Raw genomic sequence first — 72089 nt, forward strand, 5'->3', positions numbered from 1 at the left:
AAAGTCAGAAAGAAGAATCGTCTCCAGTTGATGACTTCTTCTCATCACAGTCAGGAAGGTGTTCCAGCTTGTTGGGAGTCCTTGAGCGAGACATCTAACCTTTTCAGTCCCAGTTGTTTTGACATTATAGGACTTTAGCTCTGACATAAGATGATAGAATCTTGACAGCAACGATTCAATGTCTTCGCCGGATTCTGGACCAAACAAATCAAATTCACGCTTTAGCTCCCGTGCGTGAATTTCTCTAAGCGACTCAGATCCTTCGCATCGTTCTACCAATGCGTTCCAAAAAGTTGACGCTGTTGTGAACTGGTTAAATTGATGGAAGAGATCGCTGGAGAGAGCTTGAGACAGTAAAGAGAAGGCTTTCTTCTCAGCATCAAAGGCTATCTTTTGTTCTTCTGACAGCCTAAAGTAGCTCAGGCTTTCACCATCATCGTTTGTAGGATGCACCCACGTTGTCTGAACCGCTTCCCATAGTCCAGGATTCACACCTGTGATATGGATCAGGAATCTTGTTTTCCAGGTAGTAAACTCATTGAGTGCCATCAACTTTGGAGGCTTGTTGAAGCTTCCAGATTCTGAATCACTCTCAAGGATCGATTGGATCCTTTTGTTTGCACTTGAACTGGCAGACATGTTTGCTTCTTTTTTTCAAACTTTGATCTTTTAATCGAATGTGACTTGATTCGATCGAATGTGTTCTTTATTCGATCGAATGTGTCCTGATTCAATCGAGTGTATGACTGATTCACAGTTCTGGTCTTCTGAAGCTTATCCGATCGAATACGATCTTGTTCGATCGAATGAGGTGACAAGTTCGATCGAGTGAGTTTCCGGTTCGATCGAAAGAGTTCTGGCAGTCGAATAAGTAGGAGATCGAATGGGTGGATCAAATATGAGACTTGTTCGATCGACTGGAAGCAGGTTCGATCGAATGGATGAATTGATTCGATCGAATGGACTTGGCGTAAATCACGGCGCGAAAAACTGATTCGGTCAAAATTCAAACTGGTTCGATCGAATAGGAGGCTTATTCGATCGAATGAGTTCCAAAAATACGACTTGTTCGATCGGGATTTTCGGAATTTCCAAACTTAGAAGATTTGACCAGATTTTCGGTTTTAAAAACACTAACACGAATCCTAATCGATTTAGAAGCAAAATAAGACTCTTTTAAGTGTTTTAACACTTAAACAAACAAGCAAACACACAAAAATGGATCAAACGTTTAAAAAACGAAGAACACTTTGAATGTTCTTGATAAAATCCGAAATTTTAAGAGCAAACATTGATGATTTAGACGTGTAAAACGAACACAGATGATTAGAATTGATTGAAAATCAATAAACCAACACTTTTAACACCAAATTTTGAGATCAAAAACCAAAATATTTGACTTTTTATGAGTTTTTGATAAGAACACTAAGAACACCAAGAACAAAAACACTTGTTTTCGAAAATTTTTCAAGCAAAATATATGTTTTTGACAAGAAAAACACGAATATCACCACGAATCTTTCGTGAATCAAGAGCCTTCGGCTCTGATACCACTTTGTAGGACCGGTTCGGGACTCGGTTTCCCAACGATTCACGGGGCAACGTGTTAGAGTGCGGAATCCTCTAACACGGCGATTCGGTGGTGATCAACGGACACGAAGGTACGATTCCTAAAGGGGTTTGACGCCTAGGATTGGAGGAAACGACCAAGAACACGAAGAACGCTCGAGAGTGTTTCGGGGGGGCTGCTGCTTCTCTGATTTTCGTGAATGTGAGTTGTGTTGAAAAGCCTGTATGAAATTTCCTAAGTAACGTTTATATATCGAAAACTGGTTCGATCGAATGAGATACCCATTCGATCGAATGAGATCTGGTTCGATCGAATAAGTGACTGATTCGATCGAATCAGCTTCGTTTGACATTTTCAGTACGTTAACTTGGTTTCACGATCGTTGGTTTCTTGTTGAACCAACCTGATAGAACTGGGGACATACATGTGACATTTCATGTCCTAACAAGTATCAAATATTAGAGCAACCCGACCTCAAAAACATAACCTTTACATCTAATTCGTACCTTGTAGGTTTAGTTTTGCTTCGGCTTAGATCCAAAACGTGGATCTGGTCGTTTTTATCTTGCCTTATGATGAATATCTACCACAAACTCTTCTTGTGTCGGATTCAAATCTGATCCGAAATGGAGAGGAGTGTTTGTGTGTTTTTTTTACTGTGTTATGGAGGCTAGAATATGGAAATGAGGGTTTTAGGATTTTAGGAAGGTTTAAGGGAGTTTATATACCATTAAGCCCGACCTAAGGCCCATCACCATTCCTTATTTCATCTTTATTGTCCAAGCACACCCTTTATTATTTTTATTTAACTTAACTAAATAATAACACTCTATTAAATAAACGAAATTCTTTTATTTATAATTATCAAAAGTAGGATGTTACATACAACAAACTATAAATATAGACAGAAATAAAAAAAACAAATAAAGCATTCAGTTTTTATGATATTCAATTTTGCAAACTAAAAGTGATGTTGATTCTAAAAATAAAATAACAGTACAAATAACCTGATTCATTAAGGTGTTGTTTGTTTTTGAAGACAAAAATTGTCTGCAATCTAATTTCATCTGATTTAATGTCTGCAACTGAAGATGTGGTCTGAAGGTCTGCAATCTGAAAATATAATATTGTTTGTTTTATAAACTGGAATCGTCTGCATAAGCTGAAAATTAGTTACCTATCATATATATTACTGTAGATAAAAGCCATTTAACGTTTGTAGACTAATAAAATAATTGGTAGTGGTGTACAAAATATGAAAATGGGTGGTGGTAGACGATTGTGGTAGGCGGTGAACGGTGGGTGGTGGACGGTGATGGTGGCCGACAATGGGCGGGGGTGGTGGTAGTGGTGGTGGGTGGTGGTGGATGGTTATGGCGAGTGGTGGTGGTGGCGGCGGGGGTGGTGGTGGGTGGTGGTGGCGGCGGACGGTGGGTGGTGGCGGGTGGTGGTGGTGAGGACGGTGAGTGGTGGTGGTGGTAGTTGACGGTGGTTGTGGCCGACGGGGGTGGTGGTGGGTGGTTAACGGTGGTGGTGGTGAGTGGTTGACGGTGGTGGTGGTGGTGGGTAGTGAACTATGGTGGTGGTGGATGGTTGTGGCGGGTGGTGGTGGTGGTGGCGGGGGTGGTGGTGGTGGTGGATGGTGATGGAGGCGGACGATGGGTGGTGGCGGGTGGTGGTGGTGAGGACGGTGGTAGTTGACGGTGGTTGTGGCCGACGGGGGTGGTGGTGGTGAAGGACGGTGGTGGTGGTGGTGAGTGGTTGAAGGTGGTGGTGGTGGACGGTGGGTGGTGGTGGTGGTGGCGGACGGTGGGTGGTGGTGGTGGCGGCAGAATGTGGTGGTGTGTGGTGGTCGTGGCGGATGGTGGATGGTGGTAGTGGTGGCGGACGGTGGGTGGTGGTGGTGGTGTTGGACATTGGGTGTTGGTACTTGGTATGATGTTAAGAAGTGTGAAGATATGTGAAGATTGTGAAAAAAACTTATTTTTTAAGACCATAAAAGCAGTTTTCAGATCTTTTTTGTTTTTAAAACAGTCTTCAAGAGCTTATGTCTGCGTGCCTGCAGACATAGGCTCCTTGCAGACATTATAAGCAAAAACAAACACAACCTAAGAAGATGTTCAAATTTGAGTAACCATCTTCTAAGAACATTGACTTGCATTGTCGTACCCTGAAAATAAACATACAAAAGTATTATAATATGTATAGTTCAAAAATGTATGAAAAATAAAACAACATAATTTAATAAATATGTATAAATCTAATGGTTAACATATACATGTTCATCCACAACAATCATTTAAATTGAGTAAAACTGATCTGGATTGTTATACATTCCATAAGCGAATTGCACGAACCTTGACCATCTAATCACAATGATCCAAATCCAAATCCTTCAAATAGGTGATGTTTTTGTAATACTATATGATGAGATTATTGACATAAAATTTAATATTTATGAGGTTGTATGAATCACTAATGTATTAAGATAAAAAAATTGTTTAAATGTACCCGTGCTCCATGAGTTGAGAAAAAATCTTAAATAATGTAAGTAAGGGAAATTGAATGTGAGCGTGCAAAATTGTGAGCATGTGGGGGAGTACTTATAGAAAATTAGAGATGAAAATAAACAAAAATCCATTTTAGGGTATATGAAAAAAAGCAGATAATTGATCCATTTTTGGTTAAATACATTTATAACTAAAATGTGAAATAATTTGAAATTGTTAACTTGTCCTTATAGTTGACCAATATGAATAGCGTTTATAGATTGAAATGAAAAGTTGCTAAACATATTTGGGTAAAGTTAATATTATTTTTCTATACTTTTTTGAAATTCAAAGAAAACCATAAATTTAAAGAGGAAACAAGCACATTGTATTAAGATTTTGGAATTTGAAACACTATTAACATTTCATGGAAATAGTGACATGTTGAAATTCTAAATATTTATTCGTATAAGTATTATAATATTACCAATTTGTTGTTTAAAATTTGAATATTTAAATGTTAATATTTTCATAATTTTGAATAATTTGTAAATTGTTTTTTTTTGTTGGAAACACAAAATAGTTATATCATTTTCTTAGAGTATTCATCAATTTCAAACATTTATAACATGATATATAGACCAACTTTTGAATAATCTAAGTTAAAATAATAACATGAAAAATACATTTTGATAGAAATTACTCATGACAGAAAATAATAATATATTTTAGGGTATATGAAACAAAAATTGATCTTTCCTGGTTAGATAAATGTATAATTAAATGTGAAATAATTTGAAATTGTTTAATTTGTCCTTATAGTTTGCTAATATGAATAGTGTTTTATAGATTGAAATGACAAGTTGCTAAACATATTTAGGTAAGGTCAATATTATTTTTTTACACCTTTTTGAAGTTCAAAGAAATTCATATATCAAAAGAAGAAACAAACATATGTATTAAGCTTTTTAAAACTAATCAAACTTTTTGGAAATAGTAAAAACTTGAAAATGTAAACATTTACTTTTGGTAAAAAATTAAGTTCTAATTTTTAAATATATAAATCTTTAAATGTGAAGGTCACCAATATATGAAGGTTTGAAATTTGAAAATATTATATTCAGTATAAAAAATTTGAAATACTATGCAATTAGAAATTGAAAACAACAAATATGCACTTTTAAATGGAAATGGAAATTTAATTATACATTGCCATCATACATCATATGAGAATTCAAAGTTGACACTAAATGTCATATGTCAAGAGATGCAAAGTGAATCAGTTAAACTAATGTAACTCATAATACAAATAAATAGAATACTATAAAAATAAATAAGACATGAAATAAAAACATTAATTAATGAAGAAGATAACTTACTCTTTAAACAATTTGACATGAAAAACATAATTTTCAAGCCATATGTAAGGGCCCCGTCCCGATGCCCTACTTAGACATTGAATTTACTCATAAACACAGTTCTAAATATCAGAGTTAATTAAAACTTTTCGATGTCAACCATTCATTACATAAATCATAAAATTCAAACAATAATAAACATGTCTTTGTGTTTAAACAACATAAAATAAGTCTTCAGATGTCAGCTTCTTATTCCTTTACCACGTGTCCCCCTTCAAGCTAGCTGTCTCATTCTACTCACATGCGTGCATACTTAAAGTCAGCTACGCTAAGTGAGTTCTAGTTAATTAGGTAACATACATTACGTTCATATACTACATACTTAACCGGCTTTACTTTATTTCATACACTCATAAGTATATACCTTCATTCTTAGTTCCTTACTTTCATTCTTTATCTTTATTTATATACATATTTATTCGTTTTAAAGAGCATTTCGCCCTACTTTCCTCGAGTATTATTAGGGTCTGGTTCCCTCTTGCCTAAGATATTATTAGGGTCTGGTTCCCCCTTGCCTAGAATATTATTAGGGTCTGGTTCCCTTGTCCGTCGACTATCCATACACCCATACCATAACCATACATGAATCCATATACCTTTACTTGTTTACTTTTAATTCTTTTACCTTCAATATCATTCAAATTTCATTCATAAAACACTCATATATTATACATACAACATGACAACTTTCAAATATCATACACTTACCACTTAGGGTAAGTGTATTAGATAATCACATCGAGTATGCACACAGCCCCGAAAACATAACAAGGAAATATGGCTAGAAACTCACCTAAGCTCGGTTCATTTCAGAGTTAATGGTAACTCCTCTCTTTAACTGGGCGCGGCTAACTGCGTAACAATTACACGTATCAATTAACTATCACTACCCATATCGTATTTCTAGTTTAATATAGCCCTCAACGAACAGGGGTCCGGGGGCAGCGCCCTGGCAGCGGGGTCTAAGGGCGGCAGCCCCTGTCAGGGTTCAATAGCTGTCCTTAACAAAATTTGCATTAAAAATTCTTAAATGATTATCTTATCCTCTATCACATTCGTTGTGACGAATGGCTTCTAGTTATGCACCATTCGCTATCTCATTCGCTATGAAAACTTCATTTTGGTTAAGTATCATCCGCTATACCATTCGCTATGATGAATGGTCCCATTCGTTATGACGAATGGCTTGATCTGAATCTTAATGGGATGAATGAGTGTATAACGAATGACTAAGGCCATTCATGCTTTCATTGAGATGAATGAAAGGCTCATTCATTACAGAAGCACACAGATGTATCTGTAGAATGGTTCCATTTGATGTCTCCTCATGGAGAATGAACGAATAACGAATGAATAAGGTCATTCGTGACAAGAACACGCGAATGTGTCTTATTCGTTAAGATTGTTTAACGAATGATCAGCGATTCATCTGACATGACGAATGAGCATCAGACTTATCCATTCGTTGACACAAATGTCAAAGTCAAAATTGATATGAACAATAACAGTCAACAGACACCAGATTTTCAATAAATAACAACACGAATCTAGTTTCATTGGGTTCGTATACCAAACAGCCAATCATCGTGTTCAAATAGTATTTTTGATCGATATATACATACATATTAACATATGATTAATTACCACTTAAGGTAAGTGTATTAACTAGTCACATCGAGTATGCACACAGCTCCGAGAACATAACTAGGAAAGGGGCTAGAAACTCACATGTAAACGATTCCTTTCTGAATTTACGGTAATGCCATTCTTGAGCTGTGCACGGCTAACTGTGTATCAATTAATAAGCATTACTTAACTACTCCTAATTATATTATATTTCTAAGTCATTTCCTTGTTTATACGTTTATTCCCTATTAATTAATTACTTATCTTTAGTTCATATATCATATAAGTCCATATCGTACAGATACACCGTTTATCTTTTATTTATTTTGGAAAATCCTATTAACGTATAAGTCCCGTCTGGCGTGTAAGCCTCCCCAGCGTATAAGTCGTCTAACGCATAAATCATACACATACGTTATACATATACATCACACTTATATATATATACGACATATACATACTTATGCGGCACATACATATGCGTATATATGTATAGCTACATATGCGTCCTTATATATACATATACGGCACATGCATATGCATCCATACATATACATATACATATACATATACGGCACATACATATGCTTCCATACATATACATATACGGCACATACATATGCGTCCATACATTACCTACATATGTGTCCTTATATATACATATACGGCACATACATATGCGTCCATACATATACATATACGACACATACATATGCATTTATACATATACATATACGTCACATACATATGCGTCCATACATATAGGCTAGGTATACTTATACAGGGTAAACTTATACACCGTAACGTTCTGTTAAGCTCTCTATTTTGCATTTTTTAAGGTTTTTCTTCGATTCCGGCAACGTCAACCGCTATTAACCACCATGGTTGGCCGGAGTTTGATCTTTTATGACTTAGGTAGCTTCGGGATGTCTTAGTCTGAGCTAAGGTGGCCCTTAAACTCGTTTTTGGTTGATTAAACACCCGGATAAAGCTAGACTAGATTCAAACGGCTCATTCGGCATCACGGGGTTGCGGTGTCAGGTTCTAGAACGTTGTGTCAGTTGAGATAAACGATTTCTACCAAGTTTTATGCAAAACTGACTTCGTTTTCCCGTCCATTTCACGAACCGAACACTACTTGTTTTACCCGAAACGAACCCACTAACCCGTCCTTTTCATAAACCCTATGATTAATTGATTTATATCAACCTGCAAATGGCTGTTCTTGTTCTCTTTTAAGCCGGTTGTTCATCTCATCGTTCGTCTTCATTTCGTCCCTGTTAGAGGTAATTAAATATTGCAATGTGTTCGTCTTGAGTTGGAAATTAAAAACCCTAACTTTAATTGGACGAAGATTAAACGAATTAACGGATTGTAGATCTAGGGTTCATAAGCAAATTGGGGGTTAACCTGGGTTAACGTATTTAAATTACTTTTGTTATTCTTAAGCAATCTCGCACACCAGCCCAGTTGCCTGGTGTGGGTGCGTTAACTCTGTGAACCGGCCTATGGCGTGGGTTCGAGTCCCGTTCATTGCACTTTTTCCCTTTTATTTTCTTTTTCTTTATTTTTTTATTTTGTTTATTGGATCCACAAATGTTTTAATATAATTATTATTAAAAATAAAACAAACATTATTTTGTTAAACCAACATCATAATGTTAACGTTTTGTGTTAATTAATCTCGTTACTAGGTTTCGTTTCATGTGTGTGTGTATATATATATATATGTAAGTATATACTAACTATATTTTTAATAATATTAAATTAACGTTACTTATTAAAACCCGACTCCATCATTGAGGGTTCTTGTCGTTAAACGCCTTTATACACTTACTTATATTTATTTTATATTATATATATATATATATACTAAATGTATTATATATATTTTCTATAAAAGATTTAAACAAAATATCTATTTATATTCTACTACATATTATATTTAATTAATAACACATTATTATTATGATCATCTATTTATTTATACATTAGTATTTTATTTACTCAAATAGTTATAAGTATATTTATATTTAAATTATGTATTTATAAATCTAATTATATGATTTTATCAAGTATACTTAATGGTGATCCTATACAATAATAAAAGTAATAATTCTTTAAAATTATAACAATAATAATGGTTTGCAATAATATTAATAATAGAAATTAATTGTTCGATTTATAAACATTCTACTCACAATACTTAACTCCAATCATATCGAAATCTTAATTCCTTAACTCATGTTATATCTTTTATAACTAATTTATATTATCCTATTTAACTAGAAATCATTGTCGGTGTATCCCGAAGGGTTCATCATTCTCAATCATCATTTTTGTTCATCTGATCAGGTGAGTACCACATTCCCCGAATTTTACTTGTTTTTTCACGTTTTGAGGACACATGTGTAAATTGTATTTCTCATATATACTTATACACAAAACTGCAACTATTGTCTTATGTGTTAACAATTTATACCTTACTTGTTTATGTGCTTATATGCTTTACGTGAACCGCATTCGGAGAGGTTCAACATAATCTCATAATAGTATGATCATACGACAATCGTGATAGCCTTTGTGCTTCTCGACATCTCAGTTATACTTGCTCAATTGGTTAACTTGTTATTCTCATATAACTTGTTGCAGTTACTTATTTTTTTATATATATTATATGTACATTTAAACTGGTGTGTTGCTCACTCAACCTTGTGTTGACAAAACTATTTTATTTTCAACGCATATGCAGGTTATCGTGTGACGTGATTATCAAGATTGTTTGAAGCAACTTAGGATGCATGTTAGAGAAAAGATACAAGTACTTAATTTGGATGTTTAATGTAATTGTTTATTTATTAATTTGATGTACTTGATTATTTAACTAAATTTAATAGATATTTCCATACTTAATATTACATAATAGTACCTTGAGAGCTGTGTGTAACATCCCGAAATTTCTAGAATAATAGTTAATACATTATTTGTGTCGGGTGAAATAAATGAGTTAGCGGAGCGATAATAATAATAATAAAATATGAAAGAGTAGGAGGACAATTAGATGGGATTAATTATAGACCAAAAAAAAAAGAAAAGACGGGCCTTAGGTCCATGGGCTTAAGGGAGTATAAATACCCCCTTAAACCCCAATCCTTTTCATTTACATCCATCTTATCCACCTTATTCTCTACACACTCAAAAACACACACACACACCTACACTATTATCGGCCGCGAGCAAGAGGAGAGGAACGAGATCAAACGGACGTTAGTTGGTGATAGATCATTGTTATACGAGCTATACACGAGATTGTAGTTCATCACGGCTAACCGTAACCTTAAAAACACGTAAAGGTATGTCTTTGATCTTAAAGTTTACGTTTTTATGAACGGTTAGCATCGAAACTTAAACGTAGAGTAGATCGGGTCTAAACGAAACGTAAAGTAGCGAACTTGATGAAAGAACGGACCTAATGAGCCCATAAACATGTACGGTTCGTTCAAAGAAAACCTTAGATCTAGTATTGAACGTTTTGAGCTTAAAGGTCCAAACTCATACGTTTTTGGGCCGCAATCGGACTGGGGAATGGCTGGGATTAAAGCCGAACCAGAAACGAGCGGATTAAGGGTTGTAAAACGCATGTTTCGGTTGATAAAACGAACCCGGGCAGCAGCAGCTCGCTACAGCAAGCTTGTTGTACAAGTTCGCTGCTCCATAACTTCGCTGCTGGTTAAGTTCGTTACTAATACAAGTTCGCCTGATTTTACTTCGCTGATGCTATGTTCGCTGATGTAAACTTCGCTGATGCTAAGTTCGCTGATGTTAACTTCGCTGATGCTAAGTTCGCTGATGTTAACTTCGGTTAAGTTAAGTTCGCTTGAGTTAAGTCCGCCTAACATGTATGGTCGCTTACATTTAAGGTAACGAATCGGATAGCGAATCAGACTTAATTTATGAAAAATGATTTAACGAATTAGAAGATAAATTAAAATCCTAATGGAAAATGTGTTAAAGCAGTTAATGTAAATAAAATTTTTCCAAGCTGACCTGGCAGCTCGACCCCAGCCAGGGGCTGCCCCTTGAACCCTGCTAGGGGCTGCCGCCCCTAGACCCCGCTGCCAGGGGCGCTGCCCCCGGACCACCGGTCGTTGTGGTTTATATAAAGATAGAAAAGCGATAGGAGTAGTGATAGTTAATTGACACATGTAAATGTTATACAGTTAGCCGAGCTCACTTAAGGAAAGGTTATCGGAGGAAGAAGCAGAGTTCAGGTGAGTTTCTAGCCCCATGTCCTTGTTATGTTTTCGGGGCTGTGTGCATACTCGAAGTGAAGTGTGAATACACTTACCTTAAGTGGTAAGTGTATGCTATAGATGTCATACGAGGTAGCTTTTATATAGTGCTTGTCGGTGCGTGAACGATCTTCGGATATTGCACGTATCGCCAAGGATAGCGATTGTCAATGGTTGTTAGTGTGCACGAATGCTATGATGTGACTTGTTTATTATGTAAATGATGTAATGATATGAAGTGTGTTGTAGACAAGTAGAGGTAGAGTGTGTTAGAAGTGGCAAGAGTCTAGTAAGAGTGTTAGTGGCATGACGGTAGTACGTGGTAGGGTAAGCCTATACGTGACTTCGTTATTAAAGTGGCAAAGTGGCATAACGTTATACGTTATTAAAGTGGCAAAGTGGCATAACGTCATTCGTTATTAAAGTGGTTAAGTGGTAGGGATAAATAAGAGGTTAAGTGGTAAGGTGAGCAGGTCAGATAGTGGACTACGTGTCTTCGAATACGTATATAATGCATGTAGTGGTTGTATGATAAGTTGCTTGATTAACTAGAACTCACTCAGCGTAGCTGACTTTTAGTATGCACGCAGGTGAGCTGATTATAGAGTTAGCATGAGGACGGCACATGGCATGGATTGAACGGCTGGCATCTGAAGATAGAAGTAAAAATGTTTTAAATATAATATTTTGTGTTATGGTATCAAAGAAAATATTTAATGTTTTGTAACTAATGGTTGATGTTTTATATTCAGCGAAAAGTTTTAATTAACTCTGATTTGTAAGAACTGTGTTTATGAGTAAATCTGACGCTAAAGTAGGGCTACCGGGAACGGAGCCTTACATTGTGACAATCAACTCATGCCCCGACATTTCCGCCGTAGGTTGGGGTGTGACAGCAGGATCCAAGGGGCAGAGCCCCTGGCTGGGGTCGAGCTTCCAGGTCAGCTTGGAAAAAAATTATTTTAATTAATAAGTCTTTACTAAAAACCTCATCAAAAAACTGAAGTTCGGTCTTTCTTTCTAGGTTATTTCCTGTTTTAAACGTTACCTTTAGTTACTAGTTAGTTCCTTATTCCTGACTTATATGCCACATAAGTTCATACTCATCGCTTAGGTACTTATACACCGTATACCCTTTCGTTTCCCGAATCTTTACTTAGGCCCCGTATATGTTTTCCAGCGCGTAAGTTCCTCCCGTATAAGTCATTCCCGTATAAGTATCTCCAGTGTATAAGTCCCTTCAACGTATAAGTCATTTCAACATATAAGTAGACAAGCGTACAAGTTGGCCAACGTATAACTTGTGCGCCCGCATAAGTCCTTTATGGACTTACGGGCCGTATAACTTATACGTCGTATAAGTCCATAAAGGACTTATGTGCCACGTAAGTTATGCGCCCTCCCTCTTATACGTCCCTACTTATGTGTTTTCATACATATACGCCCGTATAACATATATGGCGCGTATGTTCAGATCTGGTTTTCCTTAACGCGTTTTACGGGTTTTTCCTCGATTCCGGCACCGCCAACCGCCGTTAACCACCATGGTTGGCCGAATTTTGATTGTTTATAACCCAGGTAGCTTCGGGGTGTCCACATCCAAGCTAAAGTGACCCTTAAGCTAGTTTTTTGACTGATTAAACACCCGATTAAAGCTAGATCTAGATTCAAACGACTCATTCGGCATCTCGGGGCTGCGGTGTCAGGTTCTAAAATGTTGGTTCAGCTGAGATAAATGATTTCTTACCTTCGGTTGGTCTTGGATTGTTGAATAGAATAGTGTAGAGAGTGTTTGGCTTAAGTGTGTATTTTTTATGTTGTAGGCTAAGGTGTAGAATGATGGAGATGGAAAGGATATAGGGTTTAAGGGGTATTTATACTCCCTAAACCCATGAACCTTAGGCCCATTTTCATTCTAAGTCCATGATCTAATTCCCTCTACTTTAGCTTACCATCCTTTTATCTTTAATATCATATTATTATTATTTTTCTACTAACTCAAATTAATTATTCCAACGTAATTAATTTGTTAATATTATTGATGGAAATTTCAGGATGTTACAATAGAATCCACGAATGCTGACAATTGTTATTTAAATAATAAATATTACATATGAAGAGTACAACGGTACCTGATAATCTTCACCTTCATAGTTGATATACATAAACATATGACAATATGAAAAAATAACATAAATTAAAGGTTAAAACAAAAATAGAAGCTAAATGGATCAATTAAACAAACGTAACTCATAACATAAAGAAATAGAATATTATAAAAATAAATAAGACATTAAATGAAAACATTAAACAATGAAAAAGACGACTTACTATTTGAACAATTAGACATGAAAAGCATAATATTGAAGCCACATCAATATTCTAGCTAAATTGATGTGTACTTGCAAAATATTGAAAAATTTTTTGTAAAGTAAATAGAATTCAGATGTGTAGACAAATGTTAATTAAATAATATATATTAAATATGAAGAGTCCAATAAATAGTCCAACAGTACCTCATAATCTTCATCTTCATAGTTGATACACATGAACATGTTAAGAATCTAAATAAATAACATAAATACAGATAAATTAAAGGTTAAAAAACAAAAATAGAAGCTAAGAAAACAAACATTTTGCTACAATTTTAACGAAAATTAATTGCACTCGTCTTCAACAAAGCCGACCGAAGCATGCTTAGGTAAATTGACCATCAGTTAGCCCTAAATAATTGAAAATCTAGACACAATGTGCAATCAATTTCAAAATCATAACATACGAACAACATATTTAGATAAAATTAGGGATATGATTGAGATAAACATATTAAAGGTCACCTTGTACAATGAGGCTTGCCAGCGGCAGAGATATTTGTTGGCAACAATTCGAAATTAATGAAGAGAACTGGAACTGGAACTAGTACTAGAACTGGAGAAGATGATTTGTCACAAGAAAGGAAGAAATGTGTGATTTAGAAGATCTGTAATAACATAATTTAAGGTTCATGGAGAAGAGAGAAAGGAAGAATCGGATGAAGATTGGTAGAAATGAGGTTAGGGTTTAGAAGAATAGTGATGGTAACAATTAAAAATCGGGTTCAAGAAAACGGGAGACGTGGCTGGCTCTCTTTTGAACACAATATCAAACTAAACATGGGGCTGACATGTGTCATGGAGGAATGTGGGGTTGACACGTATCAAAACATGTTTTCATTTATTATATACTAGTTTTTATCCCCCGTATTACGGGGGTTGTTTTATATTGTTTGTTCTAATATTTATTTAATTTTTGAATTTATATTTTTTAAATTGTATGAAAGTCAATAATATACTTATGGTTTGATGATAAATTGTTTCACAAATAAATGAGATGTTATAACCCGGTTTAAAAGCTATATGGTTTTGATGAGACCTAAGACCCATTTATTTTTTTTACTATCAAATTTGTTTTTTAATTATAAATAATACTTATGAAAGTTAATAATATATATATATATGGTTTGATGAGACCCAAGACCTGTTTATTTTTTTACTATCAAATTGGTTTTTTTAATTTAAATAATATATATATTTTTTTAAAATAAATTGGATATTAATATTTATTATATCCTATTTTATAGGATTTTTACATCAATAATTTGGTGAGAATAATTTTTAATTTAATGAGATGTTATAACCCGTTTAAGGAATATCTGGGTTTGGTAAGACCCATACTCATGAATTCGGGTCAAATGCATGAGAAACATTCATTTAAAAATCAAGCAAATCTGGTGATTCCAAAAAAAGGGGGAGCGACCGCATCGCGATACGTATGATTTTTATGTCTTCGTTTATATATATTATAGATATAGAGATAGAAATATAATAACCTTTAAGCTATGCTAATATGTCGGGTTACTCAAGTATATAATTGGGTAAACAAGGTTATGTTAGGGTATATTAAAAATCTCATACCCGTCTTAAATCTACGAAAAAAAATTCCAAAGTAATTCCAAACCGGTCGCATACCCTAGTGGGATGGGTATTATCAGTTCTAAATGTTTTGAGTTTTCCCATTTGGTTTGGTTTCATTGTTATCACTAGGTTTAACACTCCACTCTGGTTTTGAAGTTGGAATCAACGTTTAAACTTACAATAGTCACAACAAATACTCTAAATTATGTGAGTGTGTTCTCTTTTTTTTAGAGAATATGATTGTAAACAGAGCAAAGAGAAAATGATAGTGTTCATGTATAAATTTGGAAAAACACTGTTCATCATCCATATCTTTTGTAATATTTATTTAAAGTGGTTGTGAGTGTAGTAAAGGAAAAAAGAAAATGATAAATGTATAAATAATATTATTTAATTGAAAAGTAAAAAGAAAAAATGATGACACTCAATGTAATTAACTAATTATAAAGATGCAGATGGAATATTTATTCTGAATGATGAGGGATAAGATATATGATTACAAGTTGGCATGGGATTGTGTGTTCATATGGTGCCCCCTGTTGTAGATGCTCGAATAATAATCAGTTCAAACTGTTAAATACCGTCAAACAAACCGATCCATCTTACCGACTCATCCCACTCGATTTGGTTTGTCATTTCCAAAACCGTAAAACCATTTAAACTCGAATTTTCATCAAAACCGACTAAACCGAACCATAATAACACAAACATTTCACAACCTTTAATGATACCCTATGGAACATAGACAGATAAGGGTAGTGAAGTATTGATAGATAAAGTAGAAATGATGAGTAGAAGTATTGATAGATAAAGTAGAAATGATGAGTAGACGTGCAAAAATGGAGTCGAACAAAAGTCCTCCATTTTCTTCCACTGCCGAAAACCTATAATACTTGATGCTTTTCCAATAATAATAATAATAATAATAATAATAAAATCAAAACCCAAATCCAAATCCAAATTCCATCTTGTATCTCCTCCGATCTGATGCACAGAAGAAGACCCCATCACACTCCATTTCTTACCACCAAACAAGATTCTTCATATTCATACCCACTAATCTCTCTTTATGCATAAATTTCACTGCTTTTTCTCAAAATCTCAACCAAATGTTGTAAACTGAAAAGGGTTTTCTTGATTTTGATGTGGGATGACGTCACACACCTGGAAAGATGCTTACAGAGGCATGTCCTCTGATAATATCAAGGGTTTGGTTCTTGCATTGTCCTCTAGTTTGTTTATTGGTGCCAGCTTCATTGTTAAGAAAAAGGGTCTCAAGAAAGCAGGTGCCTCTGGTGTTAGAGCAGGTGATTCTTATTCAACTATTTGCTTTTGATCTGCTGGTTTCATAAGTTGATTTGATTTGATGATTATGTTGAAAAAAGTTAGTGAATTTGTTATCCCTAGATCTAGGGTTACTCATGTGTGATCTTCCCTTTTGAGTTTAACTGATAATAAATAATGTTAACCATGCCAATTTAGTCTGAACAATAATATTATTTGTCTATGTTTTTGTATCAGGAGTTGGAGGATATTCGTACTTATACGAGCCTCTATGGTGGATCGGCTTGATAACAAGTGAGTATGTTTATTTTTATATGTTTAATCACTTTTAGTTAGTTGTATGAACAGAATTAGGTTACTGATTAGTGTGGATTCTGATTTTGTCAACAGTGATTGTTGGCGAAATTGCAAATTTTGCAGCTTATGCATTTGCACCGGCTATTTTGGTTACACCGCTAGGGGCACTCAGCATTATTATCAGGCATGGCAAAAACATGATCTTTATATATACTGATATACAAATCCATTTTCTAATGTAAATATTAATCATCAAGCTGCATTATTGCAGTGCTGTACTTGCTCATATCATACTACGAGAAAAGCTACACATTTTTGGAATTCTTGGTTGTGTTCTATGTGTTGTGGGGTCCACCACAATCGTTCTACATGCTCCTCAAGAACGTCCTATTGAATCAGTCACAGAAGTGTGGGCGCTTGCTACCGAGCCAGGTATTATTATTATTGTTATTTAATGGTTTGGTTTATTAGTTTTAGATTGTTTTGACAGTTTCTTGTTTGAGTTGTTTTTTCTGCAGGTTTTGTTCTATATGCAGTGTTGGTGTTGATAGCTGTTTTTATAATTGTATTTCACTATATACCATTGTATGGTCAAACACACATCATGTGCTACATTGGAGTTTGTTCGTTAGTAGGTTCTTTATCGGTAAGTATTAATGATTGGTTGCACTTTCTTACAAGCTATACATCTGACTGGAGGTGTAATTTCGAGCTTTATTTCTTAAGCTCGAGCTCGGCTCGTGAGTAGCTTTTTGAAGCTCAAACTTGGCTTGGGCTCGGCTCATTTATTATTTATTAATTAGTTTATATATATATATATATATATATATTCTTTTTATTATAGTTTCATTAAATATTATTACTATATAAATATATACTATTTATAAATAATAGGCTCGCTTAGGCTCATGAGCCAGCTCAAGCTCGATTAGTGAAGCCCGGGCTGGTTTGTTAAACATGCTCGCTTTTAAGCTCGAGCTCGTTTAAGCTCAGCTCGACTAGAGCTTTTAGCAAGTCGGTTTTGTGTAGCTCATGAGTGACTTGGCTTGTTTACACCCCTATTTATCTCACAAGTTAAAGGTGGCACGTTGAGTGGGTTCAGTCATTTTTAGTTCTGGTTAAAACGGGCTGGGTTGACCCGAAAACACATTTTTCATTTTTTAAATTTGGTATAAATATTTACTGTGTTAAATATGATTACAGATAACAATATTATTAGAAAAATAATCTTAATCTCTGAATAAAGGTGACTTAGGAGGTTGTATGCATTGATTATGTATACTATGTATTGATGGCTACTTTTTGCCCGTTTGACCCAGCGTTGAGTTCATTTGAGAACTCCTTTGATTTTTAAGAACTCAAAAGAACTTGATGTAACAATTTTTTAAATTTTTTTTCGAATTTATTATATCTATGTTAAATTTACTAGAAAAACTTGTATTTTTTTCTTACACAAATCGAAAAGTGAAACCGATGTAACAAACTGTTACATTACACTGTTCCGATGTTATGTAACAGTTTGTTACATCGGTTTCACTTTTCGATTTGTGTAAAAGTAAAATACAAAAAATATTTTCTAGTAAATTTAACGTACATATAATACACCTGGGAAAAGAAATTGTTACATCTGAGTTCTTTCAAGTTCTTAAAACTCAAGGAGTTCTCAAATTATCCCTCATACCCTTTTTAACTAATATTATAAACATATAACTCAATTGCCTTTCACTGTTACATTTATAACATATCAAGTTCAAATTTATATATTTCAGGTGATGAGTGTGAAAGCAATCGGCATTGCTTTGAAGCTTACTTTATCTGGAATGAATCAGCTTGTATATCCCCAAACATGGGCCTTTACATTTGTTGTATTGCTTTGTGTCATTACCCAAATGAATTATTTAAACAAGGTAATGAATTTTGCTAGAATTTATAATTTGTTTGTTCTTTAATTTTCCACGTGATAAACAATACTTAATTATTATTAATGTTGACTTGCAGGCACTTGACACCTTCAATACGGCTGTTGTCTCCCCTATATACTATGTTATGTTCACATCTCTTACGATCTTGGCTAGTGTCATCATGTTCAAGGTTATTTTCCAGCTCAGTAATGTGGTCAAAATGTTTTGCGTTTAATTTTGTAAAAAGTCTTTTGCTTATTAAGTTATGATCAATCAGGTTTCTTATCAGTTAGTTATAAAATATGGCTTGTGTAGGGGTATATTTTTTTTCTTATTGTGGAATTTATTAAATTAATCTTGTAAACAGGATTGGGATGGGCAAGATCCTTCTCAGATTATAACAGAATTATGTGGCTTTGTGACAATTCTTTCTGGAACATTCCTGCTTCATAAAACCAAAGATATGGTTGATGGTATGCTGCTCTACTTATTTGAGTTCATTATTTATTTTTAGAAGATAAATAAGCAATGCCACGTTTTGAAACCAGACTTGTGTTTTCAAATGCATTCTCAAAGATCAAGAATTCTTGTAGGGATATCATAAGATGGTGAAATTGGTTTTTTACGAATGTGTTGATCTGGGTTGTGTTTTGTTTCAAACGGGTCAAATGGGTTGACCATGTAAAGAGAGTAAAGGTTGTCAAAGTTATATCTTTTTGCGCATAGCCTCCAACATCATATATGCGGAAACTTTAATCTTTTAACATTGCATTCATATTGTTACAATAATTATAATTAATACGTTATCTATTATTATTTTGTTTTTTTTTTTCAAAATAAAAAAACTAACAAAATAAGTTGATGGGTCAACCCAAATTGAGTATACTCATTTTCACGCATACTAAAACCGACCCGTCTCAACCCAAACGTGTTTTGGCATGTTTCAAATGTTACTTTCAAGTTTATGTTACCATGGTCGTCTTTGACATAAAGCCAACTACAGGTCAAATACCTCTGTCAGTCCGATCGCTAAAGCATGTGGATGATGAGGAAAATGGTATGGATCACGAAAGCATCCCGTTGACTTTGAGAAGACAGGACACTGGTACAAGGTTTCCATGATGTTTTGTTTTTTTTGGGTCATATTTGTACAATTATCCATGTTGAATGAAACACAAACATCAGATATAGCAGGAATTATTATATTCTTTATTAGGTAGGAAGAGGACAGGAAGAAATCAGTTTTGGAAATTGGGAACTTCCTCATGTCATTGTAATCATATTGATTAATGCAAAATGCACCATTTCCAATCTTGTTTACAAAACAAAATGCCTCATATTTATTTTCTTTCTTGTCAAATATCCATTTATTAATGCTACATCAAGACAAGATGGTCTAGTGGTGATTTTTTTTTAAGGCTGAGGGGTGTGGGGGGCTCTAACGGGGGCGCGAGTGGGGGCTCCAGCCAATAATATTGTGACGTGTGTCAGAGAGAGAAACTGGATAAGATGGGTGATGGAGCCCCCGCTGGAGCCCCTGGCCCTGGTGTGGAGGGGCTCTAGCAGGGGCTCCAGCGGATTTTTTTTTTATTTTTTTATAAATATATTCAAAAAACGTATTATTAAAAAAACTCATAAATTATTAAAAAAAACACACATTAAAAAAAAACACATTAATATCTAAAAATAAAAAAAAAATTAAAGTACTAAAAAAACATTATTCTTATTCTTCGGCTTGGTCTTCTTCGATCAACCTCTTTCGGATACATTCCTTTTGCCTTTCCATCAGCATTTGATCGACCGGATTTAGGTTACTGAAGACTCTTGTAAGGAAGTCCAAATCTCTCATTCGACTTTTTTCCTTTTTGTCATTAGAGACCACCTCCATGGTTTTGTTGAATTTATTGAGGGATTAAACAAGATCGACGATGTTTACGGCTCCCCCCTCAGCCGTTTTTTTTCCCCTTGGCGTCCCGTCCCGTCCCAATGGCCGACAAATTTTCTGATTTCGGACCACCGACCCGAAATCATATCGGCGTTTCGCTCTGTACTCCCAACGAGCGTATAGAACGTCTCCCTAACCTTTGTCCAAAAAACCTTGCTTTTTTGGTAGTCGGCTGCAAAATGAATAATTAAATTAGATTTCCAGTTAACTTTTTTATTTAACTTTTTTATTAAAAATCATTTTTAAAAACGTTAAAACAATTACCGCAACGCCGATCCTCAGAAATGACTATCCAAGCCCGACACAAGGCTTCCTTCTCAACCGATGACCACGGAGTGGTTTTCCGTTTCATCCTCGGAGTCGAAGCCGGTCCCGGCCCGTCCGTTGCAAGTTGTTTTTTCCGGTAGACGCGTCTCCTTGCTCCCGTAGCATCACCGTGTGATTCTTGTGTCTCCGGAACAACAAAGTTAGGAGACGGTTGTATGTTGGATGGTTGAAAGCCGGATGTTTCTTGCGACCCCGAAAAAAACATCGATTGGTCTGGTGACGACCATAAATCGTCGTAACTATAACCTGAATCTAGGTTTGGGTACCAATTTCCAGCCATGTTTTTAAAAAAAAGGTTTGGAAGATGGGTTGATTTTGGGTTTTTTTTGAAGTTGTGGTAATTGTTTTATGTGATTTTGGGTGTGGTATGTGATTTTGGGTGTGGTAATTGGTTTAGGTTTATATATAGGAAAAACAGATTTTTTTTAATAAAATTAAAGAGCCCAACGGCTCATTTCTCATCCCAACGGCTCTTTCACGCATTCCCATGTCCCTTTACGCCTCTTCCTTCACGCGAACAGGCTTGCGCCTGCTTTGAAAGCCGTGCTCGCGCCCCTCTCGCGCCTCGGTGGTGTGGTGCTCGTGCCTGGGGGCGCGAGCGGAGGGGCTCTCGCGCCCCCGCTGAAGCCCCACACCCCTCAGCCTAATAGGTAGGTGGGTTTAATGAGACACGAACAGGTAGTTCATTACTTGAACACGCACACTCCAACTGATTTTCTGAAGATAAATGAGGTGACACAATAGAACACGCACCTGTACTTGAGATTCATAGTCCGTTCACGTGTTAAATGGACTTGTATAGTCCGTTTCTTGAACAAGTAAACTCGAGCAAAAGAACAAATTGTAAGAGTAAAGCAAAAGGAAGGTTACTTGCTCCAACAAAAATCTTGTGACCTACTTCCCTAAAAGATTCTTTTTTGTCCCCTAACCTGCGGCAAGATTCCTAAAAGCAAGTTTGCTCAGATGACCAGTGGACTCTAGTCATGTCGACTTACTTTCTTGTGACGCCAATAGACCAACAGTAATAAAAATATTGCTCACATATTATCATACCACACATGTTTTTCATTTAAACAAATCTCATTTCTCATAAAATAAAATCCTCCATCTGCATTTTGAAACAAAATTTTGTAACATTTTGTTTTTTAAAATGAACTACAATTTAAATCCCGGTCCAACTGTTGAGGATCTTTTATATTTGAAAAATCAACACCGGCCATTTACTTTGTTTAAAAATGAGCTGGTTAATGAAGAACCGTTATATGTTTGACGTGGTGACGGAAAATTTTAGGAGTGGGTCAGAAACCATTCTATCCCGAACACGTTAAACACTATATACGCATTATTGGGGTTATTGACTGTGGGTACCGCTCAATTGATCACGCCTTAATAAACACATTGGTCAAACGATGGTGTCCGGAAGCCCACGTTTCACCTCCCAATAAGTGAAGTGACAGTAACCTTGCAGGATGTAAATGTATTGTGGCCTTGTGGGGCTTACCAATAGAGCGTCCATCCGTGTCTGGGGTTTATCTCCAAACTAATAAAGCGGTACATATTGCGAAGTGTCAAAATATGTGAACAGCTCAAAATTTAACTTAATTCTGATAAAATTGTTTTTGTTCAAACCGATCCTGCAAGAACATATGTTTTGACCCGTTATCCAGCCTGTCCATATTTCTACCTTCAAAATATATAATCGTAAAAGCAAAATCCATGGCGAAACATCAGAAAACCAATTAGAAGAAGATACCAAAGACAAAGATCATCTGCATAAACCGACTGTAGAACATTACATATGTTTTTTAAAGACTATTTTAGCCATTACTACAAAGTAGTTCATCATAAAATTTATCTAAAACTGCTTGCTTCTGTTGTTTATTGTACATGCTTCCATTCAGCTACTACCTCTTAAGAATGGCACCCATCATTTATTCTTGCAAATTTTGCAGTCAAATTTCAATAACTGAACATCATCACATTGATGCAAATTAATCATCGCAACATGTGTCCCTGAACAATTATCCCATGCAAGCAAAGCGGTTTCTCCACAATATTTCACTTCCATTACATACATAAGCACACTCTAATAGTGCCTAGTGGCAATTTTGAACTTTGACCATTTACTTAAAACGGGTTGGTTTGGTCTTATTATTTTTTTACCTATAGGGTCAAATGGATAAAATCAATAACTTTAGTTAATAAAGAAACGAGTTTGAAAATCTCCCAAAGTAAAATTTTGAACACAGCCTCCTAAATCATTTACCTCAATAAGTTAGATATATACTGTAATTATATGGTTTTGGTAAAATCATATTTAACACGCTCACTGTTTATTAAGGATGAACAAAATGTGACTGTATAAGGATTAAAATCCTAAAATTATCAGTGTGTTATTTAAATGAAATTATACTAAGGATGTAAATATAGAAAACAAGTGATTTAACCATAACAAAGCATGGGAAAAAGTCAAAACTCACTACAAGATCTTTAATTCTCCTCAAGAAAGTGACAAAAACAAAGCTTCAATCCCAACCGCCCTCTTGTTTGAAATCTTAAGCCTTCTTGTTTATCTGCTTTAGAAGACCAGAAACAGATCCGCAATGAGTGGATTTATACTCACATTGCTCACAGCATGATTGTAGTAGCTGTATAACTTTGATGCATCTGTTACCATCAAACACATAGTACCAAGTAATTAAACAAACTTCACAACACAGAACATCATTAAACAGAATAACACAAACAATATTTGCAAGCAATCCAATCTTGAACTATAATAATCCTGCTCAGTTTCTGATTAATGAACAAGGGGTTGAAGACGCCAATACATATTGATCGGTTTCCATCAATAAGTATTATACTTGTACATTGACTTCAATTTCCTGATACTCTTCTATATATGCAATACATGAGCAATAGTGACACATAATCAGTGTTGTAAAAATCGCGATTAATCGGAAAACGGAGGGCTACCGATTTGATTTCACCTAACCGGCCCCTAAAATCAGTACCAGTCAAAACCTTTGTGTGAATTACTAGTCGGTAACCCAGTGCCTGGCTAAATATTCATACTAAAACTTTTGAACATCTTCACTACATACAACTTTAATTCCATGAATATATCATAGATTGAAGCCCGATTCATGTGAAATCGCTGATTGTCTTTCAAATTTATAAGTAGGGGTTTCGGAAAATACAAACGAATGATATCAATTAGGAATTACTGCAACTCAAATCAGAAAAGGAGAGTACATTTATATGAAAGTTTTACATATGAATATGAATGTTAGATAAAAAAAACACCAACACAAACTTGGTAGCTGGACCAAACCATTGTCGGTTAGTAAAACATTGTTTGTGTTCATCTGTATTTGTTCGTTTCCTTAATGAACGAACAAGGACAATAAATTCCGTTCTGTTAGCTGTTGTGAACCGTTTGTTTGTTTGTTTGTCCGTGAACAAGGTCTTGTTCGGTTCGCGAAGAGTAATAGTTGTAAGCAATCCAATTTTGAAGAATAATAATAACCTTGATCAATCTTAATACTAAAGTTTTCAAACACCTTCCTTCGGTACATGATCCTACTTAACACTAACCTATAATTCCATGATAGATTGAAGCACAATTCATCATGTGAATTAACTGATTATCTTTCAAATAAATTTAAATTAGGGTTATGAAAAATGCAAACGAATAATATTAATTTTAAGAACAAGTGCAATTCAAATGAGAAAACGGAATAATAATAATAATAATAATAATAAGGAACGAACAAGTAGTGTATGAAATTGATTGTTAGATTAGGCTGAGGGTACCTTGGAGAGACAAGATTGAATGTCCTTCTTGCAGGCTTCTTTCATCTCATTCTTCTTCGCCATACAAAGAAACCTGGTGGCCAGTATTCGAATATGTTTGCTTAACATTTCAGACACTACTTGCTAAATTCTTAAGGTATTTTATTTTATTTTATTTTATTTTATTTTATACCATGCCACTGCTGATTTAGTAAGAGGGTGTTTTAACTGAACCAAATGTACCTTAAACCATGTCTTTACGCGAGTAATAGAATATGTGATTTTATTATATTTTAATTTGGTTAACTGATTGCCTGGTTAAAAAAAAGAGCATGAAATGGAGCCTAGGATGAGGATGTTTCCGTGGATAAACTGGAGATTGCTAGGTATTAACCGACAATTATATTGTTATTATTTGAATTTATTTTGTAAATCATCTAGTCAATAGAATAGCATAGAATTCGAATCTATAGTTGTTTAGTCAATTAGTTAACCAATCTGTTCCGGTTATTGAGCATCCAAATTATGTATATATGTAGACCATTTGTTTAATAAAGAATCACTTGGAATTCCATATCTCAACACTAGGATGAGAATGTTTTGGTGGATGTGCCTGCACATGAGATTGAGCCCGATAAGAAATAGGTTTATAAGGGAAAGATTAGGGGTCGTTAGTATATTTTGGGTAAGATTAAGGAGGGGAGATTGAGAAATGTGAAGATGAGATTGACGGCAACACCACCTAAATCCGTGGAAACCCTCTTTGTGACAAGCATATTACGTATGGTTTGTTACATTTTCACCTCTTTCTTTTAGAAATAGTAGTTGGACTGTTGGTGGCTATTAAATGTTAGCTTTCAGTTGTTATTTTCCTTTATATGTTTCATTAGTTACTTGTACACTTTTGTGTCATGTCTTAAGTTGCTAGTAGTTACTACTTACTAGTGATATATTGGTAACACTTTTCATGTAAGTATCATTTTTGTTACTTAGGGCATGTTTAGGATTGAGTTTGAAAAATGCTTATTGGCTTATGTGTTTTTTCAAAAACCCATTTTGAAAAGCCAGGATTTAAGACTTTTGAAAAACTGCTTTTTAACTCTTTCAAAAAACTAAAATAAGAAAGTTTTTTGTGATTGCAAACACATTTAAACTTTTTAGCTTTTTAAAAACATAATTAAGCCAATAAGCATTTTTCAAACTCAATCCCAAACATGCTCAGATTCATGATAGATATTTTGTACTCTTTGTGTCAAACACGCCTTTCTTGTCCATATATCGTGTTTGAGTCGGGGGTCTCGCTAGAAGCGACCTCTCTATCCTCTGGGGTAGAGATATGGTTTACCTACATCTCACCCTCCTCAAACCAGACTAATAGCTTTGTTAGCATGGGATTTTACTAGGTACGGTGGTTATTGTATATAGTGGTTAAAAGTATAAACTAAAATTTTAAAATGACAAGGAAATATACTTGAGAATCCTAGTGGTAATTTTTAACAAACTAACAGGTATACCCGATACGTAACATATTGCTAGTAATTTGATAATGAAACATGATTTTACATTCATGTATAGGTATGATCCTTATGGACTGTGATTACCGATGCGTGCCATTTTTACCTCTAGCTCTTGACAGAGTTAGTAAAGAGAGGAAAGAGTGGGGCAAATGATACCTGCGTAGTATGATGATGGAAACAAAATTTACGAGTATGTTTATACATTTCTTGCAATTCAGGATAAAGGTACAAATGTTTATACGGTTCTTTAGTTCAAAAAAATGTCAAATGTTTATGAGTTTCACAGTTATTTAAATGGTACATATACTTGCATAGTTTTTTGGAGTTCTAACAAATAGTATTTGTCCAAAATGAGCTCGAGTTAAAACAAACCGTTATAGAATGAAAAAAAAAGTGTCAAAATAAGTTCATCAATCAAATTTGCTTTTGTAACCACTAACAGCGACAACAAACAGGGCAATGGTGCATCAGACGGGTGGTAAATATTACACCATAACTAACAAATTTTGAAACAATATTGCACAAAACTAGGATGAATGATGATAATAATAAAAGTTGATAATCAATGAGCATAAGCATATGCAACAACATGAAATGTTGTATCGCGTTCTAAGGTTACCACCTCGGGTCAGTCTCCAACTGGGATACAGATTCCCAGACTACCAGGTGCACAGAAACATACCAAATTTAGAAACATAAAAACAGCCCAATTGATACAGATACAACGTAACAAACGCGGGCCCGAAAGTTAGACAACCTAGTAAAACCTGCAAGCGATTGTCTTCCTGTTGGGATGATAACACTTGGGTTTATATGTGAACCGGACCTGAAACATCACTTGTAGAGCCAGACTCGTTTTTCAAAGAAAGGTTTGAGAATTGAGCATCGAGTGAATCCTTGCTGGCGGATCGCCGGTGGCTAGGTTTTGGCTGAGGTGGCGGTGGCGGTTGTAGCTGTTGTTGATATAAAGCCCGCAGTCGTCCTATTTCTTTCTCCAGAACTTCATGCTCCACTGCAAAACAAGTGGTCAACATTTGTATTTTTCGGTTGACCCAAAACAGTATTTGTCATGTTTTCCTTTTGCTTTTCTATAGATGATTATGTCATAAATGATTTTAAAAAGTACATTGATTTATCAGTAATTTGTTTTTTTTTTTTTGCATAAATGGTTTTGGAGGTTATTTCCTTTAAGCTTTTTATTTTCTTTTTCTAATTTACTCAATTGACCCATCAGAGATAACACCCATTCATAAATAAACAAGTCAAAACTGCACATCTAGTTTCCACATATCAGTTAGATATTATGTTTTTTCCATAATTTTTTGTTTTAATGAATTTAGGTAAAAGTGGAACGAGTTAAACAGGTTGAAAGTAGTCCAAAGTCTATTTTTAATACATACAACCATTGATTCATTTTACTCAAAAGTTTAGACCAATCATTGTAAGAATACCTAAGGCTGTAAATTGTAAACGAACCGAACGTTCAGCGAACCGTTCTGTGGAAAGTTCCTTTGTGTTTGTTCGTTTAATAAAAGAACGAACATGAACAAGAAATTATGCTCAATTAACCATATGAACAAACATGAACAGAGTTCAAGCTCATTCATTTGTATTTGTGAACGTCCGTTTATGTTCGCTCGGTAATATATGTTCGTTTACACTCGTTCATAAACTTTACGAACATACACAAACAAACACAAAAACGAAGTTTTATTGGGTTATTTGTTCGTGAACAGTCCGTCTGTCCGATAAATGCGAAATGCTTAATGAACGACCGAACATGAACAAGGTCTTCGTTCGGTTCGGTTAGTTTCGTTTACGGCCCTTCGTATACCTCTTTTTAACCACAATTTATGTGTTTCTTATGGTAAGTTGTTTTGTAAAAATAAACAAAAAAAAGCGTTTGTGGGTCAACCCAATCCGGGCTGACCCGCTACCCAACCCGCCCATCATCCTCAACCATTAATCAGCAATAATGTTTCAAGTTGCAAAGAATGAATGTGTGTTGAAACTTACTGTACTTGATCAGTTGCTCCTGAGCCAAATTATCTAACCGTTGTTTCAGTGCTTTATTCTCCATGCCCAGAATAAGACTTTGCCGGTTTTAGAAATTCCACCTCAGCAGACACCTCAGAGCCTTCTGCCTGCACTTACAGCAGATCAGCATGACTCGGTTGAGTATATGCCAGACACCCATAAAAGGTTTTTATTTGTGTGTTCTAAATTTTAATCTACCTGTAAAGCCTGTACATTCTTTTCCAGCTCAGCAATGTACTGGAGCTTTCTGACCCGAGAACGTTGAGCAAATTGCCTGTATTAGGTTTATTAGATTAATGAATTGCTAGCTTTAAAGTTTAAATCATTAATATTCTACTAAACTGAGATAATGACGAATATATTTGTGTTCACTTTCTGAAGCATTTTGATAAGCTGTTTTAAGCACCATACTTTTTCATGTAGCTCGTCATTTTTACTCTTCTAACTTGTGGACCGTAGTTTAATAATAAGTAATAATATGTAGCCTTCACATAAAGCAGCTAAACTAATAAAAAGCAGTTGCTATTAGATGGGACCTTTTATCTCATATCTATACCAGAAAAAGAAATCATTTAGACAGAAAGTAAAAAAAAACACTACTTGAAACTTCTTGTATACAATACAAGATTGCTTAAATGTCAATGCTATAAAGATGGACAGTGTAAAAGGTAATGAAATATTATTTGTATAAAAAAGACAAAATATAATTTGCATATTGTTCTTCCTACTATTTATCTTGTAAAATTTAATCCTGTACAAAATTCCCAGATACATACGTTTATCTGGTTACAGGAGTAATGGAGCATGAATAACTATTATCATGATTAATGTCGTGTAGAAAAAGACCACAACAGGAAATATTTGCTTACTGTTTGGCACGTTTTGTGTCTGTTTCTGAAATAGAACCCATGTTTCTAGAAGAATCCTTTCTTTCAGAAGAATCGGGATCTTTCGTGCAAATTCAACTGCTTCTTTCTTCTCAGTTCCAATGGATGTATTCCCATCACCAGAAGCACTCGAAGATGCAGAAGCTTGAACAACAAAGTTGTGTTTGGATGCATTTGATGGTGAATCCCATACCCCTCGGTTCTTATTTCTAATCATTGCATTTGGATCAGCATAAAAAGACCCTGGATTTCTAAAATCATTATACAAATCAAAGTCTTGAGATCCCCAAGAAGGAGAAGAAGTCAAATTCATCAATCGGTTTTCAGTTTGTGCTTGATATTCATTGTGAGCAGCATTAGCAGCTTCCATGTATGTAAACGAGTCACTTGATGATCGCCTGTGACCTCTTTTTACATGTGGTGTTTCTGGTTCATTGAGAAGATCATCAAGCCATGCAGGTTGTTCTTCTATCAGAAAGCTTTCAGATGAAGTGCGTTGATGATGTGGATTTGCATCCCGGTACTTTGGTGGGCCTTTGGGCCCAATTGCAGGATTTGAGACATAATCAGCATATGATGGAGCAATGCTGGGAAATGGACTTTTAGGTGGCAGTAATGAGTGCTTTCCATTGTACATCATGTTTCTCATTGTTGAAAGTCCCTTGGAGTTTGCCATTGCCATTCCTGCTAAACACTAAAATCAAAAATCTATTTCAATAATAATGAAAATATTCAAATAACACTATACAGGGAAATCAATGTATGCAGTATCGACAAACTTTATAAATAGACAGTGGGCAGCTTTCACCATGTTCCCCTTTTGGCTAAATAGCATGAGATAAAACACAACCCAAGTCAAACCATTACGAAGTGAATGAACCGAAATTACCACCTCCACTTCTAATAAGTTAAAAGAAAGTGACACTGATACGTGCCCAGCTAAAGTGGGTGGATCCATGGAGGCAGATTCAATTGGTTTTTGGATCTCACCTTGACCCACTTGGTCAAAGTATTCCAAAAGATTTAAGCCTTCACTTACTTGGTCAAAGTATTTCCTAAATGCAAGCTTTAATGGAGAATTAATGGCAGTTTTGCAGCTTTCCAAATAGTAGAATAAATAGCTGCATATTTCCTTTGTTTTTGATATCCATGTTTTTATCAAGTACTATGAATAAAATCTAATTTTATTTTGGAGATCTAGCCTATCTCGAATAAGGCCAATTATCCCTTCTTTCATCCATTCGATTGCTGGGTTCCAACAGACACTGTGATGATTGTATCACACAATCTCAAAGATATCTTAAAGCTAAGCTCTTGGGTTGGAACTTAAGTGGTTGAATAAAAGAAATCTGAATTAATCTATAGCAACTAAGAGAGATGACACAACAAAGAATAAACTAAATTAATCTATTTTCTCTTATTGTTAATTCATTGAATTCACAATACCAACTATTCAGTATCCTTTTCCTTGTCTGTTGAATTTGGGAAATGGAAATGGTCAGGGAGCTTATAGTAATACTAGGTTCACCTACATAAATATTAGATTACCCTATAGTAAAGCTTCAACATAATACACGAGGATCCTACAGAAATACTGAGAACAAAAAGAAAAGACTGCCAATAGAGCATTATAGGGACCTTCTAGAAAGTTGCAAGCTTTTCCTTGGAGAATCCAACGTATGCAATGGATACTGTCACAGATCACTAATTAACTTACATATACCTAATATGCTTGAAAAGATCTTGACAGTTAGGTTTAGGTTGTTGTTTTCTTGGCTAGATATTTACCCTAATATGTTTTAGATTTCCAGTGAGCAGTATACTTATTTTTTCCCCTTTAAAACATAAATTATCCTGATAACCAAAGTGCTGATTCACAACTCATGAAGAGAAGCTCATGATGTATGTGACATCAAACACAAAGTTTGCTGCAAGTAGAAAGATAAACAATTAAACAGGATCTGAGTGATCAATTAAACCAAATTCTCAGATTCAAATTCAACTTCCATAGTCAACAAGTAAATCAACTATTACTCAGCATATGCATTCTATGACACAAGCAGCTAGGGCTGCGAACGAACCAAACGGATCCAAACAAGGCTTGTTCATGTTCATCCACTAAGCTTTTATTGGACAAGCGAACGGTTCACGAACAGCTAACCGAACAAAATTTATTGTTCATGTTCATTCATTAAGGACACGAACTTGTTTATACTTAAATAATTTTTGGTTTTATACTTAAATAATTTTTTGTTTTATACTTAAATAATTTTGCTAATACTAAAAACTAAGATTAGAAAAGTCATTGAGAAGTATTAAAAACCTTAATGAAGAAACACTAAAGTACGTAAACGGACACATTATCGAACGTTCACAAACACAATGTTGGTTCATTAATTAAACAAACGAGCTACTTCCGTTTGCTTACAGATGAAGCAGCCATTGATTAAAACTAGAACTGTTAGATCAGCTTCTTCCAGATTAAGATTTGATTAGCTGATTCCTTCGATTTAAACATCAGAAACCATTAACAGCAAATTAGGTCAAATTAAAGTCTCCTCAAATAATAATAATACTTGTGTACCTTACTTACATATCACTCCTGCAACTTTAATGTCTCCAACCGCATACAATGAATGAATCAATTAAACAGTAATCAAGTGTTTCTCACCTACATTCTCCCAAACAATTAATGAGAAATGAAGAGTTAAATCGATGTTTACCTCAAATTAAGCAGCAAGCACAGATCTTCAATCAATTACAGGCAATGTGATCGGATAGAAGAGATGTATTGAATCTGAGTTTATTGGATTAATTGATTAGGGTTTTGCTCGTGAGACGAATATTTCGTCCATCGTTGACTGGATTGATGATGAATAAGAATAAAGCTTCCGTTAGATGTTGTTGTTTTTTATTAGGCTGAGGGGTGTGGGGGGCGCGAGAGGGGGCGTGAGTGGGGGCGCCATCCAATAATATTGTGACGTGTGGCAGAGAGAGAAACTTGATTAGATGGGTATTGGTAGTGGTGATAGCGCCCCGGGGCATGGTGTGGAGGGGCGCGAGAGGGGGCGCGAGAGGGGGCGCGAGCGGTTTATTTTTTAATTTTTTTATAAATGTATTAAAAAAACGTATTATTAAAAAAACTAGTAATTATTTAAACAAACACACATTAATTAAAAAAACACATTAATATATAAAAAAAAATTGTATGTTGGATGGTTGAAAGCCGGATGATTGTTGCGACCCCGAATAAAATATCGGTTGGTCCGGTGCCGACCATAAATCGTCGTAACTGTAATCTGAATCTAGGTTTCGAATATAGGGTGATTTTGGGTTTTGGGTGTGGTGTGTGAGAATGGTTTTGGGTGTGCTATGTATTAGTGAGTATATATTTTTGATATATGTAAGTGATATATATAGAGATTGATAATTGGTGAAAATTTTTTCTTCATCATCTTTCTTATTATTATTCTCCATAATAACTGGACCACCAGCATTACCAGTTCCATGATCTTCACCTCTTTCTTGTAAAATGGGTTCACTCTCATTACTATTATTATTATTATTATTTGACTCCGGTCCAATTTCAGACTCATTTGCAACCCTCGGCTGCACTGAACCACCACCACCGTGAACGGAGCTTGAAGAGCCAACTTCACCGGAAAAGATGGAAACAAAGCCGGTTCGTTTAGCCCAGAAAACTTCACCGGAAAATATGATTACAATAACAAACAACAATATGTTATATGCCCAGAAGAAAATTTTTTTTTTTTTTATTTATCCAAGAGCCCAACGGCTCAATTCACTCTTCCCAAAGCCGGTCACGAGCGCTACCTCCCTTGCGCCTGCCTCGTTTTCCGCTCTCGCGCCCCTCTCGCGCCCCTCTCGCGCCCCGGTGGTGTGGCTCTCGCGCCCCGGGGCGCTATCGAACGCCTTCTCGCGCCCCTCCTAGCGCTCCGCACCCCTCGGCCTTATTATATTACCTCCATCCACTCCCAGTAATTATTATCTGTCATGATAATATTATTATAGTTATAAATTATTTTTATTTAAGCAATATACAAAACAAGCTTTAAGTAGATAAATGTGAGATGAGATAAGAGTATCTCTACTAGTCTCTAGGTGTTATCGATCGACTAAAATCATTTTTGGTCAAAACGTCTTCAAACGAATTATGATTTTATTTTTCTCTTTTTTTGTGAGAGATGTAATGTGGACAGGTATCCACATTTAAAAGCATCAATTGGAGTTTTCCTATTACATATATTTTCGAGCTTCACAAATAAATATATTGAGAGTTGGGGCAGAGGTAGACACCGTCTTATGCATTAGATTTGAAATAAAATATACAAATACTAACTTGGTTAATATAGTTATCTACTTAAAACAAGTTAAATAAATGTGCATGTATACAATTCAATAAAAAAAAGTTATTCATAAAGTTTTCTTAGCATCAAATATCAGATGAACTCAATTTTTAATCAAAACCAAAACCAATTGAGTTCGCTTCTGTTATACTGCTACGAATTTTTATTTCTTCGGTTAATGGTCAGTAAAAAAAATGTAAATCTAAACTAACCTAGTAAAATTTTTATCTAAACACCTATGTATACTATATATAATACATCAAACAAGGGCAAATTAAGACACTTGATTTTAAGAGTTTTATAAGTGTTAATACATAAAGTACATGTGTAATTAAGGGTATACTTGTCTTTTAAACACAAATCACTCAACTTACAAGTTTGCCCCCTCATCTTTAACCATATTCTTTTTTTAGTTTTAATTTTAAACCAATTTCTCACCCACGATTTTTAAACGACAATAAGTTTTTCATACGTTAATATTTTTGTAAAAATATTGCACCATAAAAACGAGTATTTTATTCTCTTTAATTTGAGTATAATATTGTTATAAATTTTTCCATTAAAAAAGTTAATATGTTATGTAGGGATGTTCAATGCCGGTTTTGATTGTTTTTAAGTTATAAGCTTGTGAGTCCAACCATTGGTACCCATCTTTTGTCATCCAAAACCAAAAGTAAACCATTGAAAATTGAAACCAAAATGTTATTAACTGTCCGGTTCTGGTTTGGTTTGGTTTGGTTTAACAGTTTAAGCTTTGATAATAAAATTTGTTTAAAATGATTATTAATTTAACCGTATCATCAATTTCAACTAAGTCAAAATATGATATTTGAAATGATTAAGGAAGTTAAAAACAACCGACTGAAAGTAAAAAAACTCAGCGGTGAAACCACACCGATGACCGATTCAAGGTTTTAAACTGAACCATGAGCACTCATAATTGTTACGTGTTTAATAGGGTCCGTGTTTAAACACCCGCCGCATCGCGCGGACACTCTAAATAAATAAATAAAATAAATTGTGAATCCCACTTTTGTACACTTGCAAGTTGCTAGCTGTGAAAGTGGAAAGTTGCAAGCAAAGGAGGAGGGCACTTATGGACCCATAACTTATATACAATGCAACCCCTACAGTTTAAACATTTTTCTAAATTCCTGAAATTTTGAGGTTTAAATTAGAGTAGTAAATGTTCGACGTTCATTAGACCAAACTCAACATGTTATGTCCATTATATAGTGGACAAACTAAGGTGAGTCAATTTGATACTTCAGTAGTTCAATGGTTATTTTTTTGTTTCCGCTTTGATTTATAAATAATTATAATACATATAAATAAATGAGTTCTGATATGATGTACTCATTGATTGGACTGCACCAACAAGTATGCATGCCACACTCCATTTATCGCTCATATTTGCCATCGTTCTTTTAGATTTTCATATGTGCCATAGATCCTTCACGTTTCCTTTGAACTTAATAAGATAAGAAAGTTAGGAATGTTTGAACTGCACATTTAAAACTTTATTATAAACAGAGTGAAAAGGAAAAGAAAACTAATTTGATTTGCAACCGCAGAGATTCACATTTTACCAATTCTAAAAACTGTCAAAGAAAATATGCATACTTAAATACTTTGATCGGCCATTTACTCACATTGTGTAGGCTCTTTGATCATTGTTTGTGTTTTGTATATGCTACTTATATAATAACGTGTATCAGGGCAAGTAAACGACTTTGAAATACCCTTTACTTAGACTTCGAGCCAAGCTCGAGCTTGAGCATGCCCTAGCTTGACTAGACTCATGTAAATCCGTAACTTACAAAATTCAATGCTTTCAAGTTTTGTCATATTTAAATATTTAATAGTTAATCTAATAAAATATATAAAACGGTTGATTTGCTGAAATAACTAAAATAGTAAAATTCATCATCATTTTAGTCTCAATCCTTAATTCAAAAAACCTATCAAAACCGTAATGCATAAATGAAGATTTCAAAAACAGAAAGAATGTTCATTTTCATTTTAGTACATACATTATAATTTAGAAAATGCAAGAGCTAGACTGTCTATACTAGAATAATTTTTTTTTATTACATAATACGCATAATCTATTGCCATTATGTCAATATCCATTCATGAGTGTATCAGAGTCGAGTCACTTCAACAATCAAATAGGCAATTCTCTTGGCTAGCCTTTTGTGCAAATTAGATAATTGACCAATTTAGGTGCACATAAATTAATGGAACTCTTATGAAATGTGTTAACTTAAAACGGATCTAAAGGTTAGCACCACCAACGACCATTGTTTGTCTTCACCACCCACTTATTGTCGTTGACACCACCACACCGTCTCCATCATTTGACATCACCACCGTTAAGACAACCACCACCCACCGCCATCGGCACCACCTCCACAAGCGGGACCACCGCATAAGTTGCTTCCACTTCCACCCCCACCCGTGGCCACCGCTGCAGATTTCATATAGGATTACATATTATATAAGAAAAATAGTAAACGCCATCTTCGAATAAGAATATAAAAATATGATCGAAACCCTGTCTGCATTCTTTAGTAGTATATGCTCCATACAATGATACAAAACATCAGTTAACAATGGTGGAGGTCAAGGCTTTTATTTGCTCATAACATTGATTCGTGTCTGTATGTTTTCTATCTATATAAAAATAAATAATGTAGTTAAATGAAATAATGAGTATAAGCTTTGAAGATTGATTTGTGGATGAATGGATATGATATAATTGATTCATACCCCAATGGGTACTTGAAAAAATGGTCCGTTTTGCTCATACCCTGTTAACATGAAAACTACACACACACAAAAAAAAAAAAAAAAGCAACTGCTAATATCCATGAAAACATCTCATAGACTGTTATCTAGGGTGGAGTGGCCAATAAGTCTTTTGGCACAAGCCTACCTATCAACTTAAGCATACTTCTAGGTACTGAACCAGCTGCGATGTTATCTATTAGCGTTGACACAGTTGAAGCATTAAGGGTGTAACTTCTTCCATTCATTTCCTGTAAAAGCATCTCTACATCATCGTAATGTTGGTTCTTAAGATATCCTTGAAGAAGAACACAGTAAGTAACATTATCTGGTGGGCAGTCACTCTCATGCATTTTAAGGAACAGGTGCTTTGCTTCCTTCAATTGACCTTCCCGACATAAACCGTTAATCATAATGTTATACGCCTGAACATTAGGCTGCAAACCTTTTACAGTTAGCTCATGGAAAAGAGCCCTTGCGATGTCAGGCTTCCCGCATTTGTTTGCACCTTCAATCAGAATATTGTACATAATGATATTAGAATTCAGCTTGCTATTACCTACCGAATGAAACAAAGAGAGCGCCTCTTCAAAATGATGATCATTGCAAAGGCCATCCAAAACTATTCCAAGAGTGAATTCACCATATATAATTTGGCCTCGTTCTCTCGTCTCATCAAAGAGTTTGCGTGCATCTTTACAACGTCCAACCCTAAACAAACCTTGTATCATGGTGACGTAAGTAACGGCATTAGGTTTCACACCTTTTCTTGTCACTTCATGAAACAAATTCATGGCCTCTTCTATATTTGACTTCTTGCGATACCCATTCAATAAAGTGTTATACGTAATAACATTAGGGATGAGACCTTTAGACGTAAGTGAATCAAAAACCGCCTTCGCTTTGCTCATTTCACCTCGCAAACAGTAACCATCAAGAAGCGCATTGTACGTGACTATGTTAGGAACCTCGCCTCTCTCAACCATGACGTCTATAACAGCCTGCGCTTCATTCACTTTACCTTCCTTGCAAAACGCATCGACTAACACACTAAAGGTCTGCAAATCAGGAGTGATATTTACATCCTCCATTTCTTTTAGCATTTTAGAGACCTCGTCCCAACGGCCCAGGATACAAAGGCCATGAATTAGAGAGGTGTATGTGATGACATCCGGTGAAATGTTTTTCTCAAACACCATTTCGTTCTATCATTTTGTCCTTGCACAGACTATCAATGATGTTACTGTATACAACAACGTCGGGCTTACAACCTCTTTCGTCCATGAGCCTAAGCAAACCAACGGCGATATCGTTATTCCCAAACTTGCAAAGCCCTTTAATCATCGTGGAATACGTAACTACGGTGGGCTCACAAAGTTTATGCCTGATGATCTTTTTGAACAGTCTCTCCGCGTCAACAACTCTATCTTCTAAAACAAGTCCGTCTAAGAGTGCGTTAAATACGGACGCGTTCGTTACGACGTCCCGCCTGAAGCAAAAACCTAGGAGTGCAAAAGCGCCGTTGGTGCGGTGCAACCGAAAACAACACCTGATTGCAATACTCGTGGGGTATTGGTCAAGGGGAAGTCCAAGGAGGCACATTTGTTTAAAAAGACTGAGAGCACAAGAAAAGTGCTTCGTTTTGGTAACGGCATTTAACAATTGGGTAAACTTAACGACAGATGGCAAAGGTTGTCTGTGTGTCATTTCATCGAACAGGTTCAAGGCATCATTTAAGCTGGTAACTTTTACAAACTTGGATTCAGAATTGGAGTGAAGAGAATATGAGAAATTACCTTTGAATCTGATGAAACCATGAGAACTAGTGCGACCCATCATCAATCAATGCTTACTGCCTTTAACCTAACACACACTTTGCCACTTTGGTTTGTCTGGTATGCTCCACTGATATTTTCGTAACATAACCTATTGTCAAATAATAATCTTCCTTCACACTTGGCTAGCTGCCGGTGGTTCCAACTAAATTAAATGTGTACTTGTTTGTTTTCAACGGTTTGCGACTAATGAATGGTTAATTCCACTAATCGGATGCTTTCGTGGCACGCCTAATCAAATGTCACGTAATCGTGCCGCATAGATCTTTTTTAACAACTAGGTGTGTCATGTAAGTATCAAGACTAACGAAGTTAACTATCTGTTAGTCACGGACCCTTGAAAACATATACACATTTAGTTTGTACCACCACCAACCAAATGAAGTTACGACTATTATTTACTAATAGGTCATAGTTGAGATTATTCGTTATTTAAAACTATTTTTTAAATTACTTTAAATCCTATCGAAATTAGATGGCCCCATAAAATTTAAAAATTTTGCAACTTTCCGGCTTTGATAGGATTTTCAATCTTTGGGAGATGTAATTAAAAATTGAAATACCAGTGAAGTTATTCATTTAAAAATTTCTATAAAAACTAATCATAGGTTTCTCTGTAACGGGACAATAGGGCTGTCATGCTCATTACAAGACTTGTATTTCACTTTCTTGAAAATGAAAGATTGTAATGTTCTCTATCTGAATACAATCTTTTTGTGTGTGTGTGTGTGTGTGTGTGTGTGTGTGAACAGCCATTTAAAGAAAAAGTGAATTAACATCTCAAATCCACACATTCAATGTTCAAGCATAGGCCATTACTGAAAAAACAGGTTACAAAACCACATAACCAAAAGCCTAAAACAGAAAGCAGCAACTTAAAACTCAGTTGGATGGAATAAGCATTATCATTATCATCAATCAATCAATCAAAAGGAACACCACATCATGATAATAAGCTATGAATCAACATACAAAATTCATACCCAGATATTTTCCCAAAAATTCAAGATAATTATTTAATTCGAGAGGGGTTGATTTTTTATTATTATGAACCGAGCAGCTTCTTCCATCTAGCGTATCCGAGAACAATCAGAAAAAGCATGATAGATGCGACTGTAATGGCTCCAACAAACGGCTCAAATATTCCATCTATGTAATATAAATCACACGGGATATTCATTCCAAATAATCCAGCTACTAGGGTCTCAAAGGCTATAGCAAATGACGTGATCGTTAATGTCAATTGCAGTTGAATAAGCTCGTTACGTTGGTTGTCCAGCTGGATATTCACATAATCCTCTGTGTCATCGATGTACTCACGAACCTGAATTTTACAAAAATAGCAAACAAATTCATATGCTTCCTTTAATAGAAACAATACAGACGGCTCGGATCATTGCATAGTGGGTCAAACCATGTCGAGTCAAAAAGAATAAGTTCAAATGGGTTAGGTTATTGACCAAAACACTCATCTGTCTACATCTTTTAATTTGTATGTTAAACTATGTATTTCAATAAAAATACCATTTTTTAATATAAAGGTTTATACATTGAAGTTTTTTAAAAGGTTTATTTCAATAAATATATCATTTTTTGGATAAAAGGATTTAAAAGGTTTATGGGCATTAAAGTTTTTCATAAGATTTATTTCAATCAAAATATCAATTTTTCGAATAAAAAGATTTAAAGGTTTATACATTAGAGCATTCACAGCAGGAACCCCTTTATTATCCACATACCCAAAATGTAGAGGAAATCATAAAGAATTTTGTTTTCTTCTACATCAGGAACCCCATCCTCATTTCTCATCCCATAAATTATGTGGGAACCCACAATAAACACACTAGTCACCCCATATAATTGTGTGATCTATTTTTAAAAGATAATAAAAATAGAATAAACAAGAGTATTATTTACTTAAATAGGGGATAGATATGGGGATGAGATGTGAGGGATTTTTTAAAAATGAGATATAAATTTAGGGTATTGTGATTCTTAGTTAAATTATAAGTATTAGGACGAGGAAGCTACTATGAATGCTCTTAAAAGTCTTTCGAAGATTTATTTCAATCAAAATATCAATTTTTTGAATAAAAGATTTAAAAGATATTTCAATCAAACTATCATCGTCTTTTAAAAATTATATTTCAATACAAATATAATTTTTTTCTGAATAAAAAGATTTATAAAGTTTACGCGTCTAAGTTTTTTAAAAGGTTTAATATGCAATAAAAACAAAACTTTAGAGACCCCTTCAACTCATTTGGCCAGTTTCTTTTTCAGCCAAAACTTATACAGCCCATTAAAGATAAAACATAAAGTGAATCGAATCATTGATCCATTCACAAGTCAATGAGTCAAGATTTCTACTCCAGTTAACAATAAATAGAACGTGTTCAATTATATAATTTACTCACAGATAAGATTTTGTTGCGGGTCCCATCAAGTTGCATAAAATAGGCCTCGAGCAACATCTCAAGATCCTCAACATCATCATCGTACAGATTAACACTTGTCACCATACTTCCACTCTTAACAGAACTAAGCCGTCTCAAATGATGGGCCGCATTGTTGAAGCTAATGGACCCCACACCTCCCGACAACCCCTCAAGTTGTTGGTTCTGTAACCACTTTCTTGTTAAGTACAACTGCGTCATATCTTCATCGTCATCAAGAAGATGTTCAAGTTCATCCCTCACCTAAAACCACAAATATAATTATTAACCTATATATTAATAGTACATATATCCAAATAAAAAGCATACCAACATCGTATTGTCGTAACAAAACTTAAGGAAAAAAACAATAGGTTTTAGATCCAAATTCATTATCTTGGGCCAATTCTTTATCCCAAAAACTTCAAACCCAAATGGCAAAATCAAAATAACGGAATCCAAACAAAAACCGACAGTTTGATTTTATAATTTCATAAAAACCAAAACTTCCAGTTCAATTTCGGTTTTGCATGAGAATAAAACCAAAAAAACGAAACGAACTGAAGTTACAGGTTTTAATTTTTATTCCGAATGTAAAGTAATTTATAAGAATTTCTTAAATACTGTAACCCAGTATATTAGGCCCAAATTGATAATAATCGATTAATAATTAATTAACAAAATATATTTTGACACGAATTTGTTTTTTAAGTCAATTTTTTTCCCAAAAATTTTGAGCCCAAATGGTAAAACTAAAAGAAAACAATAAAACCCAAAAACTGAATTGTCGGATTCTGGTTCATTCTGAGCCCAAAACCGACCCATGAACACCCCTAACAGAAACATAAAACAAAAAGATGTGAATGACAGCAGATATCTTTTGTACCCTTGCAAGCAAACTAGTAAGATTGCTTTTCAAACTCCTAACAAAATATATTTTGACACGAATTTGTTTTTTGGGGCAATTTCATATATACCCACGCATAATTGAAAATATCATATATGCCCTTACAAAGTTATTAATATATCATATATACCCAATTCATTAAAAACAATTTAAAAAATCACCATATTACCCTGGTTTGATTAGATGTGATATCATGTTTACAATGTAGATCATTCGATGTGATTCACCTTCGAAGGATTTGCAATTTGAAGAAGTGACGGGAGACGATTTGGTTGTCGTCAAAGACGAGAAATGCCGATCAAAATTAAAATAATAACATTGGGTATAAACACAATATGTAATGGAAAGGGGCAGAATGGTCTATTCGTTGAATAAATTGGCATATATGAAAGTTAAAATTTTTAAAAAATAATTGCAAAATGGTAATTTATTAAATTGTTATTAATAAATGAGGGTATATATGATACTTTAGCTATTTTGTGAGGGCATATGTGATATTTTTAATTATTTAATAGGGCATATATGATATTTTAAGTTTTGCTTGGGTATATATGATATTACTAAGACCATGTGTAATGGTCACGTTGTGGCTGCGTTTTGGGTGAAAACGCGGGGGGTTTCATGGTGGCCGGAATAGTTGGATCCGGTGGGTTTCGTGGTGGTCGGAATAATTGGATCCGGTGGTGGGTGCAAAAAAGTGTAAACGTGACTGGGCGCCACGTGGCGCATAACCCCTAGATGTGGAGAGTTATGACTACAGCCTGTTTTTGTACAAAACCATAACTCTGACTGGGCGCCACGTGGCGCATAACCCCTGGATGTGGAGCTTTACGACTACACATGGTCTAATGTTTGTAAGGGTATATATGAAATTAATCCTTATTTTTAAGTCAATTTTTTCCCAACAAATTTTGAGCCCAAATGGTAAAACCAAGAGAAAACAACTTTCAAAACTCAAAAACTGAATTGGCGGTTTTTGGTTCAGCCTGAGCCCAAAACCGACCCATGAACACCCCTAACATATCATAAAACAAAAGGATGTGAATGACAGAAAATACCTTTTGTACCCTTGCAAGCAAACGAGTAAGATTGCTTTTCAAACTCCTGACACGTTCAAGATTTTTGGTGCTAACATTCTTCGCCAGCTCATCAAGAACCGGATACGCGTCTCTCTCAAGATCCGCGACACTTGAGTCCAAATATGTACAAACCACCTCCAATGCAATTTCCAAAATTTGAAATTCAAACGGAAGCTCGGCTTGCAAACCCTCAGAGGTCTCGGGAGCGGGTACCCATCGTCCAGAAGCCGATAAATTCGACTCCGTATCGCGTAACGCCAACTGGCGGTTACCAGAAATACTGGAATTGGTTTTATGAGAAAGTTGTTGCCTCAATTGATCCACAAATGGAAGAACCTCGTGACGAAGAGGATCGAGTAAAAGTACTTCTTCGGCTGTGACTATCGCCTTTATATGTTCCAAATTAACAACCATTGCCTTTTCCCTAGCTGCAACGATTAATAATATGTTAGAAAATTATAACTTTACCCTTTTGTTTTATTTAAAACTTAACACAAGTTCATATATACAACTCCAAACTTGTGAAACATAAGTTTTTAATGCATAGTGAACAATAAAGTAGAACAATCTGCTAATAGAAGAATTGCTAGCAAGACTTGGCTAGCGTTCAACCTTATATTATGCAATTTTGTTATTACTGGCCCAACTATTCAGACACCCTCTGACTTCTATACAAGTCATATAGCCCCATACTACTCATAAATGTCAAATCGTGTATGGTGACGTTGACTAGCTCTATATGACTCGTATAGACCTATAACTATTTTTTAAATCAATAGCTTTTTCTATATTTTTATAATTATCTAAGATACTAGTGTAAGCAAACAACGAACAACTTTCTTTTGAATTTAATCAACGATGATACTCCATTTTGTTTTTCTAACAATCAAATCGTGAAAAAGAGTTGAAAATGTTTTAAGTGGTTGGTCAATCATCATACTGTTTCTTTGTTGTTAATAACATGAGATTTGATGTTGAACGTATTTGTATGTTGGTAAAATATAAAAATTATATTACTTACAACTCGTTCAGTAATTTAGTTTTATTACATAAGACAAATATATAAAACTACTAAACTATCAAAATAAAAAACGATAACGCATACGAGTCGTATATGCCGATACTACTCATGTACGCTTATATACCCGTATAGACCTAGATTACTCGCACAGGTACGACTTGTACAAAACCCTAGTCAGCGAAGGTCTAACAGCGTCCTCATCACATCGGTTATCATTTTGCCTAACTAAAGTGAAATTTGAGTAAAACCAAAACCCTAGAAAGCAAAGAAACAAAATGAAAAAAATAATTAATGAATTACCTACCAAGAATATTAGAGGAGTTGGAGAAAACAGGGCCAAGTATCCTCAAATCCCTAGCCGGAATCCCAGCCCGTTTAATAATGGTGTTCTTATCACACTCAAACAGCTCCGATTCACCAGACCGGTCAAACCGCATCCACAACCGAGCACCACCGGCCTTCTTCTTCACCGGTTTCTCGGACGGCCCGACCGGCGATTGGGCGGGCTTCTTCCGACGCCTGGTGGTGTGAAAGGAGAAGGGGTTCGATTTACCCATCCTGGTTCGATTTAATTTTAATTGAGATAGATATTCCGGATAGGGATTAATAATTGTGATTATTATGGATGGAGGTGATGAAGGAGAAAGCAATCTTGGTATCCAGTTTCTTGTTTTTCTTCTTCTTCTTCCTCTTCCATAAAAGACAGAATGAATAATGGGAATAATATTATTATTGTTAATGTTGGATTCCAGTGATATGATGATATATGATAACAAACAAACAAACAAACAAACAAACGCTAATTGGAATGGATGTCGACACTATTATTGAATAAAAACCCGTCCAAAGCAATATACTGAGGAGGTGAGAAGTCCAATGATAGAAAAATAATATATAACGTGCAAATGATGCAACATAACTAACCTCACAATTCATGCATGTTTTATTTTCAATCTTAACATAAACCAACCGGCGTACATTAAACATGGGAAGAAAGTCACATCATATAGCCGGTGCAACAACGGTTTCCAAGTACATGGCACCTACACCACCATCAAGTGAGTTGACGCTGTGGAAATATCGAAGAGGTCTCATATTAGTATCGATTTCATAAAGTGTCGGTGAGTTATTCATGACAAAGCACTTCCCATTAAGGTTCGGGTTTAGGGCCAGGTCAGACCGATGTCGAGTCGGAACGGGTTTAGGGCCAAAACGGGTTTGGTTTACAAAGGTGATTTATTTGAAATTACTGTATATTTCAGGTTTGCTTCTTGATTTTCGTCACTGGTTACGCATATATCGTTGTTACATGTACCGGGGCCGATAAACGCGTGTTCAGCACCACGTAACGCACATAACCAAATATTGGTAAGCGCTCAACATAGTGCCATGCACCGGTAATCGTTATGAATTACACGCGTGGTGTTGGTTAAGCATGTTTTAATGGCAGTAACGTGCATTCCGGGCTGATTACGCGTGTTCAATCTTAGATTACACGCAACTGGCTTTGCAAGAGTTACGTGCCAAATTTCGGGCTACGTGCACACTGTCATCAGATGACGTATGTACTGACACATACTATACGTTCAATGTCGAGTTGCGTGTACACCCCGCTGCATTGCGCGGACACTCAACTAGTTCGTATATTATACACAAGTTTTATCTTGAGTGACTAACGTAACAAAGTTGTGAACTAATTTCTTTTTATTAATTATTTCATTGACTTATAAAACTATAAAAATCTCTCATAAATTTTAAAGATATAAATCTAATTAGTTACTTACCCTTCTTATCTTACCCTAAACGTTACTTTGTATGGTTATAATAAAAATCGTTCATACAACATAGCGAAGGTAGTTGTCTAGTTGATGCCTCTTACAGAGGACGAGACACCCATATGGGTAAGGTGTATGGCTTCCAAATCACATGACGCCACCACCCATTTTCATGTGGGTAATGTAGCTGACTTCATTTCATGGCAAAGGTTTGTCACACAATATTGATTCATTATTGGCCATTGAAGAATTAAAATGTATTAATAAAGTTTTAGGGTACTTGTGAGAGGTATTGCCTATAAGTTTGTGGTTTGTGGGTAATTAAGGGTAGAAATGATGTGGTAGTACATGATTAGGTAATACCCATGAGTGTATACCATTAGGCCGTTAAACATTATAACATGTTCATACGATCCTTTAAAACCTGGTTTGTTTATTTCCAATATTTTGATAAAAAAAAAGTATTTTCAACATGTCATGATTGAGATGAGTCAATAGTCGTTAAAAATTCTCCGAACTATAGAATCTCAACCCAAAATAATCATAAAAGCATAACACCACACCACTCTGAATCTAATTATTAACAATCACTTAAAATGCATATGAATAGGTGTTGATAAAATAAACAAATAGGACATCAAATTGCTACTCGTATGAGTATTGCTTGGTTGTATCAATTCTGACTTTCCTGAAGTCCGAAGATGACTGTAGGACAAAGTCGCGAGAAAAACCATTCGACAATCATTCACTATTATATACGCGAGATGTTTAATGTTAGAATATACGGATGTAAATGACATATATGAAATGATATAGTATAATAGAGAGAGTAGTGTCGTATTGTAGTCCGTAGAGATGAGAGAAAGCAAGGAATGGGGCTCTCATGAAATTGCTTCTTAGCATTTATTAAAGGTGTTGTGCGTGAATCGGACTTCATACCCCAGCCTAACTCAATAATTGGCATATACCCAACTAGCAAATAACTAACCTAAACACAAAATATAGTTACATTATAAGAAGCCAACCTTTTAATTCATTCGACTCAACCAAGCCTCTTAACCTTATAACTGAATCATATATGACTAGAAAACCATAAAATGAAATACTAAGAATCGAATCAAAAAGAATTCTTTTCTTTGTCATGCTAGATAACATCATAACTTATTTGTGAATCTTGTAAATGTATACTAAAATAGTAAAATATGTAGTTTGCTTTTACAAATGGAAAAAAGGTAAAAGACATAAGGGAGCAAGATTGAAATAAAACTAACTGGGTAAGACCTAAAACTAAAACGACCACAGTGTGAGTCGAACCCACGACCTTCTGATCCGAAGTCAGACGCGCTAATCCACTGGTCCTTATGTTATTGTTAAACTTTATAGAGAAGAACACATCTAGAAGCGGATGTAGCATGCATAAACAAAACTAAATTAAACAGGAATTTTAGCATACACACAAGTTTGGTCTATGTTTCTTCCTTTTTATATATAGACATAAAATCCCAAATGATAAAGTCCACGGATTTAAGTTTGCCATTATTTGCGTGCGTGCCAAGTTCATTGAATGCACAATTCAAATTGTTCATATTTTACCATGTAAAATGGTAACTCTGATGTTGGAAATCTGATTCGTTGATTTGATGCCACAAATCTTCTTAAAGAAACTAGCTACTTATAGGAACAAAAGCAAGATAAATTTTTTTTTTAGTAGAAATCAAGTTCCCTACCAAGACTCAAAAGGCATGAAGGTCTATGAATATATAAGAAAACATCCAACATCAGTTATCCAACTTTCTACGAATAAACTATCGGTTGAAACGCACGCTCTTATTTATAAGAATACTAGTATTAAGACCCTCCGGGTTAATTTTGCTAATCTTAGTAGACGTGCTGTTAATGCAATGGTTACATTAAGTTTTTTAGTTTTTAAGCACTGTTAGCAATTACAGTTTCTCTAAATGTATTATTAGCATGTGATGATAGAATTAGTTCAACATGGCAACAACTACAATTAGTTCAACACGGCAACAACTCGATCGTTGACTTAAAAGACTCAACTCTCTTTAAAAACCAACCATTGCATACCACACATTGCAATATAACCCAAAAAAAAACACCACCACCATAACAGCTCCTGGCTTATTCAACATTTGCAGTGTTTGTGCTCCTTGAAATTATTACATGTGCACTGGTTATACCTTCTTGTTGTCTTTAAGCCTATGTCACTTGCGAAGCACAATTTAACCTTGAACGCAAGACGTTACGATTCTGTCGGCGCCATAAACGACACAAAAGTCGCCGTCAACAGAACTGCACAACAACAAAGCAAGCACAAAGAAATTTGAACCAAACACAACGAACAATGAACAACATATTGACTCAAGAAATATGGCTGCAATACCATAAGTCAGTTATCATCATTGCCCACAGGAAGATACCAACAATCACTGCAAAAATGAACCAATTTTAAGTATAATAAACGAAAACAAAAACAAAAACAAAAACCATAAAATTAACAAAGCATACCAAGCAATTCCCAAATCAAATCTGGCTCTCCATAGGTGAAGCAACTGTAACAAACTCTTAATTTAAACAAATTAAAGGCATCTCATGACAAATGCCTTTAACTCAAATCAAAGCATAATTTTAAAAAAATAAATTAACGGGCATCATTTAGATTAAAGATATCCCTATGTATCTAAACATTTACAAACTTACCTCTTACATATAGGAAAGTACCAAATCATGTGAGTTTAGGAAATAACTTTAAAGCAACACCCTGTAGAAGAACGAACAACGTCACTACAATCTGATACATATACGTGTGTGTATTATTAAATGATCTATGGAAAGTCGGAACATACCACAATTGGAACCGAACCATAAGAAAAAACCATGACTTGATGCACAGAAATATAAAAACTCAATTTCAATTTTTAGCAATAAAAATATTTTTTTAATCTGCCCAAAAGAAAATTATGTGGTTCGTAAAGGTCAGTTAGGGATAATTTGACTTGTCTTACTCAAGCCATACTACTCGTATTCGTGTTCTTGACGACCTTTTATCATGTATGATTAAATTTCAAGCCTAAACATATTTTTAAAACTAAAAGATTAAGAGTTTAGCCAACGTCTTATGTTTTTCACTCCTTATTTTCTCCAAACATCCAGTTAGATGGCTTTTGAAAAATTAGCTTCATATAAGAAGTGAACTAAATTAATATCCTTCAAAACTTATCGTAATTTTTTGAGTGCATGGGCTTCGAATCAATTGATGCTTCTAACCCCAACTGATGAAGATTTGAAATTTCCAAAACAAACCACATAAACAGTAAGCATTAGATGTTTAACAATTAACATGACTTAAAACTATGAAAAAAATGTAAGAGCATATAACATAGAGAAAACATTTCAAATATGCCTGCAAAGAGCATGTGTAAAGAAACACGTAACCCATAAAAAGTGTAAGGAAGAATACAATAACCACTGCTCAAGGGACAACCAACAGATTGCAATAATCGTTACATATGGCACAAACAATCAACGCGACAAGTCTATGAACAGTGAAACATAAGACTTTGCAATTTAATATATATAAAAATTACTAGTAAGTAAGCAAACATGTGACCTGGAATTAGGCAACAGGTCTGATGAAAATGTATCTTAAAACAATAACTAAGCAAAGAAATGCTTCGATTAATGGAGTCGTGGACCAAGCTATTATTGCAAAAATAGGTGAATACAGCCAAGGATCCCACCAGAGCGCCTTCCACTTCTAAAAGGGGTAGGGGTTTGGGGAAATGGAATACGATTTTGGCTCGATATATGGGCTTTCAAAGTACCACTTTGCGAGCGGTTTCCCAATCTTGAAATTGAAATGATGAAATCATGCTAACGAACTACAAGTAATATATTGTCCTTAATTAACATATTCGAAGCCAATGATAAATGATTTTGGAAGGGGGAGGATGACGGTTTATCGGTTAAAACAATCCAAATCTTAATTGATCCAAGGCCCAATAACAACCGGTTTACATTGGAGTGGGACAGCTGGTTACCATAACGTTAACGTTTTTGGATGGCAAGCAAAAACGGAAAGAGTGCCAACCTTTGTCGTACTGGAAAAAGAAACATAACAATCTTGGCCCTATGCTGCCTATGTGGGCAAATCCCCGAGTCGGAACATGTATTTGTTTCTTGCAACTTAGCCAATACAATGTGATCTATCATAAGTTAAGGGTGTAACGTCCCACCCATTTATGCTTTTTTCACAAAGACCAACTTTCACGTGGAAGCACCGAAGAAAATATTGTTGCAAGCAGCTTAACAATGCGTTGGTGTTTGTAAAAGGCCTACGCTGATAAGGTTTTTACAAGAACGCGCCGGTATCAAAATTAGTGGAGGAAATTAAGACGTTCGGATATTTGTATCCATTTAAAAAGAAGTTTACTTATAAAGTGTTAAAATAAATGTCAAAAGCAAAAAAAAGTTGCTTGAGTGGAACAATGTTAATACTTGGCTTGGTTTTCCGCGTTATGGAAGCTGATTGGCTCTTTATCTTTACTTTATTTTGTTTTATAAATTGGTACAGAGTATAAAAATGAAAAAACGACCACAGTGGGAGTTGAACCCACGACCTACTGATCCGAAGTCAGACGCGCTAATCCACTGCGCTATGTGGTCCTTTTGTTTTTAACTAACTAAAGGTTAATCTTATTTTTATATCCTTTTTGATCCGTGTTGTTTGTTAAAAGTTTGGTGAAAGTTTGCGTTTTGACAAAATATATATATATATATATATATATATATATACACGTTATGATATTAATAACTAAAATATATAAAACCTTTAATGCAAAATGAATTTCATTTCATCGACTAGGGTGGGGGCTTTTGGTGATCAAGAATCGAATCTACAAGAGCAATCACTTACGGTTTAGAATCGAGTGGTTTTTTTAGTTGTTTGAGACTGGTTATGTCGATTTTGCATTTTCATGTTTGGATATAATGTTATAGGTTTAAAACTAACTTTAGAATTGACAGTGTCTAGCCTAAAAGATTTTAGAAGAAATATGTTTAAATCCTTGATTCCACTTAATTAAGCGGGTTCACGGGTTATCTAAACGTAATTTGACTAATAGGTTTAACTTTCCTTGCTTTTAACCACCTTTTTGTTACCTGATCTCCAAACGCACCAAGGGTTATCAAGAAAATTCCATGTAGAAACTTCACCTTCTTATCAATTTTGTACACAAAGAATGGGAAGTCCATGTTGGGTTTCAGTGGTGATCAGTCAACGGTTTAACAATTAAACCCGGTTTAATTAAATTAGTTTCATAATTATTAATCACATTTATATATGAATACGCAGCGGAATATAAAAACGAGTAATCACCATTTAACGGAACCGTTCAGGATCCGGTTACATACGATACGAGTACGATACGATACGAGTACGATACGAAACAACCAAAGAAACATAAATCTAAACCGACAATATTTAAGTTTACCTCGGTTAATGATTAACCGGTTGAGACACCGAGGTACAACGAACGTTACTAGTTGACGAACCGAATAAACAGAGTGTGACGATGGTGCGAGAGGCAACAACATCGGTATAAGCGGACAGCAGCGGACGACGGCACGAGTTACGCGGCGGTCGTACGATGGTGGCCGGTGGCTTGTTGCGGCGGTGGTGTTTTCCATGAAAAACCAAAACGTGAAAAAGGAGCTAATGCTCCCACTTTCTTGGAAGAATGGTGGCTGCTCCATGTTCCCACTTTCTTGGAATAATGGTGGCGGCTCCTTGTTCCCACCGTGCATATTATTATTATTATTATTATTATTATTATTATTATTATTATATATCACTATATATAATAACAATCATAATAATTATTAACTCTTAACCGGGCCTTCAAAGTCCAACTCGTTTAAAGCCCGAATAAGTTTATTTACTTACTACATTATTTATAACTATTATAAATAATAATTCCGTCATAGTTATATTCGTCATTTACCGGTTAAACAATTTAAGCGGATTTTAGTTCGTTGTCCAAGGTGTAACTCTCACGGGTCACAACCCGGTCGGTCACGTTGACTTAAGCGAACCGGTCCATATTTCCAACAGTCTCCCACTTGGACGGATTCAGGTTAAGTTTCTCAACGCTGACAGCCAGCGGTGCTCTAGCTACACATGGCTGCCCCCAACAGGTTATGACATTTTAAATTCATTAACCAAAAGCTCTTGGAATACACTATTTCAAGATAATGAAATTACAGTAATCGTTGTCATCTATCCTTTCAGTATAAGACACCAATTGAATAATGAGACATGGATCAGATCAATCTCATATGACGTTCAATCATTATCGTTTTCGTTCTCGAGTCAAAGTGGTCCAATCAAACACACAGTAAGTTTGGGCGAGGTCTCACACTTCACCAGTTTGAATCAACGAAGGCGCCATGATGTCTAATTGTTACATATCATGTAAGAGTACAGAATCCCATCTTAATCACATACAACTCCCACTGAACTTCAAAATACTCCCAACCAATGCCTTTATGACTGGCAATTATGCGACAACGTTTGACAATGATCAAAGAGTACCTTTAGTAAACGAAAGTTCTAATATGTATCTCAGGTCTAAGGATAATAAATGAGCATACCAATATCAAATGCATCTTATGACTAAGATCCATGAAGATGATTTGATGCGAGTTACATCCAACGTCATTCATAATGAGGTCTGTGAGTTTGGAAGTCAACCCTTTGAGTCCAAAGTCAGAATAGTCTTAATTCAGAATCGCTCCCACGAGACTGACCGACTACGGACAATATAGAATACAATATTCATGGATTAAACGTATTAAAACGAACACAGTTATAGTATTCAACATTTGCATTTAACCATTAAATCAAAAGTGAACTTAAAAGTATAACTGTTTAAATGTTCATACATCCAAATACTAAATCAAAACAAATTACTAGCTAATCTAAGACCGATAGCATCCCTGTGATGGTCATGCTTGTCCTGAGTCATCGGCTTAGTGAACGAGTCTGCTAGGTTTTGATCTGTGTCTACCTTGCTTATTATGATGTCACCTCGTTCCAGTATTTCTCATATATAGTGGAACTAAAAATGTGCTTGGCCATGTGATGAAAATTGGGCTCTTTGGCTTGAGCAATAGCACCTGTGTAATCACATATCACGTCGATCAATCTCCTAAATTTGGAACCAGATCGAGGTTGGCTATGAATTTCTTCATCCAAGCAGATCATGAACGAGAAACATCTCGGTCATTCTGGAAGTCAGCGTCAGTGTAACACCTTACAATGAGCTCCTATTCCACTCCCTCCAAACACCAAGAACATGTTTTCGGTCCTTTTCAGGTACCTCAAGATGTTCTTTACTGCAGTCAATGGGCAACGCCAGGACTCTGCTGAAAACGACTGGTCATGCTCAAGGCATACGAGACGTCTGGTCTAGTACATAACATATGCTTAGATTCAATGTCCGTTGCCGGAGATTGCATTTGCTCAACACGGTTCCTTTAGTCACTGGAACAGCTCATTTCTTGGAGTTTTCATTGAGAAGTGTGCCATTACTTTGTCTATGTAAGTACTTTGACTTAGCCCTAGAATCCGCTTAGATCTATCTCTATAGATCTTTATTCCCATAATATATGCAGCTTCTCCAAGATCTTTCATTGCAAAACAAGATTCCAACCAGTGCTTAACTTCCTTAAGCATAGGAATGTTGTTTCTAATGATCAGTATATCATCCACATAAAAGATGAGGAATGATATAGTGCTCCCACTAGCCTTTCTGTAAACACAAGGCTCATCTTCATTTTTGACAAAACCAAACTCTTTGATTTTCTCATCAAAGTGAAGATTCCAGCTTCGAGATGCTTGCTTAAGTCCATAAATGGACTTATTTAATTTGCAAACTCTGTTAGGATATTTTGGATCGAAAAAACCTTCAGGCTGAACCATATAGACATCTTCATAAAGATGTCCATTAAGGAAAGCAGTTTTGACATCCATTTGCCATATCTCATAGTCATAATATGCAGCAATGGCAAGTAATATCCATATTGACTTAGTCATAGCAACGGGCGAGAATGTTTCATCATAGTCAACACCTTGAGTTTGAGTAAACCCTTTCGCGACTAGCCGTGCCTTATAGGTTTGTACATTTCCATGCATGTCGGTTTTTCTCTTGAAAATCCATTTGCTCCATACTGCCCGACTATCGGGGGGTAGCTCAACCAAATTCCAAACTTGGTTATCATGCATGGATTGCATCTCGCCGTTCATGGCATCTTGCCATTTCTCGGATTCCGAATCCAAGATAGCAGATTTGTAGTTAGTAGGCTCGTCGCCAAATTCGGCTACTAATAAGACTTCGGGACCATCTAGATGCCATAAGTATCTAGAATTTGGCACGTGAGTCCTACTACTTCTGCGAACGCTCGTGTTCCCGTCTGATGTATCAGTAACAACAACTTGTTGATCAGACGCTCCAACTTCCTCAGCGGTTGTTTGTGGTTCTCGAATTTCTTCAAGATCGACAATGTTATCTCCAGTTCCTTGATCGAGAAATTTCTTCTCAAGGAAGTGGCCTTTCCTCTTGATAGAAATTGTATTTGTATCAGGATGAAAGAAGTAATAACCGCTTTGGTTATAGTATCCGACGAAAACAAATTTTACGCCGCGGGGATCAAGTTTGTCATCAGACTCACTTGTGATATAAGCATTATATCCCCATACTCTAAGGTAAGACAATTTGGACTTATTTCCCTTATGTCATATCTCATATGGGGTTTTGTCTATCTTCTTAGTTGGAGCTAGATTGACAATGCGGGCGGCGGTCATAAGGGCGTAACCCCATAAGGAGTGAGGCAAGTTAGTTCTACACATCATCGATCGAACCATGTTTAGCAAAGTTCGATTTCTCCTCTTGCTCACGCCATTATGTTGGGGTGTGCCAGGTGGAGTGAGCTGTGAAACAATTCCATGCTCTTTTAGATGAGTGATGAACTTTGAGATGATATACTCTCCACCTCGATCTGATCGAAGCATTTTAATGGTTTTACCAAGTTGTTTTTCCACTTCGTTTTGAAACTCTTTGAACCTTTCAAAAGTTTCGTACTTATTTTCATAAGATACACATAAGCGTACCGACTATAATCGTCGATAAAAGAAACGAAGTATCTTTCATGGCTTCTAGTCATGGTTATGAAAGGTCCACATACATCAGAGTGTATGAGACCTAACAGATCAGTAGCTCGTTCACTTTTATGAGTGAAGGAGTCTTTGACGAGTTTCCCAGCTAAGTAAGATTCGCAACCATCAAACGAGTCCGGTCTTGTGGATTCAATAATCCCTTCGGATTGGAGTCTTTTAACTCTTGCCTTGCTTGTGTGGCCAAGTCGGCAATGCCATAGAAAGGTATCATTGATGCTAGTCTTGATACGTTTTGAAAGATGATATACGTTATTATTAGTTTGAACATCAATTTCATAAATGCCATTTCGAGGTTTAGCCTCAAAATAAAAGATATCATTTAAGTAAGCAGAAATAGCCATGCCATTAAAAACGTACTTAAAACATTGTTCAAGCAACAATGAAAAAGAAATGATGTTTCTGGTCAAACCAGGAGCATACAAACAATTGTTCAAAGGAAAAACTAGGCCAGATGGACAAGTAAAATGAAAAACTCCAGTTGACAGAACTGGTACTCTCTTCCCATCTCCAACGATGAGTTCCATGCTGCCTTTATTCAGTTTCTTCCACTTCTCAGACTCCTGCAAGACATTAACAATGTGGAAACCACATCCGGTATCAAATACCCATGTGTTACTAGAGACAGTGAAAAGTTCAATAACGTGTATGGAAATACCTCGAGAAGAGCCTTCACCATTGGCCTTCCTCTTTGCTAGCTCAGCTAGATGCTCGGGGCAGTTACGCATCCAGTGCCCCATTTTGTTGCACTTAAAGAACTGGCGCTCCTCAGGGGGCGGCGGTGGTGTCTTTGCAACTTTCTTGTTAGTGTTGGTGGCAGACTTGGCAGCAACAGTAACTTTCTTCTTGCATTTTCCCTTATAACCCTGATTCTTGGTTTTAGACTTCTTTACACCAGCAGATCGGATCATCAAAACTTGATTGGTCCTAGAAGGAATGTTCATCTCAGCCGTCTTGAGCATGTTGTGCAGCTCCGGCACTGTCTTTACCCAGCCATTCATGTTGAAATTCATTACGAACTGGTCGTAAGAGCTGGGGAGAGAGTTGAGGATGAAATCCGATGCCATTTCATCAAGCATGGGATAATCAAGTTTCTTGAGCTGATCGATGTGCCCCTTCATCTTAAGAATATGCGCACTGACGGGAGACCCTTCTGCCATCTTGCAACTTATGAGTTGTTTCATGGTATCGTTCCAGCATCTCATAGGCACCAAAGTCTTCTAAGCCTTTAGCAAGCTCAGAAGTCATGGTGGCTAGCATAATGCAGGAGACCTCAGCCGAGTCATCCCTATGCTTGTCAAGAGTTTTTCGAGCAGCGGCTGTGTTGTTTTCAGGCTCGTTTGGAACAGGTCCATCGAGAACATACATGCGCTTTGCCATAGTAAGAACGAGTCTTAAGTTGCGGTGCCATTCGATGAAGTTGGTACCGTTCAGTTTCTCCTTCTCAAGGATAGACTTAAGGGCGTAGGGTGAATTTTCGTTTGATGACATCTGATTAATAAAGCAAAAGTAAATTTAATTAGTATTTTCGATGTTGTAATCCTATTATTAATGACCCAATAACATTAATCAAATAGGAGTATGAGAATCTGGCTTCCAGTTATTAAAGGTAGATGTAGCACATAACATTAATAAGTGGTTAGGCAGACTAAAAACGATTGTCAATTGTGAATAGAGCACAACTCTCGATTATGAGGCCTATAGGGACAACGATTGTCTGTATAGATACGTTTAGCCTCATCTTTGCCCCTTTAAGTCTCCAGACAGCTTTAGCACGTAATAGGAGAGTAAAGTAATAGTTGTCATAGTACAGTGACGTGTGAAAGCGCCGGATGTGTCAATGAAACGCTTTCACCTTGATGGAATAGGCTAGAAAACAAGTGCGGTGCTTTAGATCCAAACACTCGAAATTTCGCAGTAGCCTCAAGTGTGACTTGTAGTAGGATTGACATAAACTATTGGTTTTAAATTGGGATAAATTTTAGAATTACCAAATAGAGTAAAAAGTCAAATTTTACTGTATATGTAATCGGGACAAAATTTAATGAACCCTTTCATCTCTCAGGACACTTAGTTTTAAATAACCTATTAAAACTAAGTTTGTCGCGATATCACTAACCAATTTAAGTTAATAGTTAAACTATTAAGTTATAAGGTTTTGGAAAATCAAATTAGTTTAATTTTGCAAAAACTCAATTGGTTAATTAAAAATTTATTTTAATATATATTTGGTATTAGGTTGGTGGTATTATAACCTATTATAATCAAGCAAGCAACCACAATAGCAAAGAAGAATATGTAAATCTTAAATGGCAAAAAGGTGATTGGTTTTGCTAGAGCCTATTAGCAAGACCAATTGGGTCAAGGGGTCACAACACAAAAAACAACCACAATGATGGACTCCTGGTGCATCCGGTCATCTCGGCTAACTCCCACTGACTTCAAGAACTCCATGAGCCCGTCCTTGGTTTTCCTCCGGGTCTTCTTCATTACAATATTAAAAAATACATATAATGAAAAACAAACCCTATCTATTACAATCTTGAACCATCAAAGTGGCCAAAAACCATAAAATAAAACCGAAAAATAAAAAAACAACTTTGAACCATCCATATGGCCAAAATTAAACAACCAATCACACAAGGTCGGGCCAAATTTACATATTCAACAAGAATAAAAATTGAGCAATATTTTGGTCAAATAAAAATAAATAAAAATTAACCAAACCAAGATTGCTCAAAAAACATATCTAGATCAAAAACTTCAACTAGCTTGAAGTTTATGATGTAGATCCGGTGAAAAGACCAGATTCGACTCGTATGTTGTATCCAAGGCTCTGATACCACTGTTGGGTTTCAGTGGTGATCAGTCAACGGTTTAACAATTAAACCCGGTTTAATTAAATTAGTTTCATAATTATTAATCACATTAATATATGAATACGCAGCGGAATATAAAAACGAGTAATCACCATTTAACGGAACCGTACAGGATCCGGTTACATACGATACGAGTACGATATGAAACAACCAAAGTAACATAAATCTAAACCGACAATATTTAAGTTTACCTCGGTTAATGATTAACCGGTTGAGACACCGAGGTACAACGAACGTTACTAGTTGACGAACCGAACAAACGAAGTGTGACAATGGTGCGAGAGGCAACAACGTCGGTATAAGCGGGCAGCAGCGGAGGACGGCACAAGTTACGCGGCGTCGTACGATGGTGGCCGGTGGCTTGTTGCGGCGGTGGTGTTTTCCGTGAAAAACCAAAACGTGAAAAAGGAGCTAATGCTCCCACTTTCTTGGAAGAATGGTGGTTGCTCCTTGTTCCCACTTTCTTGGAATAATGGTGGCGGCTCCTTGTTCCCACCGTGTATATTATTATTATTATTATTATTATTATTATTATTATTATTATATATCACTATATATAATAACAATCATAATAAGTATTAACTCTTAACCGGGTCTTCAAAGTCCAACTCGTTTAAAGCCCGAATAAGTTTATTTACTTACTACATTATTTATAACTATTATAAATAATAATTCCGTCATAGTTATATTCGTCATTTACCGGTTAAACAATTTAAGCGGATTTTAGTTCGTTGTCCAAGGTGTAACTCTCACGGGTCACAACCCGGTCGGTCACGTTGACTTAAGCGAACCGGTTCATATTTCCAACAGTCCAAAAGGTGATGTAGCGGTTGTTGGGGAGTGGGGGAAGCTATCACTATTGTTTAACTGGGCTCCAAATTAGGTTGGCTAATTCGCATCATAGTGCAATGCGATCCAATGATTCTAAGTGACCGAGGCAAATAGGACAAAGAGGTGAACCAATGGTAATATATACAACCTTTGGCGAGTGCATCATCAGTTGGTAACCAATCAAGTTAGATTCTCCAACCAAAGAAATTAACAACTTTATTAGCTACCCAAGTGTTCCGTTTATGATTTGTTGGCGACCCATTGACCTTTCAATATGGTCTCTTAAGGACTTAGATGAGAATTCAATGGAGTTGATTATGTTCCATGTCAAGAATAGGGTTGAAAAGATTGTTATATGAGAATATATCTACAATTGTGAGAACTCTAGGCATGCATCTCACATTAGGGTATTGGATATTAAGTTTGGATGTGATAGTCAGGTCTGTTTTTGAGATTTCGAGTGCCCAAAATAAGTATGAAAAATGAACCATATATAGTTTCTTTTTCTTAAAGAACGACGATAAGAACCTAACTTATCACTAATCTATTAGAACTTAGAATGCCCAAATCCAAATTTTGATTATATTTGGGTTTTAGATAATTTTTAGACCATTTATATAAATCTAGACCCTTAAATAAACATTTATATTTTATTTATATGAATATTTTTTTAATTTTGAACTGATTACGGGTCTGACACAGTCGTTGAGCCTTGTATGGGCCTAAGGGGTGAGAGTCGGGTTGGTTATTGTTATATTTACCATGTAGTTTTCATAATCACTTTAAGATTTTTAGGAAAAAAAAGACATACATGTTATAATCACTTTAAGACGCGAATAAGATGAGTTGTTCCGGCTATAATTTAAAAAATTATTTTTTTGAATAAATTTGTTGATATCATATTCTATTAAATACCTTTGTCATCAACATGTAACGCATGTCCCATGTGTTGAGTTCAATCTAGATTCATTGACTATTGTACAAAATTTAAACCTTTTAAATCTTTCACTTTGATTGTGAGAGTGATGGAGGGTACCAAAGTGTGGACCGTTGTCATAAAATAATTTTGTAAAAGGAAAACAAGTATTAATAGCGATAAAATAATTGGGCTGCCACTTGCCTGGGATCGATTCTTAAGGTTGCTTGTTTTCAGATTTTTCTCCTCTACATATGTATTATTTTTACATGGATATAATTTGTGTTAAAACGAAGATGTATTCAAAACAAAATGTTTTTTGTTATCGTAAATGACTTCTAAATGTGTCTTCTTTTACAACCAATTATTTTTAAATTTGAGAGAATCCATATTTGTGTCCATATGCTTTCGATGCGGGTTCTCATTTAGCCCTTGAAACTTAAAATGACCTGAATGAGTCCCGTGGTTTCTTGGCACGTCATTTTGAGTCCCAAAGTTAATAGTTCGTTAATAAAGATGTTAATTTTAGGGGCAATATGATCTTTTCACTTTTACAATACATACCATTCCATGTATTAGGTGTAACATTTGGCAAAAAATTTTACTGATGTAATCATGATTATCATCATAATATCACTTTATTAATAAATTCCTTCTTTATTAAGATCTATAACTTGCAAAGTCAACAAAAAGTCTAAATTTCGAAGAGTAACGGTATAACGTGCAAAACATCGGGCAATGAGCCAGAAAGTAAATAAATCATTAGAATGATTAAATAGTTTCAAAAATTCAAAATATATGTTAAAACATTGGAGACAATATATAAACATAATTTAAGAAGACTCGAATCGCGAAAACTGGAAAATAAGTAAGCAAAAGCCAGTACATGACCCGGAAGGGATCCGACACAAACTATTTTCAAAAAAATAGTTTTTATGGTCCATACGGTCAGGAATTTGATTTCGTTCAAAGTCTGACAAAAATTATTAAAAACGGGATCCATTTGGATATCTAAAACACGCAGTACGTTAAACGACTAACCGAAATTAACTAGTTTGTGACCAACCCTTCACCTTACACCGCCCCCCTCCTTGGCCGCCCCCCTTACACATCACCACCATCACCTCCCCATCTCCTCCAATAGCCACACTCCAACTCCCCTTCCAACAATTGTCCTTCTAGAAGTTTATGTGTTGGATGAATAAGGATGATCCACCTCTCACTCTACTATCACTCTCATCACTCTACTTCTCCCTCTCTTTCTCTATATAAACACGGCACAAACACACACAAATTACTTAAACACACACACTTACAAGATCCATGGAGAATTAATCAAGAACTAGAAGGATCAAGCAAGATAGGAAGAAGATTAGGAAGGAAGAACACTATATTCACACCCACAACACTTTCATTCTCACCTTCAAATCCTCAAGAACACAAGTAAGTTTTAATTTAAGGTTGATTTCTAGGATTAGACAATAGATTAAATGTTCTTGAGTTGAGATTGAAGCTTGAAAGTTTGAAATCATGGATGATAATGTATGTATGCATGAGCTGAATGTATGTATGTATGTGTAAGAGGAGGGGTTAAGCTCACTTATGCATGCGTACATTCATCTTGAAAGATCATACATTATTTATGAGCATTGTTGGATTTCTTGCTAATTTGATAGAAATTTGGATGAACTTGATGTTAGGGTTTGATGATAAGATGGAATTGGGTAAATTGTTGATCATTGATTTGATATTATGGACTTGAATCATTGAATAGTTGTTGTTATAGATGAACATAGGAAGAACTTGTTTATTATTGAAAATTTTGGAGATTTTTTATTCTTGGATTAATTAAGAGATGTTGGATGAATTAATGGATCAAGAAAGTGTTATGAGATGATAAAATTGGAAATGAAATAGGGTATATGCTAGTAAACTCATAAAACCCTTAGTTAATTCTTGAAGATTGTTAAAGCTGCTAATTAAGGAAACTTTATATATTGAAAAGTTAAGTTTTGGATTTTAATATGAATACTTGGCATGAATGTATTTAATGTGTAATAAACTGTATTTTTGAATTAAGATAGGGTGCATGGTTGAGGTATAGATTAGTCTAGCATATTGATTGAAATAGCAAATACTTACTAGAAGTGGAAACTTTGGTACTTGATGAATTGAAAGATTAAAACTTGAATAGAAACATAGGATGCATGAAACTCTATCAAACTAGTCAAATGAAATAAACTTAAGTTCATACTTAATCAAATTTGAAAGATTGAATTAAGTAGAATTATCAAAAGTTAAAAGTTTCTATAATAGGAAACTTTGTTAGATTGACACTTAAGAAATCCATAAGGAAACATGATTTATTGATTTGAATGATTGATGATGATTGAATGATGTAGTTGAATGATGTGATGATAATAAACAAAATGAACACAAAAGTAAAAATACATGATCCTTGAAAAAGACTTATATGATCATAGATGTAGAATCTTCTAAAATAGAATAAAGGAATATTGTTATAAAGTGTTGTTTTGACTTGTTATGAAACCTATAAGATAAATTTGAAATATGGATTCTTAGTTCATATTATAATGTTTGTTAACAAACTTAGAATATAAACTAGAAGCTTAAAATTGATTTAAATGTGTCTTGTGAAATTATGTGACAAAAACTAGAATTAAATATGAATCATGTGATATTATATGTGTAATTAGTTCATATGATAATTGGTGTGGACTTATTTGACTTGTCGGTAACTTTATGGTCTAAAAATTGACTTTTAACCGACATGACTATTAGGGACTGTTTTAGAACAGCCCCTAAAGATGTATAATACTCACATATAACATAAGTTAATATATAGGAAAAAGACGAGATAACAAAACTTAGTCCTAAACGATTCGTGTCGCGAAAAACGACACAAAAACGTTAAAAAGTTGCTATTTTAAAAAAATATTAAGAAAAATAAAAATAGTATATTTTTGCAAAGTAACTTATAAAACTTGACTAATATATATGTAACAAGTAATCTTCAAGAATTAAAAGCCATATTTTATACGAAAAGTCAAGCGGTTCGTTTTAAACGCGAAACCGACAAAACCGTATAAGTGTAAGCGGCCGTATAAGTATGTTCAGCGTGTAAGTGTTTCAAGCGTATAAGATAGACCATATAAGTGAGGGCGACGTATATGTACGTGGTATATATGTATGTAGCGCATATGTATGCGGCGCATATGTTTATGCAATTCGTATATGTATGAAGCACATATGTATATAGCGTGTATGTTTATGGCCCTGTATGTGTAGGTAACTCATAAGTAAGTGCATGCCGTATATGTATGGACTTATACGCCTAAAACAACTTATGCGTTGTAAACGTATACGTCCACATGGACTTATACGCTAGAGTGATTTCCAAAATAAACGAAATATAAACAACGTATACGTACGTAAACGATAGACATGGACTTGTATGAAATATGAAATAGTTAATAATGAAAGGTAACGTTTAAAATGAAGATTTAATTTGATTAATTTCAGTTTTCTGATGGGTTTTACTAAATACTTATTAACAAAAACAAGTCAGGGTCTCTGCCTTTTGGACCCTGTTAGGGCCTGCCGCCCCTAAAATCTCGCTGCCAGGGGCGCTGCCCATGGACCCTGTAGCTAGGGGATTACTATAACCTAGAAATATGATATGGATAGGGCTAGTTAATTGATACATGTAATTGTTATACAGTTAACCGCGCCCCAATTAAAGAAATGAGTTACTATTAGCTCTGAAAAGAATCGCTTACAGGTGAGTTTATAGCCCCATTTCCTTGTTATGTTTTTGGGGTTATGTGTATACTCAAGGTGATTAGTTAATGCACTTACCTTAATTGGTAAGTGTATGATATATGATGTATGAATGATGTATGTATGTTATAAAAAAGATTAAGAGAGTGTACGAAAGTTTATAATTATGAATATATAGAAAGGTATGGTATGGTTGTATGGAAGAAAGGAAACCGGGCCCTAATAATACTCGAGGAAGAAGGGAACCGGACCCTAACAATATCCGCGGCAAAAAAGGGAACCGGGCCCTAATAATACTCGAGAAAGAATGGAACCGGACCCTAACAATATCCACGGCAGAAAAGGGAACCGGGCCCTAATAATACTCGAGGAAGTAGGGCGTAATGTTCTTTAAAACGTGTAAGTATGTAAAATAAGTATTAAAATATAAAAGATTGAGATAAGTAAAGAATGAAAGAAAGAAAGAAGGTATATACTCATGTATATACGAAAGAAAGATAAACAGGTAAGTAATACGTATCTTCGGATACGAATGAGTAAATATGTGAATGCATTGTAGGTTGCCTGATTAACTAGAACTCACTCAGTGTAGCTGACTTTTATTATACACACAGGTGAATAGAGTAAAGCTGCTAGCTTGAGGGCACATGGCATGAACTGAAGCAGCTGACATATGAAGAGGAAATGTCATGATGTTTATTTATGATGTTTTATGTTATGTTTTAAAGACAAGATACGAATGTTTTGTAATGAATGGTTAACTTATTTTATTTTCGCGAAAGTTTTAATTAACTCTGTTATTTAGAACTGTGTTTATGAGTAAATCCAATATAGGGCACCGGGAACGGGGCCTTACACCGAAACATGTTGCTTAACTCACAACTATATTATTACTATCTTAGGAGTTTTATCTGTTTGTACTATATGGAAGCTTGGTTGTGCTTTAGTGGTCATAATTTGCCTGCTTTTGTTGTTTGTACATTGTGTTAGGCTATGATGACGCTCTATTATTTGAAATGGCAACATATGTTGCAACCGTAACAGAGATCTTTGCTTAAAAAGTTCTTCAAAACACCCGGGGATTTAATTATTTGTAAATGAGATGAGAATTTTTATTTGCATTTGAAACTATTGTCCGTGGAAAACTCACCAAACCAGTAAGTGCTTTGGAATCGACTGATTTTAACTCACTAATTAACATTTCACATCCAACAGTGTAATGGCGGCTCAGTGTTTTTGAGATATCGCTAATTTCCTCATGATTGTGTATTTTCTTTGCTTCTGGCATGAGGTTTGTTCGAATGTTGTTAACAACTTTATCGGTAGGAGGTTCGTTCGATCAGGTCAAGAATATGTACTTGTTTGTGAATTCAGTTTCTTTGTGTTTTGTTTGAAATTACAAAAAATGGAATAACTTTATGGGGACTGCATATGCACATGTTTATGTGATGCTTGGAGTAAGTGATTCATTATCTAGAGATGAGATATCGGATGATGGATCATAGCTTACACTTAACAAACTTTGCATGGGGAAATAAGCTTGAACTAGAGAGAAAATGCAGCTTGCAAGACACTTGGACTGCAACCAAGACAGATTTCCATTTGCCTTCAAGTTAGAAAACCTAGATTGATAACCAACCAATTGGAAAAAGACTACGATGCCCTCAAGAGATAGTTTGAGACTGGCAAAGCAGAGAATGATTATGTCCAATCTCAAAGCTATAAACTTCATGTTTATGGTAAGTTATTAGTTGATAGAAATTTATTTAATGATTTTTCCTAATAATAAGGTATTACAAAGTTTATGGTAAGTATTCATGTCGTCTTATGGTAAGTAGTCACGGTCTCTTTATTTTTCTCTATTTGAGTAATTTTAAAAGTTGCATTTTTCCTTGCTAATTATATTTAACACTAAAATAAATGTGTAGAAAGATTATATGGTAGGTTATTGGCTCAAAAATCTTTCATTGCCACCATATTATATTGTTTACTCTTATGTCATAAGAGATATATGTTAATTTGTTTTTAGGTTTATTAAAGTCTCATATATATAGAGCGAAGTCAAAGCATATTTGCTATGAATTAAAATAGTTTCATTAATATCATTTGTGTAGATCCATTTGATGATAATAGTGCATCTATGATATTTGCACCATTAATAACTGATCTGCATATACTTCTAGCAAGTTGGTGTGGGAAACGGAAGGGTTGAGTTACTGGCCTTAAAACCATATACAATACACATTAGAAATTGTTAACTTTTAATAAATAACTTAATACATTTATACTTATTAATTTCATTTTTTCCTAGGTGGTGCACTTAACCCTGAAGAATGGCAGGATAATAACCGTGAACGAGGTATGATGTGCTAAAAGTAGTCAAATAATTATTAACTAAATTGCGCTAATCTAGACACTAAGTAATACTCTAGACTCTTTAAACTCGACTAAACTACTAAACGACAAGTGAACCGATCAACTCTAGTATAGCTAAGTAAGTCCGGATATCGAACCCACGAGACTCTTTAAATTACGTATATTAACTAATTAATTAGACTCGACTAACTGACACGACTATTTATTTATTATTATTAGGGGGTGTTTAAACTATATTATATTAAACTAATAAAATAAACTAATTAGTAAAAGACAAATAATGAAACACAAGACAAACAAGTTTGACTGATTCAGATGATGATGAAAAACCGCCTAGGCTAGAATCCCCCAAGTTTCAGTTATCAAATAGTTGAAAAATAATAGGTATGAAACTGGGATCGTAAAATAGACACTTAAAAGAAAACCCGAACAGGACCCTTGACCCTTCAAGAAGACACATATGAGTTTCTAACAAGTTTTAAGACACACCAGTTAAATGTATTAAACTTCCTTATGGTTATTTAATTAATTTGTGAAACAGTACCTTTATAGTGAAATCCTACCTTACAGCGCAGAAATCAAAGGTAATTTAATAAACTATTGACTCGGTAGACAATGTTAATTAATCAAACATAGACGTACTCCTTACGAAAAACTAAATCCAACAATCTTAATCAACAAAGATCTAATAATAATCTATTACGTTACAGCTTTCTAGGTTAGCAACACCCTTTTATTCGTTTGACTAATAATATTATTCATATGATTTTATTGAAAATCAACTATAAACTAGTCAAGAACACACAGTGATGACCTAACAAAATCCTATTATATTACAAACAATCACCAAGGATAATGTGGAATAATAAAACTCATCAAACAAAACATAGCACACATATGCATCAATCAAATAAAATCAAGTAGTTTACTGAATCATAAAACCATAACAAAAAGAAACAATCCAACTAATCAAAACATCAACGATGGTTCATCATAAGCATGGGCAGTCTATAATGTTTAGCCTAGCATCTTAAAATCAAACAAAACAATGATAAAAGAAATCATGGTGAAATTATAAGAAAAGAAAGATTAAAGGCGATAAAACCCGTAGTCTTCGATCTTGAACGTAAAGCTCTTCACTGGGTGATTCCTTGCCTTCAAAACCGCCAAATAACTCCAAAATATGCTCCAAGAAACTTGAAATTCGGCTCTGGTTTGTAGGGTATTCTTCAGGTTAAGATTAAGGGTGTATTTATACTGAAACAGGGCCCAAAACCTGACAAAAACGGCAAACTTTCTGGAAAAACTATGTCTAGGCGTCGCGCGACCATGACTGACCCCCATTGTCACACCCCGAGTTAGGGCCTAGGCGCGTGGCCACCAGTTGGTACCTGTTTTGTAAATATATTAGAGTTTATGAGTTAATTTTAGCGGAAGACTTTAGGTTTGAATATAATATTAATTTACATTTGAAAATTTACGTGGGAATTAAATACCCAAGTATTAGTTTACAAAATATATGTTTCATATTACAAGGATTTAGCTTTATACTCGTAACGCGCTTCTATCTTCATAAGACTCCAATCCTTGCTATAGCTACTAACGCTTAATTACCTGCAATGGGTTGGGAAAATACGTCAGCTATATGCTGGTGAACACCTATGACTCTATAAAACATTTGAATGACAATTACAATACAAACATAGTCTTCTTGACAAGCTCAGCGGAAGTATTTCTACTTCCGGGATATGTAGCACTGCCCTACACACATAATTATATTCTCCGAGCCAAATAGCCCTGAACAGAGAACTAGTATGATCGTTAGCCCATGGCCCCGTAATCTTTGACTGATTGGGCTGAACAGTTATATTTTGATCCACACACATGCGTATTCGGTCTGAGTTGATTTTATTTTTTATTTTGTATTATAATGTTTTAGAGATCATGTAAACGTTGATTGACTCGTTAAGACAAACACCCGTTCATCTTTTCGAGTATAAATATGTTTTGACCAATTGAAAAGGTTAACGTATTCACCTGTACCGTCAGTGTGCGTTTGAAACCTTGACTGTGAATGAGAATGATATTTAACCTATACATAAATAGGTTTGCATAAACTATCATACCCCAACCTACGGCGGAACATGCCGGGGCGCGACAATGATTGTACCATAGCTCATAAGACACTAAGTAAAATACACGTGTCAATATCTAAATTATTCATTCATGTATCAATTTTCAAAAGCACAAACATTGTCTTAACAATAACGTTACAAATCAACAATTTGAGCATAAATAACTTAAAACAAAAGGAAAGTGTTCTTCATTAATCAAGCAACCTAAGGTATCATCTAACTTCCAATACTTGATTCATCCGATAAAGCTACCTGCGCCATGCGTGAAAATATATATTTTGTCAACATAAAGTTGAGAAAGTAAACCACAGTTTTGAGTATATAATAATAAAAGGGCAATTCCATGCAATAATCGTACATTACTACAACTAGTAAACAATAAATAAAAGTTGTCTTTTCAACCGAATCGCATTGATAACAGTTTACTTCAACGGCATATGATCATACTAATGAGGATGTGGATGAGGATGAGGTACCAACCAACATAAAAATAAACACATAGTAATATTCGCACATAACAACTAATCGAGCAATTACAATTATGCATATAACGGAATTGTAGTGAAAACAATAAATTAATTTTGAACGCATAACGCCCCCAAAATTGTAAAGTGGTAAAAAGGGGGATGTGAATTTACTTACCTTTAATGAGGGATAAACGAGGACGAGATAATAAAAGAAAAGGCTAGGATGGAAAACGATCAAGCTTCCCGAGATTTGCCGACAAACACTCCTAGATGTTAATAACAAGAATTAAATATAATCATAGCAAAATACTAATATTTATGACGGGTTTTGAGATTCGATAAAATATTATTAGGTACATTTTCGTTAAGTATAAGGGTATTTACTAATGTTTATTGTTGTCGTTGTTATCCTTATTATTATTATTATTATTATTAATATTAATAAAATTAATAATAATATTTGTGATAATAATGATAATAATTTATAAGTAATAATAGTGATATTAATAATACTTGTAATAATAAATATTAATAGTAATAATAAAAGTTAACAAAACCAGTTTTAGAATGACAGAAAAAGAATGGCTCAATGTGTCGGTTTATAATATTTAATGTTTAATTGTGTAGGGGGTATTTAATATTAAAAGAACCAACTCTTAAATAAAGTTAACAAAAGAAAAAAAAGTAAAGGAAAACAAAACCCAAAACGGGCTGGGCCGGGTTCGAACCCGCGATCCAACCTATGTTAATCAGTGGACCAGCCAACTGAGCCAACATGGCTAGTTGTTAAACATTGCAGATCCGAAGTATATGAGCGAGTTTTTAGAGGAACATGAACCCTAGATTATCCAATTGGATAAACTGGTACATGTTTGATCAAACAAGTTTAGGGTTATTGTTCTATGATATATCGCGATTCTAGCTATACCTTTTAATCGAATTAAAACAGCTAGTAAGATTGTGAAACTGATTAAACTAGTTGCGGCCAAAAGAAGCTTCAATTAGGTGCCGAGATGTTATTGTTAACTGAATTGGTTATAGGGGAAAGGGTCGCGACGGAGAGGAGGTTGTTTCTGCAAGTCTAATTGATTTATTACGAGGGGATTATATAAGATCACAAGTTAGGGTTTGTTTGAGGCTTAATAAGGTTAGTTTAAAAAATTACAGACTAATTAACAAGCTCCTACTATAATTAAGTGTCGGTAACGCGTTTATTTGGTGGAATACGCCAATTGCCTAACTTAATAGATCATAACAAGCGGAAATTTGAAGGTTTTGAATGATTTGGGGCCGTCGGGTCTGGTTGAAGGGTTTGGGTCAGGTGGTCGGACCAGTGGGTTTGGTTTGGGTTAGGGTTATTATATATTTTTTTAATATCAGAATTTACAGGTTAGGCCCCTAGAGTTTATAGATGGAAACGGGAATGGGTTATAGCTTGAGTTTGGGCGGAAACTGTTAAGTTTTGTAAGTTTAAGTATTTAAATTATTGAATAATAAAACTAAAACAAAAAAATAGTCAATAAATGCGACGTTTTTATTAAACGAGTGGCCCGAACCCTTAAACGGGCCGGGTAACGATTACAAGAATAACAAAGAAAAACCCGAAATGTTACATAAACATTTTGAATGGTGTTTCTTGATTAAGCTATGATTGCTAAACTTAACATTGAAATCATTTATCTTTGATTGTGAATGAAAACACTTAGTTTTATGTGACGTTTAATGTAGCATGCTTTGGCTTAATAGGTTATAACACGTTGGTAAGTTTCTCCAGGTAAGTAAACAGGTCCCTCGGTTGATTGGGGTTTGTACGAATTACTTTCCTTAAGCAAGAAACTCACTACTAGTGATATCCACCTTACAGTTTATTACACGCCCGTCAAAATATATCTTTTGTTAACATTACTTTGCTATGAAGTAACGTTTATGAAAACTTGTGTATGAATGATTATAGAATGCTTTATAAAATACTTTCAAGGTATAAGCCATAGCCTCGATTGATTGTCTAAGCTATAATTCAAATAACTTAAACATAACTCATACCTTAGTACAGATACTTAGAATGATAATAAGAAAAGACAGGATCTTGATTTACTCGCTTATGTGAATGTTACTCGATTATGGCTTCATTTATAGCACAAACTTCAAGAAAATGACACGTCGGCTCGTCTCAGCTATTGGGCATAATTCCCTATGCTTATGTGTGTGAAATTGAGTGTGTTTTGGGATGAAAATGGGTTATGCCCGTCACCCCCTTTTATAGGTGAAATTTGGTAGCCATCGCGTTTCTTCTTAGCCCGTCGCGTATCGCGACGTCGCAATTTGACGCCGCCTTATCTAGTGGTGACACGTGGCCTGTCATATCGTGCCACGTGCTAACACGTGGTTGGACACGTGTCCAGTGACTCAACATTGATCATCGCGCTACGCGATGATCCCATGAGGTGAGTCATCGCGTATCGCTACGCCGTCTTTGTGCCAGTCCATAACGCTACGCGATGGGCTTCATGCCTGCCCCATCGCGTATCGCGATGGATGAAGATTTTAGAGTTTTATATTTTGGTCCCTATACTTTTTAAGTTAGTTATTTTGGTAAATTCTTATAGGGTTAAAGACGCGATGTTACACCCATGGCCGCGCAACACTACGCTATACATAGGGGGCCGGTCCGACTTGCCTGGTCTGACCGGTTCTCCTTCCAGTTCTAATCTGACGCGTTCCAGCTTCTCGTTTAGGCTCGTTTTTCGCCCTTTTCGATCACGATCAACTCTCAGAACCTACAAAACATAATAATGTTAGTAGTATACAAATCTTGACTAAAAACGAACAAAAACTAATTAAATATTAAATAAAATATACACAATAAACATACATATATATATATACTAAAAAGAAGTAGTTTCCTAGGAAGACTAAGAATAAATCATAGCCATTGGATCAAGTTAATCAATGGTTGAGATTTAAAATTACCAAAAACCGACATAGTTTCCTATAATTACTCTTTCACCACTATAACCGACATAGTTTTTTAAAAATTGTTCTTTCACCATATGTTGTAATGCCACTTGTCAAAGTTTATTGGTTCTTACAATTCTTAGAAAACTCTTTCTTTTTATTTGAACCCTTATATATATATATATATATATATATATATAGGTTTAAGTTCAAGAAAGAAATCAAATTATTGCAAGAAATGAGAGAAATGAATATAAGCCACTAGTTTTATTTTAGATTTTAAATATTTAAAAATAAATAAAAAAGATGTAAATGCAACAATAAATGCACTATCTCTCTCCAACTAATACAACTAATATAACCATAATAAATCTCTCTCTAATTAAATATCTAACTAATTTAACTATAATAATTAAAAAGATAAAAACACTACTTTAGTTTTATTTTTTATTTACACATTCTTCATTTTATTCAACATAAATACAATTTATTCATATAATACTATTTTTTATATTAAAAAAAATAATTTCCACTCAATTTATTAGCATGTTTTTTAACACTAAATATCAAAACATAATATATATTATTTTTCAATTTGTATGCCTATAAAAATTATTGTCATAAATAATAAAAAAAATATCATACAAATGTGTCCATTAAATGTAAACAATAAATATACAACCTACACAAAGTTATATAGCCTACACTTGTTTGAGCGATAAAAACGTACAACATACAAAAAGCATACAATTTACATATGTAATTCGACATCTACAATTATATAAACTACACAAAGATACACATATCCTACACATGCGTAGGTTATATGTTTTTCGTATGTAGGTTATATGTTTTTTTATTCTTAGAACAAGTGTAAGTTATATGCTTTTGTGTAGTTTGTATATTTTTATTGACATTTAATGCAAACATGT

The 72089-nt window shown here is 35.0% G+C and overlaps 2 protein-coding genes, 1 non-coding gene and 2 pseudogenes across 4 annotated transcripts; 1 reads left to right on the plus strand and 4 right to left on the minus strand.

Moving 5' to 3' along the window:
- The first annotated feature begins 16190 nt into the window (after positions 1–16190).
- LOC143614223 (putative magnesium transporter NIPA4) lies at positions 16191–20143 on the plus strand. Its single transcript, XM_077087721.1, has 9 exons — positions 16191–16655; positions 16870–16926; positions 17023–17113; positions 17201–17361; positions 17448–17575; positions 18699–18836; positions 18928–19020; positions 19198–19303; positions 19834–20143. The coding sequence occupies exons 1-9, from the start codon at positions 16499–16501 to the stop codon at positions 19950–19952; spliced, it is 1050 nt and encodes a 349-aa protein (XP_076943836.1). The 5' UTR covers positions 16191–16498; the 3' UTR covers positions 19953–20143.
- Positions 20144–26912: 6769 nt separating this feature from the next.
- On the minus strand, positions 26913–32249 carry LOC143614225 (uncharacterized protein At4g06598-like; annotated as a pseudogene). The gene is made up of 5 exons (XR_013150259.1): positions 32062–32249; positions 29321–30032; positions 28650–28725; positions 28431–28558; positions 26913–27426 (listed from the first exon to the last, which is right to left on the minus strand). The product of XR_013150259.1 is annotated as an uncharacterized protein At4g06598-like (transcript).
- A 4353-nt stretch (positions 32250–36602) lies between these two features.
- Positions 36603–38217, minus strand: LOC143614222 (uncharacterized; annotated as a pseudogene).
- A 1080-nt stretch (positions 38218–39297) lies between these two features.
- LOC143614221 (magnesium transporter MRS2-4-like) lies at positions 39298–44352 on the minus strand. Its single transcript, XM_077087719.1, has 4 exons — positions 44077–44352; positions 42731–43179; positions 40748–41029; positions 39298–39654 (listed from the first exon to the last, which is right to left on the minus strand). The coding sequence occupies exons 1-4, from the start codon at positions 44327–44329 to the stop codon at positions 39376–39378; spliced, it is 1263 nt and encodes a 420-aa protein (XP_076943834.1). The 5' UTR covers positions 44330–44352; the 3' UTR covers positions 39298–39375.
- A 5804-nt stretch (positions 44353–50156) lies between these two features.
- TRNAR-UCG (transfer RNA arginine (anticodon UCG)) lies at positions 50157–50230 on the minus strand. Its single transcript has one exon. It is a non-coding gene; the product is annotated as a tRNA-Arg (tRNA).
- Between the last annotated feature and the right edge of the window lie 21859 nt (positions 50231–72089).

Source organism: Bidens hawaiensis, unplaced genomic scaffold, assembly GCF_021521415.1.
Source record: "Bidens hawaiensis isolate Kalapana, Puna unplaced genomic scaffold, B.hawaiensis_p1.1 tig00039247_1, whole genome shotgun sequence".
NCBI lineage: Eukaryota > Viridiplantae > Streptophyta > Magnoliopsida > Asterales > Asteraceae > Bidens > Bidens hawaiensis.

What these genes read in the sequence shown, in the direction of transcription:
- LOC143614223 (XM_077087721.1), top strand. Translation starts at nt 16,499, where the DNA reads ATGACGTCACACACCTGGAAAGATGCTTACAGAGGCATGTCCTCTGAT. An exon ending in TGCCTCTGGTGTTAGAGCAG is followed by an intron (nt 16,656 to 16,869) that starts GTGATTCTTATT and finishes TTTTTGTATCAG; the next exon opens with GAGTTGGAGGATATTCGTAC. An exon ending in AAATGAATTATTTAAACAAG is followed by an intron (nt 18,837 to 18,927) that starts GTAATGAATTTT and finishes GTTGACTTGCAG; the next exon opens with GCACTTGACACCTTCAATAC.
- LOC143614221 (XM_077087719.1), bottom strand. Translation starts at nt 44,329, where the DNA reads ATGGGTAAATCGAACCCCTTCTCCTTTCACACCACCAGGCGTCGGAAG. An exon ending in TGCTTGCAAGGGTACAAAAG is followed by an intron (nt 41,030 to 42,730) that starts GTATTTTCTGTC and finishes TTGTGGTTTTAG; the next exon opens with GTGAGGGATGAACTTGAACA. An exon ending in CCCGCAACAAAATCTTATCT is followed by an intron (nt 39,655 to 40,747) that starts GTGAGTAAATTA and finishes TGTAAAATTCAG; the next exon opens with GTTCGTGAGTACATCGATGA.